This window comes from Orycteropus afer, unplaced genomic scaffold (assembly GCF_000298275.1).
Source record: "Orycteropus afer afer isolate SDZICR_OR568_19922 unplaced genomic scaffold, OryAfe1.0 scaffold00061, whole genome shotgun sequence".
Classification (NCBI taxonomy): domain Eukaryota; kingdom Metazoa; phylum Chordata; class Mammalia; order Tubulidentata; family Orycteropodidae; genus Orycteropus; species Orycteropus afer.
Genome location: NW_006921648.1, coordinates 3762122 through 3831083, shown reverse-complemented (window position 1 = coordinate 3831083; position 68962 = coordinate 3762122). Strand labels below are relative to the sequence as shown.

General features: G+C 50.2%; 4 protein-coding genes across 4 annotated transcripts in view; 2 read left to right on the top strand and 2 right to left on the bottom strand.

Annotated features, from left to right (window-relative positions):
* Positions 1-15438, bottom strand: part of UBN1 (ubinuclein 1) — a 22139-nt gene extending 6701 nt beyond the window's left edge. The window contains exons 1-11 of the mRNA XM_007939600.2: positions 15190-15438; positions 13967-14053; positions 12847-12942; positions 12368-12502; positions 11528-11631; positions 10374-10812; positions 3109-3179; positions 1524-1653; positions 1230-1348; positions 893-1021; positions 564-707 (exon numbers count right to left, since the gene is read on the bottom strand). Of these exons, the coding sequence (XP_007937791.1) occupies positions 564-707; positions 893-1021; positions 1230-1348; positions 1524-1653; positions 3109-3179; positions 10374-10812; positions 11528-11631; positions 12368-12502; positions 12847-12942; positions 13967-14053; positions 15190-15438 (1703 nt within the window). The remainder of the gene's footprint in view (positions 1-563; positions 708-892; positions 1022-1229; positions 1349-1523; positions 1654-3108; positions 3180-10373; positions 10813-11527; positions 11632-12367; positions 12503-12846; positions 12943-13966; positions 14054-15189) is intronic.
* A 4665-nt stretch (positions 15439-20103) lies between these two features.
* GLYR1 (glyoxylate reductase 1 homolog) lies at positions 20104-55993 on the top strand. The gene is made up of 16 exons (XM_042780770.1): positions 20104-20141; positions 21161-21197; positions 23228-23307; positions 32697-32835; positions 33313-33555; positions 39302-39388; positions 40223-40279; positions 41029-41079; positions 41170-41243; positions 43687-43786; positions 49950-50042; positions 50705-50806; positions 51565-51727; positions 51973-52152; positions 52475-52599; positions 55919-55993. Exons 1-16 carry the CDS (start codon positions 20104-20106, stop codon positions 55991-55993), a joined length of 1644 nt encoding a protein of 547 aa, XP_042636704.1.
* A 2724-nt stretch (positions 55994-58717) lies between these two features.
* On the top strand, positions 58718-64404 carry ROGDI (rogdi atypical leucine zipper). Its single transcript, XM_007939598.2, has 11 exons — positions 58718-58762; positions 58840-58911; positions 59929-60011; positions 60241-60295; positions 60907-60987; positions 61842-61937; positions 63088-63186; positions 63555-63668; positions 63751-63800; positions 63889-64015; positions 64363-64404. Exons 1-11 carry the CDS (start codon positions 58718-58720, stop codon positions 64402-64404), a joined length of 864 nt encoding a protein of 287 aa, XP_007937789.1.
* A 960-nt stretch (positions 64405-65364) lies between these two features.
* On the bottom strand, positions 65365-65829 carry SMIM22 (small integral membrane protein 22). Its single transcript, XM_007939597.1, has 3 exons — positions 65694-65829; positions 65513-65607; positions 65365-65406 (listed from the first exon to the last, which is right to left on the bottom strand). The coding sequence occupies exons 1-3, from the start codon at positions 65827-65829 to the stop codon at positions 65365-65367; spliced, it is 273 nt and encodes a 90-aa protein (XP_007937788.1).
* Positions 65830-68962: the final 3133 nt, after the last annotated feature.

The window sequence follows — 68962 nt, the reverse complement described above, 5'->3', positions numbered from 1 at the left end:
CACAACGTGTCTTTTCCCTCCTTCGGGAGAGTCCAGCAGTGCCATCTGAAGTAGAGACACTGAGACTCTCCATCATGTGTCCACACATGGATCAGACCCAATCAAGACAACTCCCTCCAGCTATTTCATATTCCATTCAAGGAATGAAAGTGACAGGCTACAAAACAGCCTCTGAGACAGAAGTCAGCAGCTCCCAACTCTAACAGGAGTCAGCACATAAGACCTGTTCAGAACATTAAGATGTTCCCAAGACAAAACCCTCACCCAGCTTCCAGTAGAAGCCATTATCGCTAAGTTGGAAGAGATGGGAAGAACATGCAGTCACCCCGACAAAGAAGGACAAAGGCCAAACTCCACAAACACTCCCCTTCTTCTAGAGAACAACCACCCCTTCATAGCTGTCAGTATGCAGGTGAGATTGGAGTCCAGTCAGTCAGTGACGCCCAGGGTTGGGACCCTGAATCTTATCGATGATACCCTGTGGCCTGGCACAAGAGCAGCGTGCTGTCAGTCCTTGAGTACATGAAGGTTTACCTCACGTCACACTGCTCACTGGCCCTCACCTGGCCTGCATCCAGCCTTTGGGCCAGAGAGGTCTGACCTCAGCATCCAGAAAGGCCTTCACGTAGTCCTCCCAAGACTGCGCCTTGTTCCTCTCTGGATCATAGCTCTCCAGCTTCATCCTCACTACGTGGCAGAGCAGCTCCCTACGAGAGAGGGAGACATCAGAAACGTCCGACTCCCGCAAATGCTGCTTCTAGGTTTCAATCACTTGCTTCCACCAGCCCCAATGAAAGTAAACGAGTCTAACCTTCTTTAGAAATATGGGGACACGCTCAGACACAGGCCCCACAAACCCTCCAATGAAGGCAAGGTCCCAGTTTGGGCACACCTGATTTCATCATTCCACTGGAATTTCTTCCGGGGTCCCATTATCCGCCGGCCCCCCTTGTCTTCATCTTCCTCTTCGTCTGAACAAATTCGTTCTCTCTGTTCCTTGTCTTTCTCCTCTCCCAACATCCTACCGGACAAAGAGAACAAAGTGGGACCCAAGGCCACCACACAAAAGCTGCTCCCTCTCCGGTAAGTGGGCCTTCTAAGCAAGATGGTGGAAATGCTATAGGAAAGCCAAGAGCCTCATTAGGAAACACCGCTAAGTACTGATACACATGGAGAAAAGGTGAGGGGAAAAGTTGGCAGAGCCATGCAAGAGTGACAGGGGCACTTACTTAGCAACCTTTGCTTGCGTGTGTGCCTGGCATTCGTCCTGGTACTTGGACACCTGCTCTGGCATCGCCCTGCCAATGGCTTCCTTGAGCTTCTGGAGAGGCTCCTTCAGACGCCCGCCCTGTGGAGGGCATCACAGACCACAAAATCAGGTTTGTCCATCATTTCTCATATAAGCACACGCCACAAGGCCAATCGAATGGAAGGCAGTGCCGCAGCAGATACGGCGTCTATGAAGACATGGCCTCGCCCTCGGCACGCCCCCAGAAGCGGGCGCCCCACGCCCCAGCCCCCACCTGTTCGTGGAGGTGAAGTTTCCGAGCACGTTTCAGCAGGGTGTCCTTGCTGCGAGGCAGCACTGACGCGAGATAGACGTACACCCCCGAGCGGGTCCGGCTGCTCAGCTCCCGAGTCTGCACCTCTATGCTGGAGAAGAGAGCAGGGTCAGGGGCGGCCTGCAGCCATGAAGTCTGCCCACCACAGGGAGGAGGGCAGGGGCCAGAGGCAGGTCAAACCCTTCTGGTCAGTCACATGATGTAACCACATGGCCAAACAACACATCTTCTGCAACCAACAAACAAAAAGAACTCCTGGTCTTGGGTCATGGCCTTGGCCAGGTAAGGTGGGTCAGGGCTCTCACTACAAAGATTAGACCACGTCAAAGGAAAGCAGAGCCCCGGGGAACAAGCACTGAAATACTAAAACCTTAAATGAAAACCTGTAAAAGCTTTCCTCCAGGAGAGTCCTAAGTTCTTTGGAGTTGACAGGAATACTTTCCAGCAGCATTCCCTTTTTTCCCAGTTTCCAGTTTTACCCGTGATGATGAGGACAGGAAAGTCCCTACCCTTCCACTTTCCCCACTTCCGTGGATGAGCTTTCTGTACTACGCACACTCAAGCAGGTAGCCTGTCAACACAAAGCTCTCATCTGTGCCCATTCTTGGGTACTCTCCACAACCTGCACTTCCTTCCTGACCCAGGGACCAGACAAAGCCCCACCAGGCAAGGCCGTTGGCTAGATTCCCAAGGTTTGGCATCTGTTCTGAATCGTGCCAAATCTTCAGTCGTCAGGCAGTGAGCTTCCTCTCCACACGGTACAACTTGGAGAACAGCCCAGGCACAAAGCAAAGCCAGACACCAAGAGCCGACCTGGGAGTTGACACGTGTGGTCCACCCTCCTAATCCAGCTCAGAGGGTCCGGGCCTCAGAGGTTCGAGTGTGTGGGAGACACGGCATGGCAGCCGTGTGGTGGCAATGGGGGCAGAGAGAGAGTAAGTAACCAGGAGCCAGAGGCGTGCCTGCGAGAGGGGGCCCTGAGGCTGCACCAAGTTGTCTCCTATCTGGCTGGATTCTCAGGGATGGCAAACACCACCTCTCTCTTCTATCTCCTAATTGCTGAGAAGCCATCTTCCAATGGCCCACCACTGTCATATACAGTGTGGTCATAACGCCCACTGCCTAAGACTAGTAAGGCCAATCTTTTCTTGCAGACAGAAATTTAACATCTCCTTTTTAAACATAAAACCCACTGCCATCAAACCAATTCCAACTCACAGCGACCCTATAGGGCAGAGAAGTGCCCCAGAGTTTCCAAAGCTATAAATCCTTACGGAAGCTGACTGCCTCATCTTTTTCTAGCTGGTGGGTTCAAACCACCGACCACGTGGTTTGCAACTGAGCATTTAACCACTGCACCACCAAGGCTCTCTCTTTTTTTTTTTTCAACAGAACAGCAATAATTCTTTTCTCTCCTTGGGTGGTCAGTGTCACCTTTATGGAGCTCAGTTTGCTGCGCTCCACGTGGTCTGTACATCTATTGCCATTCTCCCCAGGCCTGGTAAGAGCAGAGAGGAGCGAACAAGTGGGCAAACGAGATACTCACTCTAGCAGGATGCTGTTGATGCCCTGCGTGAAGAACTTGTGCCTGCTCTCCCCCTCGGCAGCTCTGGCAGCCTGGTTCATCAGACAGGAACATGTGTTAGTGCACTTACCCCACACCCCACACTCGCCCACAGGCACAACAGTCCTCGAGCCCTGAAGAGCTCCTGTCAGGGAAACCCTCACCACCTCCCCTATCTGCCCCCATCCCAGAGGAGGCACGCCTGGGATCAAGGAGCTCTGGCTCTTCTTCAATGCTGCAGAAGCAGCTATGGCCCATCCAGGTCCTTCCCAGACTTAAACCACAGTCACCTCAGAGAAAATCAAGCAAGGTCCCAGCAACCAAGAGGTTCCATGTAGTACAGAGGCCGACTAACCAGTGCCCTTCAGCAAAAGTGGGGGCTGGAATTTCCATCATTCCGCAGAACAAAAATAAGGAAGGGTTTCATCAGGCCTGTAAGACTTGAAGGCCTTTTTCTCCCCGGGGGGACGTGAGGGGCACACCATGTAGCATTTAAGGACATTGTCATCCTTTGCAAATCTATCATCTGCTCGTGCCACAGCACTCTATGACAAACTCCAGCACCCAGCACATAGCAATGACTAACACACCTTAGGACCTCCTCCAGGAGGCCACTGCACTCCACTGTCTTGTTTGCTCTCCACACACACACATTCAGCACCCGAGACCACAAGCTGCAAGAGCCCTGACGCAAGTGCAGCGGAGGGCAAGAGGCCGCCAGCGAGCCCTGCACAAGCAGAAACCAGTGGTTCTCCAACTTGGCGGAATCTCCTGGGGAGCTTCCCCACCCCAGAAACATGGCATCAGAATCTCTGGGACGGGACCCCACAAGCTGTACTCTTTACAAGTGACGCTGGTGACTAATGTGCAGAGAGGGCTGAGAACAACTGACCTAAACTCAAGAGGTGCTGGTCTGACACTTGAGGCAAAATCACATTTCTGAAATCAGACCCAGTAGGCAATAATGACAGTAAACCCCAAGGGGGCCGTCTCGAGGGAAGGGATCGGTCCTGTCCCATCCACCGCTGACACTGCACACTGCTAGCCCCCTCCACCCTCCTCCCTCCCTGCACTGGCCTTCCTCTCAATGCATGTTCTGGGCTCTCTCTGCACCTCCCTGGCAGCCCCATCTCGGTTTACGCTTTGGACCGGAATTCTCACTCACCTAACAGATGTCTACAAAAGGGTGACCCACTGCTCTGCCAACACATGCTGCTCGATACCACACCCATTAGCTTCTCCCCTATCTGCTCTTCCTCCTATTGCCCAGTTCCAGCGACAGCACTCCCATACTTCCTAAATCCTCCCACTCCCTTCTTCAGGATCTGTCTGAGACTCTTTCCAAGCTTAGAATCAAACCCAAACTCCTTCCCATGGCCTTTAGGGTCCTCCAGGATGGACCTGTCCACTCCAGCCCCACCCTACCCCACATTCCAAGGGTTCCCGCCACCCAACAACTCGGCTGTCCTCAATTCTGTGTCCTGGCTCACCAGAAGGCCACCTCTGCCATGAGGCCAGGTGACCCTGCTGCCTGCAGTCTGACTCCCATGGGGTCCCCCCCAGGACTTCTCTCCTACCTCCTAAGTCTGGGTATTCATCCGACTACCTGCCCAGCTGCATGGCCGTCCACACATCACAGTGCTCACTTCACCCCGGTTGGACCTCAGTCAGCCATCTTCATGTATTACCAATCCACTCACCAATAACAAGCTCAGGAGGACAAGAACCAAATCTTATTCATCGATATACTGCCCACAGCTGCCAGTTCCACAAAAGATACTTAGTGTCTGCTAAGAGAACACGCATATGGACAGACATCCCAAACCAGAGTAAGGAAAGCTTAGTATCAAGCCAACCAAAAATAACTTGGGAGAGCATGGGGGCTCAAGACCACAGTCTCAGGGGACACTAATGTCAACTGGCGCAACAGTCTACAAAGACAGTGTTCTACATCCTACTTTGGTGAGTGGCAACTGGGGTCTTAAAAGCTTGTGAGCAGGGAGGGAACACTGCAAAAATAAAAAATATTAAAGAAAAAAAAGCAGCCATCATCTAAGATGCAATTGTTGGTCTCCTTGTCTGAAGCTAAGAAGAGTGAAAAAAATCAAAGATGCAAGGAAATAGGTAATCAGTGAACTAATGGACCAAATGAACCCCAGCCTCCACCAACCAGATCTAGATTAGATGGTGCCCAGCTACCACTAATGACTGCTCTGCAAGGAATCACAACAGAAGGTCCTGGGAAGAGCAAAAGAAAAATGTGGCATAAAACTGAGAATCATTAAAATAAAAAAACAAAACACAGGCCTTACTGGTCCGATAAGAGACTGGTGGAGGCCCCAAGACTATGGCCCTTAGACAGTGTTCAAGCCCCAAACTCAACCCCCATGGTGCAACTTTCAGCCAAATGATAAATAGGCCTATAAGGTGATCAGTAACATGAGGAAGGTATACACTGATCAGAACAATCAACTATATGAGATCAAAAGGGTAGTGTTTACCCAGAAAATAAGTAAAATAAGTAACTTGGAGAAGGTGTGCATCAGTGAAGCTTCTGAAGATCCCTCGACCCAGACACAAGAGATGAAAGGTGGATAAGGGAAGGCTTGATTCTTTAGCCCATTCATCTACTAATTTCTTTTACCTTCAGAAGTATCAGAATTTTACCTTAGCAGTTTTAATGGACTGGAATTATGACTTTAATTTGAGCAACAGTAGCGATACTGCCTCAGAAACCCAAGGAGGTGGCTATGAGTTGGGTCCGACTTGACGGCACATAACAACAACAACAAGGTCAAGTCACTCTTTTGTGAGGCCCAGAAGCACCTTCATGTTAATCCAACCAAATCACTTGAACCTGTATTTCAACTGCCCCTGTGGGTCAGACCCATCCACAGCTTGTTTTGATTCAAACTTTATTTTTAGGTATCAGCCATTTCTCCAATACTTCTAAAGCTTCTCATCTAGATCTTTTAAAAAAATTATTTTTTTTCTTGTGTTGTACAGAAACTGAGGTCTGTTTTTATATTGAAGATAATTAGTCCATTGAAAAAATTTTATTTAAACGGTTATTTTTTCCTTCCTTTTTTATTACTTTTCCGGAGGTTGGGGGGGTCCCTCAACTCTAATAAAAGACATTTTGGCTCTACAAGTTGAATAAATGGATCAATTCTAAATTAAGTAGGAAAGGAAGTTAAACTAAACTCTGTCACTATGTTCACAATACTGTATTTTTATGTAAATAATATACACTATACATTTTTTCCCCAATCCCACAACCCCCTCACGTGTTAGTTTCCTATGTGCATTTTATGTGTGTGTGTGTGTATTATATGTGGGGAAAATACGGTAGTTCCGATAGCCTTTTAGTGAACTGTTCTATCTATTGCAAGAAATGTCACTTATTGCCTTTTAGCACCTAGCTCAGAACCTTACACAGTGCTCCCGTTTTTAAACAAACTCAAATCTGGCAAGTTTTCCTTTTTAAAAAAGATCAAACTGGCTGTTTTTCATCCTCCACTTCATTATCTTTTGATCTACCCCCTCTCTGGGTGTCTCTGTGGTGCAGGGGTCCTACAGCTATAGAAGGAAAGCAGTGAGGAGGTAGAGCAGAAGGGCAGGTGACCTAGTGTCTCTGCTTCTTTCTGCTCTTAGTACCATTTTCATGTTATGCCTGACTGAAAAAAACAAACAAACAAACAAACTCACTGCCATCGAGTCGAATTTAACTCATAGCGACCCCTCCTTGGGTTTCCGAGGCGGTAAATCCTTACAGAAGTAGATTGCCCAGTCTTCCTTCCACGGAATGGCTGGTGGATTTGAACCGCCAACCTTCTGGTTAGCAGTCAGATGCTTTAGGCACTCTACCACCAGAGCTCCTTTATAATTGACTACAGAGGGCCAAGGCAGACCTGTGTGGACCAGCAAAGTGGCTGCCAAATCAAGACAACCCTGAGCTTCCTCAGTACCTAGGTGTTTCAACAACCAAGACTAAAGACCCCAGTGGGCATACACAGAGCAGACAAAGCAAGACTGTGAAGTCAAATCCCTGGATTTACGGACCCATAAAAATGTATGACACTGAGGGATAAGAAAGGAAAACTGAGCTGATGTGAGGAAGAAGATGAGCAACATCCCCAGGCGTCCACCAAGGGGCTCCTCTTGGATAGCCTCTTGAGTTTACTGAAGTTTTTTAATTTTTCTTTTTAAAGTTTTACCTATCTTGTTCAGTTAGAAGATTTAACTTTTAATTCCAACTAATAGAGGGTTTTTCTTTAAGGGACAGATCACATCATGTTACAGTCAGGGTGTGTCGGGGTAGAATGCAAAACATGACCACAAGCTCCCTCTGCCAGTGTGTGCCCTCCCCTCGGGGAGGTGCCTCTAGTGCCCCAGCCCTCGAATCTGGGCTGCTCTTCTGACTCGCTCTGACCGAGAGAGCAGGGTAGAAAGGGTGTCACACACACAATAGCGTCTGCTTTCGTCCTCTTAACAAGCTGCCCTGAAGAAGGCCAAAATAAGAGCCCAGGGGAGAGACAGGTCCCACCACCCCAGTGCCCAGCTAACTTGCCAGCTGAATGCAGCCGGTGAGCAAGCCCAGTGAGACCAGAAGAGGAGCCACCCAGGCAACCCATGGAATTAGAAGTAAATGGCTGTTTCAAGCTACTAAGTTTTAGGACAGTTTTCCAGACAGCAATAGAAATGTATCAGCAAATGATACATGTATCATCTAGGGCCAAGATTTAAAATCTAACTTGTATTATAATAAAATAAAAGAAGTAGGGAAAAAAGAAGAGGAATGAAAAATAAAGTGAGAAACACATACCCTGCTAATCTTAGTTACCAACGTCAAGTTTAAATTTAAATTTTCAAAAATCCTTCGTCCATTTCAAGGTCTGGGACAGGGCTCCTTCTTAAGGATCCAAATATCCACGTCTGGCTTTTGAAATCAGCTGCAATTTTTTGTGTCCGTGTGCATTTTCCTTCCTGGGCGACCCTTCCCCAGCACATTCTCAGAAGGATCTGGGTTGAACGCTCACGGGCATACTCAGGAAGGACATTACGTGGGAGGCTTGAAGCCCCCAAGTGCAATGCCCCGGTCTGAAAGGAGCTCCCGGGGACCCATCGGTGTGGCACTAAATAATTTTGTAAAATAAGCCTTCTTTCTAATGCAACCGTTGAAAGTGATGAGGGCTTTTTAACAATATTTATTAAGTGAAAAGAGCAAGACACAATTATTCACAACTGCAATCACAGCTGCATAAAGACATGCACACAGAGGCTAGAAAGGAATACGCAAATGAAAACTGTTTCAGGTCATTGGGATGATGGGTAACTTCCACATACATTCCATTCCATTTTCCAAAGCTTCTCAATGCTGACAGGCGAAGGGCCAGGTGGCAACTAAAGTTATCAGTTTCATACTCGAATGTTATCTTTCAAACCAGTACGTCAATCTCCCCTGGTTACCACCTCATCATCCTAAGTCTACCTTGACTATGGGATGCCAAACCCTGTCTCCATTGTGTCAAAGCAGATAACCAAAACTGAACAAAAGGTGAAGGACGACAGCTTGTAGTAGCCTATCAAGCAGACTCCAGAAAATAAGGGTTTCTTGCATCACAATCCAATGCTCGTTTGTATTATACCACTTCATTTCTACTACATCTGCCCTATGTTTCTCTAGAAAGCAGAATAATGAGCAGAAGTTATCAACTGCAACCCAACTTGGGTGGGGTAACCCATTCAAGAATTCTGTTTTGACTTTTCTCTTAAAAATGATGCTACTACCTGAGGTAGATATAGTCCTTGGGGAGAATAATCATGGGAGAAAGAAGGGCTGCTTTTGCACAGGGAGACAGCTCAGGGGGCAGGAGTGCATGGAGGGATGGACACAGGGAAGAGGTAACTATTGGGAAGAAGTGGGAGGGGAGCTGCTGCATTGTGGGAAATTGTAGTCAATGTCATGAGACGAAGTGTATGTGAAGTGCTGTATGGAAAGTGAATTCACTGTAAATTTTCACCCAAATCACAAAAAAAAAAAAAAAAAAAAAGATGCTACTGTCACTCAGGCCTTACTCATTTAACAAGTCAATCAGAAGGTACAGAACAATTTGATTGCAAACCATCAGGACTGAAACAAAAAGGAGAACTTTCTATTTTTTAACATGAGTTCTGAAAGCAAACATAGAATTGTCTGCTCAAACATGCCACACTCAGATTCCCCTCCTTCTGTCTTCACACTCTGAGTCCCTGACGTGGCAGTTTACTTAAACCATTACGTTCAAACAGAATTCTATGGCCAGCACCACACACAGGCTGACCAAGGTGAGCTAGAGAGCTGAGTAACAAGTTTTATACGCTTCCTAACTGGTGCTCAAATATTTTGGGGAAGGGAGAAAATCACACGTAGCAGTGGTTCTTCACATTTTACCCTGTCCTAAGACCCAAGGGACACTGTACACAACACTGGGGTAGAATCACTGAAATTCAGCACCGTCGGGTCTAAACACCACAGGAGATGCACTCTAAGTCAGGACACCCAAGGTAAGGGATTATTTTAACTAAAAGGTAAATGCCATCGTAACTAATAGCACCATATTACAGAACTGAACGGTTCTTAGCTCCAGAGGGACCACTGCCCAGCCTCGGGGGAAAACACAGCCACGGCAGTTGTATCTGAAGGCTGTTGCTGTCGGTTGTAAAGGGGCGTGGACCACATTTAAGGTGAAGCTTGTTTTTGTCACAATGTGGCATTCCCACAATCACTCTAACATGGATAACACGCAATTCAACGAAACTGAAACACAGGCAATTAAGCACCTACACTAGTGTACTTGAGAGGTGTACAAAGCTCTCGTCAATTTCTAAAACTTTCAAAAGAAGATTAAAGGGTGGATCTCCGCTTCAGCTGGCTGCTGCCCATGTTAGGGACAGTCCATGGCACAAAAGGAAAATGACTTTGTGGGAGAGGAGCTGACAGGCACGAAGCAGGACAGATAATCTCCCTGGAAGTAGGTTTCTCAGGAGTGAAGGACCCAGGGAAGCCTGAGCATGAGGCCTGACAGCAAAGCTTACAGCTCCCCCGTCAGGAGGGAGACGAGCACACGGAACAAGCTTACACTGTCACTGCCAGCTTGCTAAGGAAGCGTTTCTCTGGGCATAGAGCTTCCTGCGGTGTGGAACCAACGTCAATCTGCCCCAGCGAACCGCTTCCAGGAGAGCCCGGCCACACGGTGTCACCATACCTGAGCCAGCTCCTTAATGCGCTTCTCCAGGGGTGCGGGCAGGCCTTCAGGGAGGGAGGAGGGGTGCCTGAACTCCGAGTCCAATCCCACCCCAAGGGAATCGCTCTCATCATCTGCATCACGGAAGGGGCTTCCTTCTGGAGACTCACTGAGCAGCTGCTCCAAGTCCAAATCAGTCAGCGCATCCATGGCAGTGGCCGCCTGCAGCAGGTCGTTGTCAGACGTGGAGCCGAAGAGAGAGAGCAGGGGGTCGGGGGTGCTCTCCAGTTCCCGCAGGCCCTGCGCTTCCATGGACGAGACCGCAGCAGGCTTGTGCTCCTCGTCCCTCTTCTTCTGAGCTTCCTTCTCCTTCTGGAACTTCTTCAGCATCTCTTTAACACTTAGAGCCCCAGAATATTTCTTTTTCTTCTTCTCCTTACTGGCATTGAGGGCTGTGAAACTGCAAGAAAAAGGGGAACTGGTTACCAAGGCTGCAGTGCACCTCCAAAGGGAAATGCAGACAGGGCCTTCACCCCTGCTCCCAGAGCAACGGAGCACCCCGTTATCACTCCTCCCTCCTCTTGGCATACAGAGCTTGTTCTTGCTAAGACCAAAGCTTGGGAGTTAATACAGGTTAGCAGCACACTGTCACATAACGCTACATATCCAATGGGTTTTAAAATCACTGCCAGGCTGAAATAAAAGGTTGCAACCCTTCCTCCCCGCTTCCCCCCGCCAGAAAAAAAGAAGGAAAAGGGGGCAAGGAGAAACCTTGAAGGGAGAAGGCAGGAGCAGCAGAGAACAGCAGCAACCTGAAGAGCAGCTGGGGGGAGGCTGAGGGAGGAGAAGGAGGCGTGGCCACAGCAGACACAGGAGAGCACAGAGACAGAAAGAGACCTGGGGCAGAGAAAAGCGCGCCCAGGAAGACAGGACCACCAGCATCACACAGCGACAGACACCTGCCGCAATGGCAGTGGCACACAGAAAGCGCTGCTATCGGACACACAGACGGAGAGCACTGACCACCCACAGTGGTACTGCGGAGGCAGGCAGAGGACGGGAGGCCAGGCCCTGCGGCCTCTTCCAAAGCTGTAGGGAGGAGGGCGAGTCAGCTCCCAGGTAGCCTGACCTAGCGGCTCACAGTTTATCCTAGCAAAGAAGCTGCTGCCTCTCACCCGGCTTTGGAAAACTTGGACTTTTTCGATTTCTTCTCCTTGTCATAAGTGTCATCTTTTTTCTTCTTCTTTATCTTCTCACCACCTTCCTTCAACTTCCGCTTCTGAGAATTAAAGACAAGGCACAGTTACGCGGCTCCCTGACTCAGGGAGCAAGTGCACGCCACAGTACTGGCCTTGCCCCGCCTGGGCTACACTCTGACACCGGCCTCCTCGCCCTCCTAAGCAAAAGCTTTCCGGTCGGTCCCTGGACGCTGAGCCACAACACCACACACCCGCCGCATTGCCACACAGCCTTCCCACGGCCAGTGTCTCGCAGAGACACAGGGGATTTGAGGTAGCACTAGGCCACCCTGCAGCCTGAGAGGAAATCCTTCCAGACTGAGACGAGCTTCCACAAGAGCATGTGGACCCTGGCTCTCACTTTAGCACAAAGGCAGTGAAGACACATGTTTACGCAATGTGAACTCAAGGCAGGTCTGTTCTCAGTGGGTCGACAACGCTGGGAACCGAAGTCCTCTATGTGTCCATAGCAGAGGCAGCATGGGGGGGTGCACCTTCCCTCACCCCCGCCCTGAGACCACCTCCAGGAACCACTCCCTGCTGATCCCGTGCAGATGCCAGTGTGATGTGGACACAGTGCCCAGGAGCTGAGCAGAGCCCTCCAAGTGCACGTCACCTTGTCCCGGCCAGAAGGGAGAAGGGAGTCGCCAACCTCGGCGGGAGATACACAGCCCACTCCCACAATGCAACGCCCAAGCCATCCTGCACTGTCAAGGGCCCTGACTTCAGTCACATGAGGCAGCATTTCTGAGAACCAAAAGCAAGCAACGTTCTAACCTTTGGGGATTTTTTCTTCTTTTCCTTAATGAAGTCATCCTCAGATTCTGAAGCTTGTCTAAACTGCAGCGTCCCCGAGTTAATGTAAAATCCTCCGTACTTGGTGGTCAGAGATGCAGGAACAAGCTCATCATACTGAAGGGAGAAAACAGACAGTCAGCTCCACATTCCGGCACTATATTCCACAGGTGAAAAAGTGGTCCTCAGAGGGCAGATGCCACCGTGTCCCTCAAGTCACATTTCAGGGAGTATGCCAAGACACTCCTGTCCACCAGTCACAGATTGCCAGAACTGGACGGATTTTTGGACAAATGTGGCCATCATTTTACAGACGAGGGAACTAAGGCCCAGAGAGAGTGCTTCTTTTTCCTCACAGTGAGAAGAGGGCACACCCACTCTCAGGCCGGCCTCCACTATGCAGCCACCACGCGAGAACCCAGCGCCACAGTTCTGATATGCCCTTGTCACGGAACACTTACCGCCTCCGAGTTATCGATGAAGGAATCGGATTCATCATAACCGTACCCCATATCAATCAAGTCCTGTATTCGGTCTTTTCTACGTTTCTTTCCACCCTAAAATTTAAAAACAATAGGGCATACTTTCTGATGAATACTCACACAGAATTAATTGCTGCTTTGAACTTTCTCAGCTAGTTATTAGAGACTGTAAAGCACTGGGACCAGTCACACGTGCACACACACACATGCACACATCAAAACCTCTTTTCCTGAAGATGTTTTGTAACAGAACAGATTTTTATCTGCATAAAATGGCTTAATATAGAAGATTGAAGTAAATGGCTTTTTATTCTTCATACCAAACATTTATTCAAAGTCCCTCTCATTCATCTGTCCCCTTAGCTACACACAATTATTTCCTACCAGATGCATTTTCCGTACATGAATGCATTTGTTTCATAATTGTATGTGTTCTATCCATGCTGTACACTCATTCCCAGATCAAGGTTGCTTTGGATTATAATTTGCTAAAGGAAATACAATACTGAGTTGTCAATGAAAGCAAACATGGGTATAGGGACGGATAGATGGGTGAACAAGCTAAACAATTATGTATGTCTAAATGGAGAGTGTATCCAAGATCATATACAGGGTTGGCAGACAATGGGCCTCTCAGGGTGCAGAAGAGTATGAAGGGATGGACACTGGGAGGAGGTAACTATGGGGAGGAAGTGGGAGGGGAGCTGCTGCATTGTAAATTTTGGTCAATGACATGAGACAAAGTATATGTGAACTGCTGTATGAAAAGTGAATTTACTCTGTAAATCTTCACCCAAATCCTAATAAAAAAAATAAACAAATATAATTTGCTAAAGGAGCTCTGGTAGTGTAGTGCCTAAGGCATTTGACGGCTAACCAGAAAGCTAGTGGTTCAAACCCACCAGCCACTCCTCGGAAGGAAGGTTGGGCAATCTTCCTCCTTAGTGATACTGCCTTAGAAACCCAAGGAGGGGTTGCTATGAGTCGGATCCGACTCGACGGCACATAACAACAACAGTAACAACAACAAAGGAGATGAAAATGGCTAGAAACTTCTCCCACCCAATGAGGTTGTCATTGCCCAAAAGAGAAATCTTACATATTTTTCTTCAAATTTTCGGGCCAGGGCCTCCACTTTATGCCTTTCCTTTTCTTCATCATTGAAAGGATCCAAGAGGTCTTTCTTCTGTAAAGAGACCATTTCCACACACACACACACACACACACAAAATAAGTCACAACAAATTTCCATAAGCCTATTCTGAGACCCATTATGCCACCAAAGCTCCTGTGTGGGTATATAGTAGTTGCTTAAAAACACTCCTCACCTATAACTCCTGCACATATTGTGATTCCATTTGCAGAAAATAGAAAAACATGTAAAACTCATCAGAGCTGTTAGCAATCAGGGTAGTGATGCCCCTGGAGGGTGGGGGCAGAGTCTTTGAAAGGCATGAGGAAGGTTTTGGGTGTCCTGGTCATTGTTTCTATTCTTGATCCAGGTACAGCTTGCATGGGTATCTGGAGTTTGTGAAAATCCCATCACTCTGTTCATTTATCACATGTGCACTGATGCACATAATTTAAAACATTTTCAAAAAATAAAGGGGGCTAATAAATTGTCAAAACATTAGTAATAGTGGAAGCTGGGTGACAGGAATGCACATGGAGGCTTCTTAGGCAATCCACTCCACTTCCTTATGTGTGTGAAAAGCTCTACACTACGAAAGCAAAACCAACCAGCCAGGTTTGTTTTCAAAACACCTAAGGTTACATAAGTCAATTCTGACACACAAAAAAATAAAGTAAAATTAAAAAAAAGGGGGGGGGGCAAATACAGATTTGTATCCAGCCAGGTGAAGAACTATGCAACCCACCCCTGTGTTTAGAAATGATGGGCAGTCTGTGTCTGGCTTATCTGCCCCTGACATCAGGCAGAGTGCAAGTCTCAAGGAAAGAACAACACCCAGCACAGAACAGAATTCCCTCACTGGAACCGACAGGGACAGTCTCATTGACAAGGAGAATTTAGAAAATTCACGGCTCCTTTTTTTTTCCCCAAAATATTAATGAGCCATAATTTCAATGAGCTTTGGATATCCCAGACATTGTTTTTCCCAGTCCAAGTCAGGAGAATGTTCCAGAAAGAATTCTATCCCTTCATGCCCAGAAGCAAAGCAGCAAAGCCTGCTCATGCTCTGGGGTGGGGAACTTGACCCTGGGTCAGTCAGTGCCTCCCTAGTTGTGCTTCCACCCCACGGAAGTCCCATCTGCACATGTTAACAGACAGGCACTGGATATACAGAGTGACACTGGGGGTACCTTGTCTCCAGGTTGAAGGCCTTTCACTTTCCCACGCAGATTCTTCACCAGCTCCGGGTAGAAGAACTCTGGGCAGCGCTTGTGATCCGGTTCAAAGAGGGTGAGTGTGATTCGCACAGCTGCGGCCGCTGGCTCTGAGTCCGGAGGCTGTTCTGCCCCGCCAACCTCCTCCTTCCGGGATTTCTTCAAAAATGCAGGATTCAGAGGACCTGGGAGAGAGGTGAACTGGACCCTGTGGGGCTCCGACATGGCTACCAACAAGTCTTAGCGGTGGTCACTGCATGGCTTCTGTTAACAACGAAAAGAAGGGCCAGGTCAAATCAAGATGATAGAATAATCACCTTCCCATTCAAAAACACAGATTCAAGTTTACAAGAATTTCATTACCAGGAAGAATCCACCGTTGAACTTAGTTTAATCACCGTTAACGGATTTTTTTTTTCTGCTTCGATTAATATTCATTTGAAATATAAACATTTTCATAGACACCTATGAATGTCACCCCCCAAGTCCTATCATCTGGAGACATTCCTGTTTAGCCTTATTTCCCTTCAGTCTTTTTTCTATACAGTGGAACTTTAACATTAATACTTAAGAATCCTCAAAATTGCAGATCCTACTGCAGACAACTGTTTCCCATCAAATTTACCCAACGCTTTCTTTTTTTCAGCAAAGAATACCAATTTCTTAAAAACCTCTTTAATCACCAGCAGTTTACTTTCATTTTGGGCCAATTTTCACAATAAAAAAGTTTTCAGCTCCTCACAAGTTTCTGCCTACAGCCAGGATAAGATAAGGCTATCTCAGGTGGGTGTGGCCAGGCTCATTTCCTAACAGTCAAGGGCAGGACCAGGCTCACTTCCTAAGTCAAGAGTTCCTGTGCACCTGCCTCTCTCCACCCAAATGTGGGCCTCAGCAAAGCAACAAATTATTACAAGCCAGAGACCTTCAACGTTGCTTGGGAGTAGTCAAAACGGATTCTGAATCCCGGAACCCCAAAGGTTTGCAACAACATATGCAAATGAATACCACGTATACAGATTGTATGTTTATAGGCTTATGCACATACACACTTAAGCATAAAATTTTGTGTCCAGCTTTTTTATATTTTTAACTTGCCTTTCACTCAAGTTACTCCACCTTTCCCCACTCACCTCTGGTAACCATTAAAGACTATTCATTTTTCAGTGAAACCCTTTCCTTGACTTTTTACAATAGTGGTCTCATATACTTCTCCCTTAGTGACTAACTTTGCTCATCATAAAGACCTCTAAGTTCACTCACATTACGTCCCACAGATTCACCACTGTCACTTAGTGTTGCCTAGTAAACCATTGTGTGTATGGACCACAGCTTGTTGATCCGTTCCTCCGTGGATGGGCATTTAGGCTGTTTCCATCTGTTTACTATTTTGAATAGTGCTGCAAGGAACGAGGGTGAACACATATCAGTTCATGTCATGGCTCTTATTCCTCTAGGATATATAGTAGTGGGATTGCTGGATCATATGGTACTTCTGTTTCCAGTGTTTTAAGGATATACGTCCTGCTTTTTAAATACACATTCTCCTTCAAACTTTCTACCATATCAATAAAGATACTCATCACAGCTTTGCGTAAGAAAAACACAGGGCTTTGAACCAATTCATTCTGATTTGACCCCTCTGCTCAGAACCTGCATTTCTACCCCAAATGGACTGAATCGGAATCTACATTTTTAACAAGATCCCTGGGGATCTGTAAGAGTCACCTGGGGATCTTGTTAAAACATAGATTCTGTAGGTTCCCACTCAATCTAGTTAAGAGTGGAAATGCAAATTCTCAGCTGGGAGTTGAACTTGCAGTTGGAAGCCCTGGAAAAATGATGGAAGCAACCTGAAGGTCTAGCAATAAGGAAACAGTTCAATAGATTATAGTTTCATTGATTTGTAAGGGCTCTTGATACAAGGAGAGTATTTTCCTGGTTTGCTATTTCCTGTTTAACTTTGCTTAGAGTGAGACAGGATGAAAGAGAGTTTAACTTTTTATGCAATTAAGAATGAGCTCTTTTCCTTATGACAACTCCCATTTCTTTCGTTGTCTAGAATGTCCTTCTCCAAGCAGCTCTTGTATGAGTCTACCTATTTGCTGCATTTAACTCTTTAACCCAAGTGGAATTTACTATGCCATAAGGTGTGAGGTGAGGCTCTAACTTGGTTTCTTCCCAGCATCAATCAGGCACTGATCAGAGATTTGAAAGAATCAACCATGTAAATGTTGAATGCAGTTTAAAACATTTAAAGAAATTTAATTAGCCATTTCTAAAAGGAATAATTGTTCAGGAGAATTTAATCTGTTAAACTGGTATCTTAATGGAACCTTTGCCAAGGATCAAGTAATTTTTTTATATGAAAATTCTTAGATTTGTAAATAAAACCATCTTTGTGAGGAAAACTTATAAGCTTAAGAAAATCCAAGCTTTCAAATACACAACTTTAACAAGCTGAATAGTATGCTACATACAGTATCCTACACAAAAGCATTCCTCCTTTTAAAAGCCTCAATTGATGTTATCCTAGAAATGCTACCCCCATTTACTCAAGCTTCCTTTCGATTCTCGGGTTATTCCCAGGAGTTGTAGGTTTTGGTTATGGTGAATAGGATCTTTTCCCCATTGTACTTTAAAACCAGTTAGTGATAAAACAGAAAAACTGAATTTTATATGCTGACTTTGTAATTAGTCCTTTTACTGAATTCTTATGGTTTTTACCTTGGTTTTTTTTTTCCAACTACACAATCCTATCATCCACTGAAATGATAATTTGTCTTTCTTGTCCCAAAAAAAGCATATTTATTTATTTCATGTCTTAGTGCACTGGCTGTAACTTCTGAGATAATTACGTATATATACACATGCACACATATACACAATTAGTAGAAAATATATTTTTTGCCATGTTCATTGATTCCTCTAAGTCCAATACAATGTTGATTTAAGATTCATATGGCACAGTGGTTAAACACTTGCCTGCTGAACAGAAGGTCTGCGGTTCCAACCCATCAGTGGGTGTCTGTGGGAGAAAGATGTGGCAGTCCACTTCTGTAAAGATTACAACCCCGGAAACTGTATGCGGACAGTTCTACTCTGTCCTGAATGGAGTCCGAATCAACTTGAAGGCAATAGGTTTTTTATTTTTTACCCAAGAGTCCTGGTGGTACAATGGTTAAGCTCTTGGCTGCCAATAAAAAGGTTGGCACTGGAACCCTCTCAGCACTACCTGGGAGACAGACCCAGTGATCTGCTCCTGTAAAGATTAAAACCAAGAAAACCCTAGGGGGCAGCTCTTCTCTATTACATGGGGTTGCCATGAGTTGTAATCCACACAACGGTACCTAACAACATTCTTTATCCAGTTATTAAAATACCATTTTAATAAATTAGCAAAGTGTGTTGAATTATCAGTTTGTCTCTGGTGGGGAGGGGTTTGCAAATGACAGTTCCTGAAACAGATTCACATAACTTCAGAGAAATCGCAAGCCAAACCCCATGCTGTGGACAACCAGTAATCTTGAAATTCACTCACAGCCAGAGAGTCCTGTAACAAAATGACTTCAGGAAATGCATGCGGGGCTGCCACCTTTTCCCCGCCGTCGGTGACTCAAGAAAACTCCGGCTCTAACTTGAGTGCTGGAACGACTCCTTGGAGTCTGTGTAATTGCGATCTTTTTAAAAATTACATTTCTTCCCTGGCGTATGGACGTTTGGTCGGCTACTTGGGGCTGACCTGCTATTAACCGTTTCCACTTAATGGTTTCATTTTAACCATACTGAAACTACGCTGGGCGCAACAGCCCCATTGCAACTTGTGTCCAAGCGTCAAACTGAAACGGGACTTGTCCTACAGCCCGGTCCTTACAAAGCCACGCACCTTTGTCCCCAGCGCCGACGCAGGCTACAGCCCCGCGGGCCGCAGACGTCGCCCCGCGCCTGTCCTCTTGCCGGTCCGGGACCCCAGGCTGCGGCGCTGCTAGCGGCTGGCTTCCCAGACATGCCTCCCGGCGGGCAGCCGGCCGGCGCCGCGGCCCATGGCCGGCCCCCGCGCGCCCGGGAAGCCTCGTCAGCCGTCCAGCGCGCGGGCCGGCGGAGAAATGCCCACTCGAGGTCCGACAACCACTCGAGGGGCCACGGGGCAGGCTGCCAGGGGGCGCCCCGGGGAACTTGCTGCGCCGGACCCAGACCTCCGAGAGCGGCTGCCCGAACGCCGGCCGGGAAAAGGAGCGCTCCAAAGAACCCAGGCGGCGGGTGAGTGGACCTGTCGCGTGCCTGCCGAGCGGGGCTTCCGGAGCTCCCGGGAGCGTGGAGACAAGAGGGATTCGGGCCTCGCGGCTGCGACCGAAGAAAGCCCGTCCGGCGCGGGACCTCGGGCTCGGGCGACGGCCGGTTTCCAGGCCGCGGCGAAGTCCGTCAGGGGAGCTTCCAGGGCGCCGCGACCGGGGTGGCCGGCCCCTCAGGCTCGAGAAGGGCTCCGGAGAGCGCGCGGGGCTAACGGCCGTAACGGAAGCGCCGCGGGGGGAGGGGGACTGGAGTCCCACAGGGTCCGGGAAGCGAAGCGGGCCGCGAGGCCAGCTCCCTCACTCGCTCCGCCGGCGGCACCGTCGTCGCCACCGCCTCAGATCTCTGCCGCTTCGTTGTCACGAGCCGGAGGGAGGGGGAAGGAGCCGGGAGTAGCGGGGCTCCGGCGCGCGGAGACCGCGGCGCCCGAGTCACGTGCCTCTCTGCAGGCCAATGAGATCTTGCGGGCGCGGTGACGTCAGAACAGCGGCGTGGCCGTTGACAGCCGGCCCCTGTCACGTGGCTCGACCCACTCCAATGGGCGGTGCCGGGGCGACCTGAGGTTCCCGGCGGCCAGTGCGTCGGCGGTGGTTGGGTGGTAAGATGGCGGCTGTGAGTCTGCGGCTCGGCGACTTGGTGTGGTGAGTCCGGGCGGCGGGGGACAGGCGAGAGGCGTGGGGGATCTGGTCTTCTGGGCACGGGGTTCACGGCCAGCCCGGGAGCTACCTTTCTATGCGCTCCAGGCTACGGAGAACCGGGAAGACGAGGTACCAGTGCTGGAAGCGACGCCGGCGGAAGGGGTAGCCTGGCCCCGGGGGACTGAGGCCGAGGGTGGCCGCTGGGGGCCCGGCTCTGAGCCCCGAGGCCACCCGGAAGAGGGCTTCCCTGAGGCTTGGACGCCTGCGGCCACCGTGATGTGGGAGCCTCTGGCGCCTCGCGGCTTCCGCGGCCACCAGGTGCCCGGTGTCTTGCTGTGGTTCCCGGAAAGCCGAGTAGCCCGCGGGGCAGCTCGCCGGGGCAGGCCCGTCAAAACCTGCGTTGGGATGGAACCGACTTGTACGGGCGGCTCGGCTAGTGCTGTCGAAACCGGAGTGCTGGCGCTGCCGCGTGAAGACATGGAGGGGGCACTTCTCCTTTACAACCGAAGGAGGGGCAGTGACCAGTGCTTTCTTGGGTGCCTCTTGGTCTGCTTCTGTGTCTCAGACAACCGCTCAGACCAAGACGGACTGTTGCCGCCTCCCTCGAGCTCTGTAGCTTGTTTCCCGATCCGGAGGAAGGCTTCTCTTAGCGTTCGTCAAACCAGACTGGTCTCCTAGTGACTTAAAACAGACTTTGTAGAGGGAAATAAGTCTGTGTTTACCGAGGAACCTGCCCCCCACCGCGGTCACTGGGAGGCCCTGGACTAGTGCTCTCGATGGTTTTGTTTTCTGTACGTTTTGTCACCCGAAGAGTGCTCCTACCTTATGTACACACGTGTACAATTTTCCGTTCCATGTCTGAGGGTTTGGGGCCCTCCCGGGCTGGGCCTTGGAATACAGATGAAGAACCCGTGGCCGGTTTTTGTTACGGCACTAGGGTGCAAGTGAGAATTGCAGGTTGATGGGTTGAAGGAGGTGGACTGGGTTTCCCAGGGCAACTGCTGACTCTGTGTTTTCTCTAGGGGGAAACTCGGCCGGTATCCTCCTTGGCCCGGAAAGGTGAGCGTGTATCTTGCTACTAAGGGAAGTCATCCAGAGCTGGGTTTGGGGAAGTAGGGATGAATGACTGAATGTGCTTAGCATTAACTGAGTAAAACTCAGCCCGTTTAAATAGCACTCATTCAATTTTTCTTTTTTCTCTCTAGTATCAGCTCATTTACAAGAGACGTTTTAAAACCAGATCTTTTCACCTGCAGCAAACACTTGTTTCTCGAATCAGCAGTCTTCCTTTTTTTGTACCCAGGAAATCAATTCTAACTTGAATTGAGCTTTATGTTTATATCAAACTTTAAAAAGGGGGGGAGGAGGAGATACTTATCCAGGAAGAGAGAAGTCTAAATGTAGGTTAGTAAAAAGTCAGAATATTTTTGTCCCAACTAAGTTTAAATCTTCTCTCCATTTTACCATATGTGCTGCTCCACAGCATCTTTGCAAAAGTTGGCATTCTGGATTCTGCACGAGGCGGTCCATCACAGCTTTCCAAATGTTCAGTTTTTCTATTCTTGCTTGGAGCCCAGTAAATGTCCTTAGACTGTCTCTTTGGAATGTGGCATCTTCAGTGCCTCTCTTGTCCTTCCTTTTCAAGGAATGTCGCTTTCCTCATTAACTCCTCCTGCACAAGAAGCATTTGTGTGTGTGTGTGTGTGTGCGTGTGTGTGTGATTTGGGTGGAAGTTTACAGAGCAAACTCACTTTCCATACACAGCTCACATACACTTTGTATCAAAACATTGACTACAATTTCCCACAATGCAACAGTTCCTCTCTCCCACTTCCTCCCCATACTTACCTCTTCCCTGTGTCCTTCCCTCCATGCACTCCTGACCCTCGAGCTGTCTCCCTGTGCATAGCCCTTCTATTCTCCCAAGATTGTTCTCTCCAAGGAGTATACCTACCTAATGTAAATACTCACTTTATATACCTGTCTTTTGTTTGGCTGGGCTGGAAGTCTCAGGAGTGGGTTATATACCAGACCTGAAGGGCAGCTAGGGGCAATAGTCTCAGTGGTTCCGTCAGGCTCTGTCAGACCAGCAAACCTGGTCCCTTTTTTTTTTTTTTTTAAATGATTTTGAATTTTGTTCCACATTGTTCTCCCACTCTATCCAGGATCTCCTACATAGATCCCCCACCAAGTGGTTGACAGTGGTAGCTGGGCACCATCTAATTCTTCTGGTCTCATAGTCATATAGGCTACGATTTGCATGGTGTACCAGTCACTTGGACTGATTGTTTCCATGAATCTTTGTTTTTCTTCATTCTTCTTTGCTCTAGATGAGGAGAGACCCATCTTTGCATCTATACATGGCCACTTGCAAGCTTTTAAGATCCCAGTTGCTACTCACCAAAGTAGGATGTGGAACAACGTTTTATGTAGTATGTTATGCCAGTTGAGCTTGATGACCCCTGCGACTGTGGTCCCAAGCCCACAGGTCCTACTACTCTCTCCCTCTGGATAGCTGGCTGTGGCCAAGAAGTGACTACAACCTTGTCCTTTGTCACCTCTACTACATACCTGGGAATTCTTACAGAACATACCAATACACTTGTAGAAACATTGTCTGCCAGCCCCACACATGGTGATGGGCACATTCCCCCCTGCATAGACATACCTAATAGTTCAGCCTGTATACCCATCTGTCTACCCATATACCCATGTTTGCCTACAAGAAGCATTTTTAAGAGTGTCCTTGACATTTCTTCAGTGATAGCTATCAGACAGGGTCACGTTAGGGGTGAAATGATGTTGATCTTGGTTTGAGCTACTTTTAAAATGCAGCCATTGCAGTCAGTGGGATATCGTGCCAAGTCTTTGGCCACATCTTAGATACAGGGAGCTTCTAGAATATTTTAACATCTTCACACATCTCAGACAAGTGTCAGATTTGGACAGATACTGGGCCCTGAGTTCTTTTCTTAAACACATTCCTCTTGTTTTCTTTTCTTTTTCTTACCAACTTAGAGTAGTGAAAAATTACTTTCTAGTGGACTACAGTGTTTTCCATCAAACCTTTTCTCCTTTTTATTCCCCAGATTGTTAATCCACCCAAAGACTTGAAGAAACCACGTGGAAAGAAATGCTTCTTTGTGAAGTTCTTTGGAACAGAAGATCAGTGAGTAGTGTTTACCAAGAGTTTTGCTTTGCCTTTTTTGGGAAGTTACACTGCATCTGAGCTGCTTTGAGAATATTCTAGTGATCCTAGTTTAGTCTTCATATAGTCTGTAAGTAGAGTATATCATGCTGGTTTCATACTAAAGCTGCTGTTCTTATTGCAGAAGTTGCCCTGGACAACTGTCCTAGGGCCAGTGAGGTGAATACTGGGGTCTTTACTTTTCTAAGTGTGCTAACTACATTCAGAGAGTTTCTGGTACCTCTCTTTACCCACCTCAGTAGGCAGTACCTGTTATAAGAGCCGTGTTTGGTTTTCTTTTGATGGCTATACATCATTGTGCTTTGTGCATCAGGTATACTGTGAAAACTCAAGTTTGATTTATCTTAATACAAGTAATTATTTAATTCTGTTTTTGTTTGTAAAACTAGGTGATTTGCTCTAACATTGTAGCAGTAAAGTTTGTTAGCCAGGTCTGTCTTAGGGTTGAGGAAACCAGGAGCATTTATTTGAGATTCTTTGACTGGACTCTACACGGCTATGTAAAAAGTCACAGTGAGGAGAAGACCGTGAATAACTTAGTTTCTGAAGATTTGCTTCACTTTCTCATCACTGCATCAAGTTTGATTACCAGGGTCTTGCTAGATGGGTTGGTCTCCTTAAGTATTCTATTTCTATTAATAAGTCTTACAGAGGAATATAGCTTTGAGTTTGGAAAATGTCTCTGACTTTTCTGATAAGTCTAATACTTACCTGTTGCCATCAAGTCAATTCTGACTCATAGCAACTTTTCAGGACACAGTGGAACTGCCCCCATAGATAAATCTATATGGAAGCAGACTGCCTCATCATTCTCCCACAGAGTAACTGGTATGTTCAAACCACCAGCCTTTCAGTTAGCAGCCTAGTGCTTAATCACTTTGTCCTCAGAGCTCCTTAATCTGATACTAGGTGGTTAATATGCTTTCCTAGAAAGCAATATATAAGGGTATATGTGAGAATCCCTTATAAATAGTATTCTTCACTTCTTCAGGAGTTTTACATTGGAGTCCTTTTTCAGGTTTAGTTTTTCATAGTATGTCTGCTTTTACTGTAACATAGATACACTGATATACCCAGACACAATTCTTTGTCACAAGCTAACTTAGCAGACTTATGGTAGCAATGTTTTAAGGGAGTCACAAGCCCACAGCTGTGAGAGCCAGAGCCATTCCAGAAGAAAGACTATTCTTAAAATGATATGAATTTCATAGGAACGATCATCCTGATGCATAAAAACAAGCATTGGTTCATCCACAGTCTGCATTGATTCACACAGAAGCTACCATTAAAGCGAATGTTATGGTCCCCATCTTCCAGGAGCTCAGTTAGATAGACAAGACATAAACATTTAAGACGAGGTGACATGCAGACTGAGTGATGCAGGTAACTTTTGTTGTTGAGAATGTACCCAGCAGAACATACACGAATTCAGCAATTTGTACATGTACAATTCATCGACATTGATTACATTCTTCAAGTTGTTCAACCATTCTCATCCTCTTTTTTTGAGTTGTGCCTCAGAACTTTATCCTATCCAATCTGTTAAGTTCCTGGTGTAAGTTTGATTTAATACAGATTTTAAAAGACCACAGTGTGTTCAAGGCAGATGTTTATTATTATTTAAGCTAGATTATTGGTTTTAAGAAGATTTCAAGGAATATTTTTAGTTTAAGGTGTAAAGATTATTTCAGGACAGTAGTTTCGGAGCATTTATCTGGCTTACGTGGCTCTAGAAAATCTGGATTCCATGAGAAATTGAAATTCTGTTCTGTATTTTACCCTTTTTGATCAGGATTCTTCTCTGGAATCTTTGAGCAAAATTTTCAGTAATAATCGCTAAGCATCATCCAGTTTTTCAGATCTCAAGGCAAAGGAGGCAATTGTTCATGGAGGCAGTTAGCCACACATTGAATTTCTTCCTGTTATTCCTGACTTCTCTTCTTCTGTTGTTCCAGGCGTGTAGCTATTAAAGGATTCTGAAAGACAGAGGGATCAGTGAAGAGCAGTGAGGCTAAGGAAGTCTGAATGGAAGCAGTGGGAGTCAAATCAATTTCTGGAGGATGCATAGAATATGGATGCGCAGGAACTACAGGGGAGTTCCAGGCAGTGGGGATGCTGTGAGCAACAGCTGGGCGTTAAGTGCCCTGTTTGGGGCAGGGAGAGGCACCCTGTCTGGAGTGGAAAACTTGTACTTGGGGTAGCAGAAAGTATGGTTGGCCCACATTTGGTTGGCTAAATGAAGAATTACACAGTCTTAAAAATGGGAACTCACAGAAAGGGGAATTGATCAGATTACCAAGGCGTAAAAGCCACCATTTTCTTAAGATAATTGAAAAAAAAAAAAAAAAGCTAGAAGACAAGAGAGTAAACAGTAGTCCCTGTGTATAAGAAATCCTTGACATGTTGTTGTTTTTGTTAGGTGCCGGCGAATCAGTTCCGACTCGTAACGACCCCGTGTACACCATGTACACCAGAATGAAACACTGCCCCGTCTGCACCATCCTCACAATCGTTGCCGTGTTTGAGCCCACTGTTGCAGCCACTGTGTCAGTCCATCTCATTGAGAGTCTTCCTCTTTTTCGCTGACATAGGTGACATGTTGTTGTTGTTGTTGTTATGTACCGTCGAGTTGGATCCGACTCATAGTGACCCCTCCTTGGGTTTCCGAGGCAGTATCACTACGGAAGTAGATTGCCCCATCTTCTTTCCGAGGAGTGGCTGGTGGGTTTGAACCGCCAACCTTCTGGTTAGCAGTCAAGTGCCTTAGGCACTAGGCTACCAGAGCTCCCATAGGTGACATAGGTCACAGAAAATTGGAGTTGCATGAGTTTCCATGCTTAGCCAGGCGAACAGATGAAGCCAACGATAAAAGATGGGCTCTCCAGACACAAAAATGGCCTAATGGTGTGGGTGGCAGTGACGGGCAATGACAGGTTCTCTAACCAACAAACTCGAGAGGTTTCAGAAGCATAGTAGATACAGTGCACCTATTAGAGAGGGTATCTTTAAGCCTGTTAAACTCCCTCAAAAGAGTTGTACATAAAAAGCTTTTTCAAAATGAAGTCACCCCAGAGCTAGCATGTGATCTTTTTGTGAGTAGGCATCTGACTTAGAGAAAGGAAATAGTAAGGATTTCCCTTTGAAGGGAAAGGAGGTCCTCAGGATCATTGTGGAGATATATTTTAATTAGTCTCTTTCTATTATCTGAAGATAAGATCTGCAGTGGCAGGTGGCATCGATGACTAGGGAAAGAGCTCTGGATTCGTTACCAGCCTGGAGGCGTTGAGACACTGCTTCCACCAGCTCTGTGATTTAGGTGGACTGTCTCACCTTTGCAAACCTGTGTTCTTGTCCCCAGATGAAGATGGCCCATCTGTCTCATACTGGGGAAGGAGAGGTAGGATCCCTCCTGTAGACTGGTTCGGTGTGCCAGCTGTTGAGCAAACATGAGATATGAGGGTCTAGAATGGGTTATACGAGAGAGGAGAAAAACGTAAATTTTCACACCAGCAGGTGCCTCCAAGTAAAGAAAGGAATCAGTTAGCCAAGTGTGCTCTTTGACCAGAAAACCTTTGAAGGCAAAACAAGACACGCTGTTCTCTCTTTACAAAAAAAAATGTGTCTGGCCAGGAATTACCTGGATCTCATTTCATGCTTCCAAAAGCATTTGATGGGACTAGTCAAGACCCAGAGAAGGGGACTAAGTCAGACGTAAAACTCTAGTGTAGAAAAACCAAGACACAAATAAGAACACACTCTGGATTCATGAAATGAGGCAAGTCTGCGGGAAGTGAACACAGACTTGTTGGTAAACCCTCCCACATTTCAACGTGGGGCCCTCGAGTGAAAGAAATGGAGCAGGAGTGTGTTAAGGGCAAATATGTGAACCAGGCCTTTAAGAGATGGTGTGGACAGGAAGTGCAAGTGGACTTTTTAGAGATGAGAAGCTGGATTCAGCCTCACCTTTACTATTTGATACAACTCCTGGTACATCCTGGGGTGGGACTCAATGTGTTACTGGACCCTGGCCTGGGTAGATTTGGTCTGAAAGTGTGGCTATTCCTGAATTGCTCAGAAACAGCATTTGAACAGAAGTGTTCAATTTCAGAACTGACATACTGGTAGGAAAAAAACAGAAACCATAAATACAAAAAAAGTGAAAAAGGTAGCTCTTAGACAAGGTATACGGTGACCACACTCTAACAAACTGATTTTTCTCTTTCCCTCTACCAAACCACTTAACACACTGTGATGATGTTCCATCCCACTGTTGGGAAGAAAGGAGCAGCCCTCCTGCAGAGAGGGGGCAGGTCTTAATAAGATAGCTGACTTCTGCTCTCAGAGCCCTGATGGCCGAAACTGAAATGGCCTGTCATTTTAAGAACTGTTTTCATGGAAATGCAGAGAGAAAAATAGCTTGAGCATAGTTTTGACAACTTTCTCAGGTGACTCCATCCAAAGATCAGGTCTCAGGTGCATGAGGGTCCACCTTGGAAAGGTCTGACCACCTGGAATTGCCCATCAGTAGAAACTGAGCTCAGGCCTTCAAGGTTTTGCCAGTACTATGGATGCCAGAAAGGAAGCTCTGATGGTGTAGTGCCTAAGGTATTTGACTGCTAACCAGAAGATCAGTAGTTCAAACCCACTAGCTGCTCCATGGAAGGAAGATGGAGCAATCTACTTCTGTAAAGATTCACCACCTTGGAAACCCAGTGGGGGTTGCTGTGATGAGTTAGAATTGACTTGATGGCAGTGGGTTTGGTTTGGTTTTTTGGTGGATGGCAAGGAGGGTTCATTTCATATGCAAGTGCCAGGAAGCTGCCAGAAACAGACGAGTTGAAACTATCCAAGAGTTTCCATAGCAATCTTCACATCTGATCCTAACAGTCCTTTCAGGAAGGAGATAGGGTAGCTGTTTTGGCTCGTATTTTCTAACAGAAAACTAAGATGCAAAGGATTTAAGGATTTAAGTGGTAAGATGTCCAGGATTCCTGCCAGGGTATTTTTTTACACCAAACCATCTTCCTGATATTAGGTGGGACAGGTCTGGCTAGTTGTCAAGTGTCTGAGACAGTGCTAAAGTATCTCTTCTAGAAAAATCAACTAATAATTAGAACATTGCAGGCTGGGACCATGTCAGCTTCCTTTTCCTTTTCATCTTTTTCATCCCTGAAAGTCAATTTTTGTTTCCTGTCTACACTGCTTCTTAAAAGCTGGTACCTGACTGACCTACTTTCCCTTCACCTGACACCAGGTAATAGTTGAAGACATGAGCCTAGTGGATAGTGAGGGTGACTGGTACAGCAGAGTTCCTGTGCTAGTGTTGGACAGTAGCTGTCCTAGAGAGAATTGAGCATTTCCCTTCGTCCAGCAGCACCTCCTGGCCTACTGCCGATTCCCTTCTGGGTTGATTATTCAGCTCCGATTGCAGGTGTCGGGTAACGGAATTGTAGAAACTGGCATAGAGAGAGGTAGCTGGTCGTGCTGGTGTAAGCAGCGTACTCAAAAACCTTTGGGAATGTGTATCTCTGATATCTCTGAAGAGCATTCATGCTTTGGAGATGGAGTCCTTTCACTCTGTCTTAGCTGCCGGCAGGTCTTTGTTGGTGTTTGTATGGTCATAGCCCCTTGGAATTAACTGAGAAATTCTTCATTCGTTTCCTTTTCTCCCCTCAAGTGCCTGTAGTTCAGAGTAGCTTAGACTTAGACCTATAACCTCACTGACCCTCGACCTCATTTTAAATTAAAAAGCATAGGAATTATTTACCAAGCACTGCTCACCAAACCGGGATGGAGATGCAAACCCTTGTCTGCTTTCCCTGTCCTTGTCCTCACGTTTGGGCTTTGTGCTTGGGTGTTTGCTCTTTTGTTTCTTTCTCGGGAGGAGTTTGTTCACAACGAGAAAGTGCCCGGCGGCTTGTGTGAGGTCTGAGACACATACGCGAAGACATTGAGACTGTTTGTAGACATCTTTAATGTGATGTGTACCTAGTAGGATTTTAACTTAAAGGGAAGCAGATCAGCAACACAGGTGTTTTTGGAATTGTGGGTTTCCTTTTACTCATTTTGAGTGGAGTGAGCAACCTGGTGGGGGTCTTTGCAAATGAAAAGAATTTGTAACAGGTGCATCAGGATACTAGGTTGAGCATACTGCCTTTGCTGTTGTGACAGGGACAGTTACAGTAGCAACCAGGCGGTAGTTCCCTACCTGGAGCAAAGCTATCAACCAGGAAATCAAGGGAGAACCTGGGTAGTGAGAACAGCCTGTACTCAACAGCAGAGACCTTTAGTGCTGATGTGTTTTTTAAAGGTAACATGTTTCTGGAAGGATCCCTGATAGCACAATGGTTAAAGCACTGTGGCCAAGCCAAAGGTTGGTGCGCCAAACCTACCAGCTGCTCTATGAGCACACTAGCAGTCTGCTTCTGTGAAGGTGACAGCTTTAGAAATCCTGTGGGGTCATTAGAAGTCAGAGTCAACTCAAAGGCCATGGGGTTTTACATGTGACAGTTAAAAAAAATGAAACTGTAAACAGTGAAAAGTGTCCATTTGCCCCAGCCCCTGGCCCCAGGCGCCCAGTCAGACTAATTCTTGTGTGTCCCTCCAGAGATCGCCCTATCTTCCTTCCAAGGAGTGGCTGGTGGGTTTTAGGGACTAGTTGTTACCACAGAGGCGAACAGCCCAGCCTCCCAGACATGCCCAATGGTGTCTTCTGCTTGAGGATTAGTTTCTGAGCACCAGCGGTGGGCCAGGCCAGGCTGCTGTGCCTCTGTGGCTGGAGGAGAGTGGTGCATTATTGCAGCTGAAAGACGTGCCCTTTTTAAGAAAGACGGGTTTGCAATACAGCCTTTCAAAGAAAGAGTTTCTGCTCACTTGAGCAAAATGATTTAAGCTTGGCTTGCTTCCAAGAAGTCATCCTCCCTACGGGGGCTCTGAAGGGCCAACATTTTGTTGACTTTTTCTGAGGTGGCCGTTTCTGTTTTCTCTCTGCAGAGTAAGGAGATGAACATTTCTTGTCGTTATCCTCTTGAAATGCTAGTTATAGTGTTGGTTCATTTTGCAAACCATTTCTGTTTTTCAGAGATCGTACTACAGAGGGAAATTTCATTTAATATCTCAAATTCCAGTCTTTCGGGTGAATGGGAGTTTGGGTATACTGTGTCTTCTAAACGCAAACCCACCGCCATCAAGTCAATTCCAACAGAGTAGAACTTAGAATTGCCCCATAGGGTTTCCAAGGCTGTAAGTCTTTACAGAGCAGACTGCCTCATCTTTCTCCCATGAAGGGTCTGGTAGATTCAAACCATAGACCTTTTGGTTAGCAGAGAAATTCTTTAACCACTGCACCACCAGAGCTCCTATTCCTTCTGACAAAGGCAGAAGTTAAGCTGCTTAGAATGCAGAGACAAAGCAGTAGGTATCCCTTTAGCGGGGCTTCCTTCACAGATGCCCTCACCTTTCCGTTCTGAGCCGGAGGTTAATGTGAGCCCACGAGGGTAGAAGCAGGGGTGGTAGAAGCAGGATGGAGAGGAGGGGAATAGTGATTCTTTGAGTCTTTTGCCCCATCTTGGTCTTATAATGGGGATGCATGCACTTCTGGGCTTCTGACCTGAAGCTTTCAAAGGAAGCATCCTGCCCTGCGTGCTGAGCCTTTTGATCCCCACCACTGGTTGTGGGTGTGTGGTCTCAAGCCCCCAGTAAGCGTGCAACTTCTTCTTCTGCAGGCATGTCAGACTCTGCACCTGGTTGTCTCACTTGTGCTTAGAAACACTGTCAACGCATGGAGGGTCACAAGTGTTAAGGTATTGATGCCATTGCCAGAAGATAGTGGGGTCAAAATGGAATTCCATTTTTCTCTCTGTGTGATTGGGCCCATGGCACCATATCATGTCAGGTTTCAAGCTGACCTAGCTGGAGCCCTGTGACGGTGAGGCCAGCGTCTGGGTCCCGTTTGTCATCTTGTTTAGCCTTCGACAGCCTGCTTAGTTCTGGTTTGCTGTCTTGTGCTTACAGGCTGATGGTCCAAGGCCGTTGTGTTGGGACACACCATCATCACGACCATCAGCACAGCACTCAAAAGTGCAGGTTGCTCTTGGTTGTTTGGTAGCATTGTTTCAGGTGCAGAGATTAGCACTGAACTATGATTAGTGAAAAAAGAGCCCTAGTGGCACAGTGGTTAAGGCATTTGGCTACCAACCAGAAAGTTGGCAGTTTAAACCCACCAGCCACTCAGTGGGAGAAAGATGAGGCAGTCTGCTTCTGTAAAGATTTATAGCCTTGGAAATGCCCTGGGGCACTGTAGGGTTGCAATGAGTTGAAATCCACTGGATGGCAGTGAGGGTGGGTTGTTTAGTAAATACTCTCTCACAGCTTTCTCTGAAGAAGAGAACCCTAAGTTGTAGCCCAGCTTATATCCTTGGCCTGACCTTCTTTTACTGAAGGTTGCACTTTGAAACCTGTGAGTAGTACAGAATAAAACATAAATAAATGAACTAATATCTTGCCAAGCCTACAAAACTGTCCCCTTTATACTTGGACTCTGTGAGCTGAAGGTCATTTAGGGAAGCCACAGAAAGCCAGCTGGGTCAGGCTGTGTTAGTCTGGTTAGGAGGGTAGACTAGATAGCCCAGAAGTGATGACTGGGTTTCACTTTCATGTGTTAAACACATTAACACTGGAATTAAAATTTAAATATTGCCGGAGTGTATTCTTCTGCCTTCATCCTCAAGAAGAATCTGGTTTTTGAGGACCCTCTTTTGTACTGCTGCCTTCATTCCAAACCATGTATCCTGTGTTTTGTGTGGTTTAGTAACCACGGATGTAATCATTTATGAACAAATGGAGGTTTGGTGGCTGTGATATCTTACAGCAGCAAATTTTAGAAGATACTGCATTCTTAGGCCTGGTAACATACCTGATTCTGATTGTTGACAGGCAACAAGTGTCTGACAGCACGATCCAAAGGCTTGCCAGGGGCCCACGTGCAGCCATTTGTCCTGTGGTACATGGCTGGTGTCTCCAGTTCTTCGCTGCTCCAGGAAAGTGGCAGGGTACAGGAAGTCACACACCAAAGGCTATGAACTAAAGAATCGAAGAGCCTCCAACGAAATGATTTTTTGGGGGAATGTTCTGATCTGTGTTTGTTGTTGTTCTGCTCCACTTGTTTCAAGAAAGTGCATTTTTAGGCTCACGCGTTTGGAATGGTTGACGGCATGTTTTGAAACATGGCAGGTCTCTTGCAGAATTCAGTTAAACCAGCTGGATACATGCCACCTGTTCAACTGGGACCTTGGGGCCTGTGTCGTGTATGCAGCTTGGATCAGGCCTCTTCTGTTTCTGTTTTCTGCTAGTGCCTGGATCAAAGTGGAGCAGCTAAAGCCCTACCATGCACACAAAGAGGAGATGATCAAGATTAACAAGGGCAAGCGCTTCCAGCAAGCTGTGGATGCCGTGGAGGAGTTCCTAAGAAGAGCCAAGGGGAAAGACCAGGTGAGAGACTCAGCCAACACCAGACTGGTTATTGTGCTATATAGTAGCTTATAGATTAAATGTCACCCCGGCCTGAAACTTTTTTATTATAAAATGTTGTTGGAGAGCAAACTACGTCAGTTCTAAGGAAGTAGCTGGAAGCACCGTGCATGTGGCTAACCGTTCTTGGGTAAAGTGGTGCTCTTAGGGAAGTTGCTTGACCCCAGGGGAAGTCACACACACAGAGATGAGGAGCACAGCCCCTGAAGTAGGCTGCCTGGGTTCAAGTCCCACTTCCTGGCTTTAGGACCTTGGGCGAGTGACTTGATTTTTCTTTATGTGCTTCCCCGGAGGTAAGTGGGGATGACAGCAATGCCTATTTTCCAGGGTGTTCGGAGTCTGTACCTGAAAATTTTCCTAGCAGCACTTGGCACGTGGCAATGGTAGTCGTGGCGGCAGCGGCCTTTGTGGTTATCATTATTATTATTACACTTTCAGGCGTCATCCCACAACTCTGCTGATGACAAGAATCGACGTAATTCCAGTGAGGAAAGAACTAGGCCAAACTCAGGTGATGAGAAGCGCAAACTTAGCCTGTCTGAAGGGAAGGTGAAGAAGACCGTGGGTGAAGGAAAGAAGAGGTTGTCTTCAGGCTCCTCAGAGAGGGGCTCCAAATCCCCTCTGAAAAGAGCCCAAGAGCAGAGTCCCCGGAAGCGGGGTCGGCCCCCAAAGGATGAGAAGGTTTGTTGATTGGTCTCTGTAGCTCTGGGCATAGTGGCTTTCTTTGATAGATGGTAGTGTGGAGTATGCTGCTGGACTTCAGCAAACTGAGTGGACAGACAGTCCAGGGCTCAGTGCTGCCCCAAAGAATCTTGCAGACCAAGGGTGAGGCCCGGCCTGTATGCCCCACATGAGCTAGGAATAATAGGCCTTAAAGCATTGTGGGTTCAAGGCAGGAGAGTGGTGGACCTGAGCCAGAAGGCAAAGGCTGGCACTGGAGGCTCAGCAAGGAAGGATTATGGTCCTCCAGTGATGGAGGACGGAGCCCACCTGCAGCTAAGGTTGGCATGCACGTCCTCGGTACATGGAAGGAGCCCTGGCGGCATAGGGATTAAGCACTTGACCATGAACTAAAAGGTCGGCGATTTGAACCCACCCAGCAGCTCTAGAGGAGAAAGACCTGGTAATCTGCTGCTGTGAAGACTGTAGCCCAGGAAACCCTGTGGGGAAGTTCTGCTCTGTCTTGTAGTGTCACTGTGAGTCGGAATTGACTTAGTGGCACACAGTAACATATAATAGTAACAAAAGTGAGGAGATATAAGTACGCTGTAACTAGATTGTGGAGGGCCTAGGAGGCCTACTTAAGCAGTGTGAGTATCTCAGGATCAGAAGCCTTGATGGCATTTGAGTTGGGTGTTGAGATGCGTCGTGACCCAAATATGTGTTAGGTTTGATTTTTCTTCATGTGTTTCCCCAAAAGCAAGTGGGGATGAGAGCGGTACATGTGTCCCAGGCTGCTGTGAGGATAACAGCTGTCAAATTCTGCTGTCACTAATGGCAGAGAAGAAAGGCTTAACACCAATTCAAAGGCTACAGCCAAGCGTACCGTCTTAAGGGGCTGTTCTAAGGGGGTGATAGCAGATACTGAAAGGGGACATGGGAGGAACATTTCAGAGGAAGAGTTTGTAAGCCTGGGCAACTGGTTACCTAGGGGATGAGTGAGAAAGGAGATGGAGGTGTCCAGGCTCTGGTTCTTTCTTAGAACAGAGGAGTCAGGAGCAGACGTGGAGCTGGTTGATTGGGGCAGGGAGCCGGCCTCTGTGTGATTGGGGCAGGGAGCCAGCCCTGTGGACACGATGAATTTCAGGTGCTGTCTCGATAGCCCAGGAGGCTGGAGGTGATGTCAGCATTGGAAATGTTCAGGGAGCTGAGTGTTAGAAAGGAGAGTTGAGTCCAGGAGACTGGACGATGTTGTCTTAGGGGAGATCCTGGAGGGAGCAGAGCACAGCGTAGGAGAGACTTTGGGCAGCGGATGGAAGGAGCCAGAAGAGCCAGCCAAGTTCAGTAGAGGGGCATAATGCCTCTTGCCTTCTTCCAGAAAAGATACGGGTCAAGGGTCTTAGCAGCCAAGGGCAGCGCGTTTGGAGATGAAGGGGTGGTTGTGTTGAGAGCACAAGGGAAGATCGTCACAGCAGCAGAAAGGGAAGAGAAGCCAGATGGCTGGCAGAGCAGTTGGGTGACGAGGCCGTGGATGAAACCCTAGATGTCACTTTGGGGCTTGCAGATTCAGATGCCAGTGAGGCCGGGCAGGTAACGGGAGTGTGCAAAGCACCTGGGTGTCAGAAGACTCAGAGCTTGAGCTTGAGGTCCCCATGGCCCTGACCTTCCTCTGCCTCGGTGCTGGCAGGCTGGAAAGTTGAGGTTCTAGCCTATGGGGTTCCAGCCAACTGTTGACAGATTGTCTGGTTTTTCTCAAGAGAAGCTGAAAATACAGATTATGTGAAATGTTCCCATTTTAAATGTTAAGAAGCTAATTTAAATTTTAAACACACTTTTTGAACCAAAAAAATTTTTCTGCGTTAAGGGCTGCTACTGCACCCTTGGGTCACAGAAGGCCCTTAGGTTCACCACAGAGCAGCCATCCACTCGATGAAGCGGGATGTACTCAGTGACAGCCCCAGGTGGCTGTACGCGCAGGGAACCACCACCCCAAAGATGGATGATGGGCCTGGAAAAACGGCCAGTTGCCGTGTATAAAGGATTTGTCAGGGAATGTGATTCTCTTCTGATTCAGTCTACAAAAAATGTAGTTTTCTGAGTTTACTTCCTGGGTCCCTGGGGACATCTGGCCTGTCGGGTGTCACTCTTTTCAACCTGGTGTTGCCTGATGTCGTAAGTCTGCATCTCACCAACTCCCTCCATGCTGCTCTGAAAGTGGCAGCTGCTTCTGGGACAAAGGGAAGTGAGGACAGGCTGGCCTAGGCCCTAGGCCCTAAGGGGCAGTCGTGGCTGTGTGGATTGTTGCAGCTGTGTGACCGGGGTGGCCTCTTGGAGCATCAGAAGCAGTAACTGCACCTGCCTCACAGGCTCATTGGGAGCACAGTGACTGCAGCTCACCAAGCATCGGGCCAGTTTTGTGGGTCCGTTGATTCTCAACTGGTAGCACGTATGTGGTGAGACTGAGGCAGCTGTTCACTGCCACCCTGATGGCTGCCACCTGGGCTTGCTGCATGGGCCCCTCAGAAGCTCCCAGTCAAAGGTGGTTTGCCCTGGAGTCTGTGTGACTCACTTGGGGCATAGTCCTCTGTCTGCTTCTGTTGCTCAGAGGTAGTCCTCACCCCAAGAGCTCTGCCTGCTGCTGGCTCTCTGAGGGTCCTGTCTGCACAGGCTTCACATGCAGCCTGACCTGTCACGAGAGGCTGTCAGCAGGAGAGCAACAACTGTAGCTAGTGGTGTGTGCCGGTTCAGATGGATGGCTTAGACACTTCCAGAGAAGCAGGGAATCAGGCTGGGCTCTGGCCTCTGGGTGCATCTTCCAGTCTAATCTATCCTGTGTTCTCAAGCAAGTGTGTTGCAAGCAGAACAGCCCCTTGTCTGGAGCACGCGTCAGAAACAGAGCATTGCCGCTGCACAGGCTGATCTATGGGCAAAACCCCAGATGATGGTCTCTTGGGGCATAATCCGGTGGCGGGGGAGGGAGATGGGGGCAGAAAGGCTGACTTGGATGGATCAGGAAGGTGGGATGTCCAGTAGATGAAGGCAGCAAAGGTTGGCTGTGTGTCAGGCTCCCATGTGGGGCCAGGCTGTTCATCCCTCCCTGTCTCAGGTTCTGAGTGCAGAGTCCTGACACGAGAGCTACAGCTCTGTGCACAAACTCCACCCACAGAGGTAGTGTTGTCCCCTGGCTCTGGTGCAAGTCTTGGTCGGTGCAAGGAACAAGGACTGAAGTGACTGCTGGCCTAGCACTTGTTCTCCTTACTCTACTGTTATTATGGCCTTCTCTTGGCCACACGTGGCCTTTGACATTGAAATGAATTAAATTACGTACAACTAAAAATGAAGTTCCTCAGTCACGCCAGCCACATTTCAGGTGCTGCACAGTGGCGTGTCACTAGTGGCTGCTGTTGCAGACCGCACATATCCAGAGCCTGTCCACGTCACTGATCCCAAGCAGCCCTGCACCAGGCCACTGGCTCTTCGAGACCTCTTAACTCTACAGACGTATATTGAACACCTTGAGCCTTGGCCAGTGTCTAGAGACAGTGACATAAGACACACAAGGGCTCTCTTGTCCATTCTTCAGTAAATGTTGAACACCTACTGTGTGCCAGGCACGGTTCCCAGCGTTGGGGTCTAGAGTGAAACAAAATTGGTCAAGCTCTTGCTTTTGTTAGAACTTCCCCTTAAGAGCATAATTCCTTGGTTTTCAATTTTATCTGCCTCTGAGACCTTGGGCAAGGTTATGTAAGAGCTCAGTGCCTCAGTTTCCTTTTTTGTAGTAGATATGATCAGAGTTCCTGCACACGAGGTTATGAAGAGTGAAGGAAAACATACATGCAAAGTGTTAACAGTGATGTCCGGCACGTAATAGACCCTCCCAAAGCTCTGATTGCTGGTGTCAACATCATCCTCATAGCATTCCAACAGGCAAAGCCACTCTCATTAGGTGACATTTCCATAGCAGCCTGACGTGAGAGCATGACCCAAATCAATACTTGTGGGAAGAGCTTTCCCAGCAGAGGGAGTGAAAAGTGCAGAGGCACTGAGATGGGCGCTTACTTGGTATGTCTGGGGAGCGGAGGGCCGGGGTGCTGGAGAGCTCCAGAGGGGCTGGGGAGAGACTAGCACGGGCCAGGGGCTGCAGAGCATGCCTCCACAAGGCCTGACAAAGCCTTTCACTTCACTGTATGGGACAGGAAGTCACTGAGGGGTTCGAGGGAGGCTGAGAAGTGACAGACTCTGACCCAATTTGGGTGAAGGTTTACAGAGCAAATTCACTTTCCATACAGTGGTTTGCTTGTCTCATGGCATTGACCACAATTTACCACAATGCAACAGCTCCCCTCCCACTTCCTCCTGATAAGTACCTCCTTCCTATGTCCATCCCTCCATGCCCTCCTGCCCTCTGAGCTGTCTCCCTGTGCATAAGCAGTCCTTCTTTCTCCCGTGATTATTCTCTCCAAGGAGTGTTATCTACCTCAGGTAAATGTTCATATGCCTGTCTTTTGTTTGGCTGGAAACCACAGGTGTGGGTTCAATTCCAGACCTGAAGGGCAGCTGGGGGCCATAGTCTCAGTGGTTCCATCAGGCTCTGTCGGACCAGCAAACCTGGTGTGTCCCCCCCTCCTTTTTTTTTTTTTCTCAAATTATTTTTGAGTTTTGTCCACATTGTTCTCCTCTCTATCCAGAATCTCCTACATAGATCCCCTTCCAAGTGGTTGACATTGGTATCCGGGCACCATCTAGTTCTTCTGGTCTCATGGTTGTATAGGCTGCAGATTGGATGGTGTACCATTTGCTAGGATTGATTGTATCCATGAATATTTTTTATTTTCTTCATTCATCTTTGCTCTGGACGAGGAGAGACCCATCGTTGCATCTAGAGAGCAGCTTGCAAACTTTTAAGATCCAGTCGCTACTCGCCAAAGTAGGAGGTGGAACAATGTTTTGTGTAGTATGTTAGGCCAGTTGAGCTTGATGTCCCCTGAGACTATGGTCCTGCGCCCACAGTCTGACTTGATTCTTAAAACGATGGTGTTGGCTGTAGGGACTAGATTGTTGGGGTGAGAGTGGTAGTAGGGAGATGGACGGTTGGCATGAGGTGTGAGGACCCTGTGCTGAGTAACGGTGGCAGTGGGGTGAGAAGAGTTGGAGATACTTCTAAGTGTGCAGCTGCACTTGTGGCCAGTGAAGTGTGGAATAAAGGATCACTCCATGAGCCTTGGCTGGTGGGATGGGCTCTCCACTTCCTATGATTGGGAGGATGGTTGATGGAACTGTCTAGGCTGGTGAAACCAGCAGTGTGGTGGAGGCATGTTGAGATGCTCCCTAGATGGGCAGATAGAAATGTCGGGAGGACCACTGACTGGGGGTGGGGAACGGGTGGTGTGAGGTAAAGTCAGAGTGGTAGTGAGGGGCCAGGACAGAGCAGTGTTAGTGAGAGACGGTGACCCCTTCAGAAGCCAGCACTGTTTCTTAGTGGTCACCATCTGCCACAGGGATTTTCTCTGCCCCCGGTTGGTGACCCTGCGGAGCCTGGCTGGCTGCCTCTGTCCTTGTGAGATTCAGGCAGAAGCCCGCCCTCTGGTTATGGGAAGTTGGTGCCTGATTCCCCTGGAAGCTGCCTGGGGAGTTGGACTTGAGCTGACTAGGAGGCTTGTGGGGTTAGTTCAGGTGGTGTGTGGCTGCAGGGAACAAGGTGGGGAGGGGAGACACCTGCTACCAAGATGGCCACAGCATCTTGATGCTCCGTCTTTTCCCTCTATAGGACCTCACTGTCCCCGAGTCTAGTACCGTGAAGGGAGTGATGGCCGGACCAATGGCCGCTTTTAAATGGCAGCCAACCGCAAGTGAGGTAATGTGCTCTCCTGTGGGCCGCACCTGGCCATGGCACCCTAGCTCGTTACTGGAGCTGCCATTGGCACTCTTTTCTTTCTGTTTCTCTCATGTATGAGGCCTTTTTCTTTCTTTCTTTCCTTTTTTAATTGCTGAAATGTTAAGAGAGAAGTGTATAATATAAAAGGTGAGTGTCTCTGTTCTCTAGGGTGACGACTATTAAGTATGATGGAACTGATCCCAGACCCTTAGTGCATACATTCAACAGTGACGCAATTAGACACTGACGTGTAGCTTTGTTGTGGGGGATAGGCTTGCTTTTTCACAGAAGAGGGATCATTCCACAGACACACACACACACACACACACACACTAATATAAGCCTCTTTGCTTTGTCCATTTGTCCATGTTATCTTATCCTTGTTGTAGCTGCCCTGTGTCCCTGTGGGATAATTGGGGAAAGAGTTGAGTCACTCCCAGTCCTTAGTAAGATGAGGCACTCTGGGGTCTTGTACTGGAACACAGGGAGAATTGACTACCTGGGTCTGCCGGGATATCTGAATTGCCTGGTGTACACTGAGGTTAAACAGTACTAGCACGCATTTTAGTATTTTCCTCATGAGTGCTGGTTGGAGTTGTCCAAGCACCAATCTGGCAGGAACAGCCTCTCCTCCAGTCTTGATGGACTGGGATGGGGTCAGGGATGGCAGGCTATGAGCAGCAGAGGGAACGTTTGCTGGGAAAAAGAGGTCAGGCCCCAGAGTCTCTGCTGGAGGAGAGTCTGCCCGTGGGGCAGAAGGAAGTGACCTTTGTGAAAGGTGATTTGTTGAATCTCATTGTTTTTTGGTTTCAGCCAGTTAAAGATGCAGACCCTCATTTCCATCACTTCCTGCTCAGCCAAACAGAAAAGGTGAGCTGTTCTTTGAAGGTGTTACCCATTGGTCAGTGGCTGCCTGAGGGAGAGTCCTGCTCCCTGGGGACCTCACCCTCCTGGACTGAAGAGTTAGGCCCTGCCTGCATACTGCCTAGAGCAGCTAGTTATAAAGTCAGGTGTGGGCACACAAATGAGTTGGGGATGTTGAGACTGGAAAACAAACCCCAGGGGCTTTTGGAGCTTGGTGGACCACGGCTGAGGTCAAGGACACCTTTACTGGTAAGGGCAGAATGCAAGCATGTGTGCTATCTCCACCTCCAGGGCCGCTCATGCTGCTCGGGGGCTCGTGGCCCAGGTGGCTTCATGAACCTTGGGTGTGGAGGGAACGTTGCCCAACTGTCAGCAAGGCCATGGGTGAGGCTGAGCCTTACTGGAGTCCAGTGGGGTGTTTGTGGCTTTGGAGTTGGACAGAGCTGGGCTCTGAGCTCAGTTGGCGCTGACTGGCTGTGTCCCTGGGCCCGTGTCCCTTTAGAGTTGTCATGGGCCAAAGAACCACACAGAGTGGTGCAGACAGTTCGCTTCGGTGCTGTATGTCAAGTCTCTAGCATGTCATTTGGAGTTCAGTGGACTCAGACCCCACATTAGTGTTCAGTGTGACCTTCCAGTTTAGATCCAGCCTTGGGAGGAATGGCATTTTCCCTGGGAAATTAGTCTTAGGGGAATTAGAATGAAGATCCATTAGGAGTTGGGTTTAATAAGTGGTCGTCTTCTTCCCTCTTTACCAGCCACCTGTCTGTTACCAGGCAATCACGAAGAAGTTGAAAATATGTGAAGAGGTAAGTGGGATCTGCATCTCCCGTTTTTGTGTCTCACCTGGAGCCTTTCCATGGGCAACTGGCTTCATGGTTTGTGATTCCTCTCCCTAGGAAACTGGCTCCACCTCCATCCAGGCCGCAGACAGCACAGCGGTGAACGGCAGCATCACGCCCACAGACAAAAAGTACGCTGGGACCACTGCCTGTAGTGCTGGTTCTGTCGGGGATGGGAAAACAGGGTGGTGTCCTAGCCACTGTCGGGACTGAACCAAAAGGAGGAGATGACCCTTGTGGGTGCTGGAGTTGCTGGGAGTCACTGGGCTTTAGGGATCCACAGTGGGTGCTCCCCGGGGCCTCAGTTGAGGGCTGCCTTGGTAACTCCTGGGTGTCCGCAGCAGAGAGCACCTGCTGCACGTTCTCAGACTCATCTGGGGAGCAGCTTGGAAGCAGCCAGGGTTCCAACTCAGTGAGGCCTATTAGCAAGTTCACGAATGTGCAGATGGGGGGGCTCTGGCCCTACTGGAACATGACAACAACCCTGAAATTAGGCATGGTGGGGGCAGCTGGGTAGAAGGGAGGTAAAGGTGTTTGGAGTAAAACATACCACCCCACTTCCCCTGGCCCTACCTTCACCACCCTGTTCCCCTCACCACTGCTCTGCACACCTGCCTGTCACTCGTCACTTGCCCAGGCAGGTGGGAGACCCAAGGCTTTGGTCCCCCTGAACTTAGCCTGAGCTTATGTTACTAAGTGGCCCTTCCCTTCAGTCTGTAGGCCAGTTGTAGTGACAGATTCCTGTTCATTGAAAGAGCTACTTAACTCTCTCCCCAATCACAGTAAATAAACACCTATAAAGAGGTAATTAATTTGAAAGAAAAGCTTCTTTACCAGAAGGCATGGTCTCCTGAGCAGCAAAACCATGACAGAGTTTCTGGTCTGTGTCTTCCATACAGTTCCCTCTCAGGCTGGGAGTGGGGCATCTTTTCCTTTATAATTTCTCTTACTCTTGAAATGATTTATTTCATAAGTTGTTTTTAGTCGAATTCCCTCGAGTTGAGAAGATGGGGCAGGTTATATGCTAAGTAAAAGGAAGATCCATCTCATCCATTAGTTTAGTGGGAATGTGAAAAGACCCTGGTGGCATGGTGGTTAAGTGCTTGGCTGCTAATTAAGAGGTTGGTGGTTCAAACCTGCCAGTTGCTCCATGGAAGAAGGAAGTGGCAGTCTGCTTCTGTAAAGATCATAGCCTTGGAAACTATGGGGCAGTTTTTCCTCTGTCCTGTAGCGTCACTATGAATTGGAATCAAGTTGACAACAGTAGGTTTGGGATTTTGTTTGTTTGTGTAGGTGTTTTTTTGTTTAGTTTTATTTTTTTAAAAAAAAAAAGCCCACAGTGCAAACCAGCTGCTGATCACCCAACCCATATGAGTCCACTCTTCTTCGTCTTGTCTCAGGGACACTGTGAGGGACTGTTCCCATGTTAAAGCCAGCTGCTCCCCCCTTAGATCTGCTGAGTGTGCTAGGACACCAGGAAGAGGGATGGGAATTAGCCTGTCAGGACTCAGAATCAGAGGAAATGGCAGTGCCCAGATGACAGAGAGACAGGAGAGAATTCCTTGGTTCTAAGCTTTGACTTGCGACCCCACGGGCGAGAGCGACAAGTTCCATTGTCAACATTTGACGCCAGTGATTCACACAGGTTAGGACAGAGTGTGTGAGGTTCGTTTACTGGTAGGTAAACCTCTGAGGACAGGAGCCTGTTTGAAAAGATGACTAGAGCTGACTCCCTGGAAACTGAAAATACTGATAGTGTGGGACCGAAGTACTACATAGGCTGCCCAGAGCCAAGAGAAGCCAGAGCTGAACACATGATGTAAACAAAACTGAAGGAGAAGGCATTTCCTAGCCACGTCCTGTGCAGTGAGAGACACAGGAACCCAGAAGTGATGTCTGAACAAACAGCCGTGAGCAGTAGTGGGAGGTCTGTGGGCTGTAGGAGGCAGGCAGGGTGCTGAGCACTCCATCACAGAAGGTGGTAATGGGCCTGTAGGGGAAGAGCCACGGGGAGAAGATGAGAGGGAGGAGGGCAGGGAGACAAGGCCCTGAGCCGGGAGAGGCCCACCCCAGAGCTCGTGCGGAGGACTCTGCATTGGAGAAGGACAAGGCCTGTCTCTGCTGACGGCAGGAAGAATGATAAAGTTGTGCAGAGTTGGGGAAAGCTGGCATCAGAAAAGGGGTGTGGAAACCAGCCCCGATTTCTAGTTGAGGAAGGCGCTGGCTCTGGACGTTGCTGCAGTTACTTGTGGCGGATCTGAAACGGTTTGAAAGTCTGAAGAAAACCGAGCGTCTTCTCTCCGTGATGGAACTGATAGGTCAGACCCTCAGCGGAAGCAGCAAGGGTGCCAGGGTGGGGGCCGCGCTGAGCCACTCGGGACCTGGGCCTCTCTGAGGCCATGGCAGGGTTAGAGGCGCCCGTTTGGATTTCGGGACAGTTAAACAGTGGCTCTGCAGGTGTGTCCCCATGCTGAGCAGTCCCCCCGGTGGCCTGAGGTCATGCCCCTCCACCAGGCGTCACCCTAAGGTCATGGGTGCACCCGCCCTGCACTGATCAGCCTGTGTCTCTTTCAGGATAGGATTTTTGGGCCTGGGCCTCATGGGAAGTGGCATCGTCTCCAACTTGCTAAAAATGGGTCACACAGTGACTGTCTGGAACCGGACTGCAGAGAAGGTAAGCGTTCACAGTGGTGCTGGTCTAGCCAGGTGGGGGAGGTGGGGGCTTTGGGAGGAGGACCTCATCCTGTGGGTCCACTTGATGCTCCTCGTGCGGGAGAGTAGGTGAAGCCAAGCACTCCGTGCCAAACCAGCCAGACTCCATGCTGTCAAGGCAGTGCCAACTCAGAGCAACCCCCATTGGGCGTCCAAGGCTGTCAGTCTTTAAGGAAGTAGATCGCACCATCTTCCTTCCACAGAGCAGCTGGTGGTTAGCAGCCAGATGCCATATCCACCTCGCTGCCAGGCTCCTTGTGTGAGCTGAGGATGTTACTATAAAGACCACACGCTGAAAAATACCTGAGGGTATAAAATGAAAGGAAAAAACTGCTGTATGGAAAGTGAATTTGCTCTGTAAACTTTCTCCCAAATTACAATCAATCAATCAATCAAAATTTAAAAAAATTTAAAAAATGTGAAAGGAAAACCCCCACTCCCTGTCATTACCTGAGAAGCTGACGTTAGGTGGTCATAGTCCCCTTTTGTGTGTGTGTGTATGTGTGTGTAGCCATGTGTTATAAGTACCATTCACATGGAGTGCACACAGGTCTTTTTGTTCTTCTCACTGGCTAGTGTCTTCTATTGTCTGCTTTGTGTTGAAAAGAGGTGGCCACTAGAATGTTCCATGGTGAGGGAACTCTTCTGTGTCTGTACTGTCCAGTATAGTAGCCACTAGCCACAAGTGGCTGTTGGACACTCGAAATGTTGCTAGTATGACTGAAGAATTGAATTTTTAAATTTAAATTTAAATAGCCTCATGTGGCTAGGGGTGGCACCATTGGACAGCACAGATTTGGAAGTGTCTCAAACTGAGGTGATCATGGCTTCATCCAGGAAAAGAAGAAATGCCACAGACTTAAGAAAATGAAGCACTGTACCTACGGCCAGGACAAAGGAAGCGAGAACAGAGGGTACCAGCATGCTGAGGGGCCGGCACCACTGAGGTGCCCCTGGGTCTGGGTTAGCACCTGTGGGTGCACGGCAGTGCCACTGAGCCCATGATGCCAACAATGGGGAGAGTTTGTGGAAAGTATGCTTCCTGGAGGTGTCAGAGCTGACAGTGCCCATTAATAAGAATGTTCCAGGGAGAATGAGAAACTTACTTTGCTGGGGGAAAGTCCTTTTCCAAAGTAACAAGGAAATGATGGGAGAGTTGAAAGGAGTTCTGGGAAAAACAGTCATGCTCTAAGGGCAAAACAGGGGCTGGGCATCAAGCAGTGGGGCACACTGGGGGCTTCTGGGGCACACTGGGGGCTTCTGAGCCAACAGTGAGGGTTTGGGCCCGCTGGCTGGGTACCTTGCTACGCAGGCACTCATCAGGCCCTGTTGTTGCAAAGGTAAGGGTGACCAGAAAATGTCAGCAGACGTGCTTGTGAGGAAATCAGAGGGTTTGTGCTGTGAGTTTGTTCCCCTTAGATGTAAGCGCTCTCCGTCTCTGAAAAACCAAAATGGTCACTTGATTTCATCTACGGGAAAGAAGTAGAGCAGAGAGCCGACCTGAAGTCAAGTCACAGCTGTTCTGCCCTTGGGCAAGGTGCATAGACGTGAATACAAGCTCCGTGGTGCAGAAGCACGTCTTCCTAGGGCGTGGAGATAAAATGAGGTGATATAAATTACTGAACACAGCGCCTGTGTCCTGAAAAGAATCCTGACAAAACTTGGTCTCCAGTTTTTCTGGAATAATAAATAGGAAACATTGGTACATTGAGGAGGATTAGTGAGGAGGACTCTCCCAAGCAAAAATTAAAGTGTAACATAAAGCTATGGCACAAAAACTCCGCATTGATGCTCTGGTGGGAGTAGACGTGGGCCGACAGCTAGCCCAGGACCTCCTCGGGTAAGACCAGCCTCCTTGCAGATTAGTGAAAACAAAGTGCAGGCTTGGTCATACGTTAACTTGGAGAAGCATTAATCTTACTTCCTCCCACGTACTGAAATATATTCCAAGTGTTGTTGTTAGGTGCTGTTGAGTCTGTGTCAACTCACAGTGACCCCGTGTACCACAGAACCAGGCCCTGCCCGACCCTGTGCCGTCCGTCGCCATGCTGGAGCACATCGCGGCAGCCACGTGTTGATCCATTGCATTGAGCGTCTTCCCCTTCTTTGCTGACTTTACCAGCACGATACCCTTGTCGTGCCTGATAGCAAGTCCAAAGTATGTGAGACAAAGTCTTGCCATTCTCACTTCTAAGGAGGATTCTGGCCGCACTTCTTCCGAGATACATTTGTTCGTTCTTCCGGCAGTCCACTGTACATTCAGTATTCTTCACCAACACCAAAGTTCAAATGCATCAACTCTTCTTCGGTGTTCCTTATTCATTGTCCAGCTCTCACATGCGTATGAAGTGATTGAAAAGACCATGGCTTGGATCAGGCACACCTTAGTCTTGAAAGTGACATCATTGCTTTTTAATGCTTTGAAGAAGTCTTTTGCAGCAGATTTGCCCAATGCAATATGTTTGATTTCTTGACTGCTGCTTCCCTGAGCTTTGATTGGGGATTTAAGTAAAATTAAATCCTTGACAATTTTGGTCTTTTCTCACTTATTATGATTTACATTGAGGGGTAATCTATACTGGTCTTCACAGTAAGTGCTTCGAGTCCTCTTCCCTTTCAGCAAACAAGGTTGTGTCATCTGCATGTTGCAAATTGTTAATGAGTCTTCCTCCAGTCCTGGTGCTGTGTTCTTCATATTCTCCAGCTGCTTGGATTATTTGTTTACATACAGATTGAATAACTATGGTGAAAGGATACAACCCTGACACACACCTTTCCTGATTTTAAACCATGCAGTATCCCCTTGTTGTATTCAAACAACTGCCTCTTGGCCTATGTACAGGTTTCTCATGAGCACAATTAATTAGTCTGGAATTCCCATTCTTTACAATGTTATATGTAATTTGTTGGGAGCCACATAGTCAAGTACCTCTGCGTAGTCAATAAAACACAGGTAAACATCTTTCTGGTATATTTTACTTTCAACCAAGATCTATCTGACATCAGTAATGATATCCTTCATTCCACGACCTCTTCTGAATCCAGATTGAGTTTCTGGCAGTCCCCGTTGATGTACTGCTGCAACTGTTTTTGTGTTATTTTCAGCAAAATTTTACTTCCACATGATATTAATGATATTATTTGATAATTTATGCATTCTGTCAGATCACCTTTCTTTGGAATAGGCATAAATAAGGATTTTTTCCAGTTGGTTGGCCAGGTAGTTGTCTTCCAGATTTCTTGGCATAGAAGAGTGAGGGCCTCCAACATCGCATCCATTTGTTGAAACATCTCAGTGGGTATTCCAAGTGATTCCTGGAGCCTTATACTTGGGCAATTCCTTCAGTGCAGCTTGGACTTTTTGCTTAAGTGCCATCAATTCTGGATCATATGCTACCTCCTGAAATGGTTGATTGTCAACCAGTTCTTTTCGGTACAGTAACAATGTATTCCATCTTTTGATCCTTCCTGCATTGTTCAGTATTTTGCCCATAAAGTCTTTCCGTATTGCAACTTGACACTTGAATATTTTGTTCAGTTCTTTCAGCTTGAGAAATGCTGAACGTGTTCTTCCCTTTTGATTTTCTAACTCCAGGTTTTTGCACATTTTACTTTAATGGTTTGTCTTCTCTGTGCAGCCTTTGCAATGTGTTCAGCTCTTTTACTTCATCATTTCTTCCACTTGCTTTAGCTACTGTCTGTTCAAGAACAAGTTTTAGAGTCTCTTCTGACATCCATTTTGGTCTTTTCTTCCTTTCTCATCTTTTTAATGACCTTTTGCTTTCTTCATGTATGATGTTCTTGATTGTCATTCCACAGCTCATCTGGTCTTTGGTCATTGGTGTTTGTCGTGTCAAATTTGTCTTTCAGATGGTTTCTAAATTCAGGTGGGATTTACTCGAGGTTGTGTGGTGGCTCTCAGACACTTGTTTTAGTTTTCTTCAGTTTCAGTTTGAACTTGTGTATGAGCAATTGATGTTCTTTTCCACAGCGGTCCTGGCCTTACTCTGACTGATACTAAACTTCTCCATCACCTCTTTCCACAGATGAACTCGATTTGATTCCTCTGTACTCTTGTCTGGTGAGGTTCACGTGCATAGCCACCATCCATGTTGTTGGAAAAGGTATTTGCAGTGGATAAGTTGTTAGTCATGGGAAATTTTATAATGTGTTCTCTAGCATCATTTATATCACCAAGGTCATATTTTCCAGTTACTGATAGTTCTGTGTTTCCAACTTTCACATTCCAATCACCAGTAATTATCAATGTATCTTGATTGCATGTTTGTCAGTTTCAGACTGCAGGAATTGGTTTTAAAAATTTTTCAGTATCTCAATATTTGGCTTTAGCTGTTGGGGTGTATATTTGAATAATAGTGGCAATAACTGGTCTTCCTTGTAGGCATGTGGATATTATGCTGTCACTGACAACATCGTACTTCAGGATAGGTCTTGAAATATTCTTTCTGATGGTAAATGTGGTGCCATTCCTCTTCAGTTGGTCATGTCTGCCTAGTAGACCATGTGATGGTCTGATTCAAAATGGCCAATACCGTTTACTTCAGCTCACTAATGCCTAGGATATCAATCTTTATGGGTTCCGTTTCATTTTGACAACTTGGAATTTTCCTAGACTTATACTTGATACATTCCAAGTTTCAGTAATTAATGGCTATTTGCAGCTGTTTTCTTCCCATTTTGAGTCGTGTCACATTAGCCAGCGAAGGTCTCAAAAGCATTATTCCATCTATATCATTAAGGTTGACTGTACTTTGAGGATACAGCTCTTCCCTAGTGGTATTTTGAATGCTTCCAACATGAGGGGTTCATCTTCTGGCACTATATCAGACAGTGTTTCACTGCTATTCATAAGGTTTTCATTGGCTAAATTTTTCAGAAGTGGGCTGCCACGTCCTTCTTCCCAAGTCTGTCTTAGTCTGAAAGCTCCACTGAAACCTGTCCACCGTGGGTGGCCCTGCTGGTGTTTGAAATCCTGGGGCATAGCTTCCAGCATCACAGCCACTCATAAGGCACCACAGTACAACAGAGTGACAGATGAGTGGTAGCTGTTTCAGATAGGTTACTGAATGAATGTTTTCAGAAGGAAACATTGGAATAGAATAACAACATTGATCTTTCTTTCTTAGCCTAGAAGCAATCAAAATCACTCAACAAAGAGATCCATCCCGTTTCTGATAGAAAAACGGTAGTACGTTGATTTTATTAAGCACATCAAGTTTAAAACGTATTTCTCAGGCTTGTTTGTAGTTTCTTGTTCGTGTGCTCAGTGCTGGGCCGGTGAGACTTGCTGCTGAGCCCTCTACATTGGCACAGCCCTGGGGGCACGGACACCTGGGTCTTAGTGTCTTAGCTCTAGAGCAGCGTGGCACCTGTTTGAGTCATTTAGGACCTGAATTCGATACAGAGAAGGGAAGTTTTTTGCAGAGCTGTTTGTTGGTGTCCCTAACTACAAATGGAAGTCAGGCTAGATTTCAAAGTGTAGAGGAACCATTAAGTGAATTGAGGTGTATCTCAGTGGAATGTTCTGCAGCCATTCATCATAAACAATATTTAATTATCAAAGACTACTAAAGTGTGGGTAAATATGACCCAAACAAACTACAAAAACTGGATGTCGAATGGTAGGCACAAAAGTGCCTAATTACTAAGGATGTGTTGCTTTGTCATGGGACGTTCTGAGTGACTTTAACCCTCAGAGAGGAAAAGTTAGCGCTTTTAGGCCCCCAAAAGTCCCAGCCTGGCAGAGAACAGCTCAGTAAGGAGCACCAGCCAGGGTGGAAGCGTCTAGGGCCAGCGTGATGCCCCGGCACAGCCAAGACCACCACAGCAGGGCTGGGGACAGGCACTGTTCAATGTCCTGTTCCTCAAACAGGACACCAATAGCAGACCTTTGTTTTGTGCTTACTGTGAAGTAGAGCATCGATCTAGCACCAGGTATGCAAAGACACAAAGAGGGCCTTTGAGAGGCCCACTTTCTTCCCTCAGGAAGATGAAGCACCAGCTCGGGGGTCACGGCGTCTCTGGCCTGGCTGGCATGTTTGCTGGGCGCTGCCTTTGGCTCACGTTGGCATCTGTGACTTTTGCAGTGTGATTTGTTCATCCAGGAGGGGGCCCGCCTAGGAAGGACCCCCGCTGAAGTCGTTTCAACCTGTGACATCACCTTTGCCTGCGTGTCGGATCCGAAGGCGGCCAAGGACGTAAGGATCCCCTCCCGCCCTCCCTCCCCTCCACGGCAGGTTGTAGCCGGGGAAGCCGACCAGCCTGCTCCCCTTCTCCCCTGCACACAGAGTGAGTGTCTGCACGTGGGCATCAACTTTCCCCTTGGGAGCCTCTCCCCTTGTGAAGGGTGTGTGCACCAGTCCAGCACAGGCTTCCTTTCCTTCAGAACAAGGACTGCGGTCACTGGCGTCCCGAGGCCTGTGCTGCAGGGTTCCCTGCGTTCTTGTGGAGCTGGAAGCTCGAGACCCAGGGTGCCTGGTCTGTGCACCAGTCCTGTGCTCTGCTTAAAAGTTTAAACGTAGACAGAAAAGTCATCCTATTGAGCTGGTGACTAATCTGATCCAAGTAAATCCAGAGAAGCCTTACAAAGTAAAAACGGTGGTTCCTTTCTATTCGGGCGGTTTTTAATGAAAAGAAACAGGAACACACAAATATCCTTTTTAAGATCAGTGGGAACATCCTGGAAATACTTTTCTTTCCATTGCTTTTTAAATTGTTCTTCCCCTTACAGTCTTAGTGGTTAGCTCCTAATCGGGAAATGTGTCCAAAATGCAGCAGGATTCTGATCTGGGTCCTGAAGGGCTTGCTGGGTGTCTGACCGGGGAGCCTGGGCTATTGCTTCTCTCGTGTGTCCCCACAGCTGGTGCTGGGCCCCAGTGGTGTGTTGCAAGGGATCCGCCCCGGGAAGTGCTACGTGGATATGTCAACAGTGGACGCAGACACAGTCACCGAGCTGGCCCAGGTAGCTGCCTGGTCGGTCTGGCCTTCCAACACCCTCTCAGTTGGAGCCTGAGACCCGGAGTGACCACACCCAAGCGTGGTCAGCTTGGTGAATCTTGGAGCCCAGCCACCTTGGGACTAGCCTGTCTTCAGTCTCTGCCTTCAAAGCTGTAGCTGGTTGGAATGGCGGTGGGAGATGACTGTCCAGCTGAGCTAGGCATTGGGCTCTGTCCCTGCCCCCTCACAGTGAGGAGGAGTCCGGGCTGCTAGCACCGCCTTTTTGGTTTGAGCAACTCCCTGGAGTAGAAAAGTAGGAAAGTGCTCCTCCTTCCCGACCTTCTGGGCCCGCAGGAGAGGGCGGTGGTTTCTGGACTCCCTGTATGTTGTGCAGGTGCCTAAAGTCAGGAAGGGAGGTATCCTTAGGGATGAAGTGTTCAGCCACGCTGTTGGCATGCTCAGAGTCGGTGACACTCTTTGGTCTTGGCGGGAAGGTGCAGGGTAAGTGAGAGCCTAGGAGGAGGCCCCGGCTTCTCTCTTCACTGCCATGTGTTTTGTGTGTCCATTGGATGATAGTCTATCTAGCCCTTCTGTGGCTCTGGGACCTCAGTGGCCAGCCCAGAGCTCACACCCCTTAGCTCTGTGGGGCCAGGTGTGGTGAAAAGATGTGCCCCTGGGATGAGAGGCCCCCACCCGAGGCCCTCTGTGCCCCTGCCCCATGTGCTCCCCACCTGGACCCTGTGAGACAGGCAGGGGCTCCAGAACTGTGACTTTCCTTTCCAGGTGATTGTGTCCAGGGGGGGCCGCTTTCTGGAAGCCCCCGTCTCAGGGAACCAGCAGCTGTCTAACGACGGGATGCTGGTGATCTTAGCGGCCGGAGACAGGGGCTTGTATGAGGACTGCAGTAGCTGCTTCCAGGCCATGGGGAAGGCCTCCTTCTTTCTGGGTAACTGCCTGCTGCCCATTCTGCCACCTCAGGCCACGCCCCAGACTGTACTGGTGACTACAGCCACCCCACACGACCTCTGCTGGGCCCCCACGGGAGGGTTCCCCTGACTGGAACTGGGAGAGCCAGTTCTATTGGGGTTAGGCGCATGGGGCCGCCCACATCCTAGAGGTGGATCTGAGTAGGGATGAGGATGGGACAGAAAGTCTGCAGAGTCCATGGGAAATGACCATGACTCTTTGCAGGTGAGGTTGGCAACGCAGCCAAGATGATGCTGATCGTGAACATGGTCCAGGGAAGCTTCATGGCCACCATCGCCGAGGGGCTGACCCTGGCCCAAGTGACAGGCCAATCCCAGCAGACGCTTTTGGACATCCTCAATCAGGGACAGTTGGCCAGCATCTTTCTGGACCAGAAGTGCCAAAGTAAAGCTGCTTTTGGCTTCTTTTCACACAGTTGACTGATTGTAGTGGGGACTAGGTCAGGCAGCAGCTTCCTGCCACATGGTGTTTACTTCTTCGGGGCTACCCTGGGCATGAAGCAAGGGCCCTCTCCAGGCGGTCACACCCTGGTCAGAGGACTTCCAGAGAGGCTGTGGGTGCAGTCTGGGGGCTCAGGACTTAGGCTGTGGTTTAGCTCCGAGAGTTGGACGAGTTGGGAGTGCCAGGTGGCTAGCCCTGATGTTCCTGCAAATGTTTTCCTGTTGATGGTCCTTTTGTTCTTCTGATGAGTGGTTTTCTTCCTCAGATATCCTACAGGGGAACTTTAAGCCTGATTTCTACCTGAAATACATTCAGAAGGATCTGCGCTTAGCCATTGCGCTGGGCGACGCCGTCAACCACCCCACTCCAATGGCAGCTGCAGCCAATGAGGTACCAGCTCCCTCCTGTGCTCTGTATCTGCCTCTCTGTCAGTGGCCCACCACCAGCTGCAGCTCCTTCGGAGGCTACCAGGAGGGGCCAACCCGTGAGGCACTTTCTGCATTCCCTCTGCCCTGGCTGTAGGATTCATGGGCTTGGTTAATCTCTCAGTGGAGCAAAGGGGATTGGACCACTGGAATAGTACGAATTTAGGCTTCCACTGTTCTGAGCCTGAACCACGAGGTCAGGATCTTGTGGGTAACTGGTCTTCACCATCCCCTATGACCGTTTGTGTGGTTGGGGTCAGGCTGCCTCTTTATCATTGAGTCTGTCGTATACCCTCTCTTTTTGTTTTGTTTTGTTTTTTCCTGGCTCTTCCCCTTTCCAGCCTTCTTTTGGGTTATCTGAATAGTCTGTGGAGTTCCATTTGGATTTGTTACTGGTTTTTTAACTGCCTCTGTGCATTATTTTATCACGAGTTCCTGTGGGGATTACAAAGTACATACTTAACATTTCACAATGTACTTTAAGTTAATATCGTACTATTTTATGTGAAACAGAAAAACCTTACAAACATACAGATCTTTTCATCCTCCCCCCATCCTCTGGGCAGGATTTCTCAACCTCTTCACTGTTGGCATTTTGTCATGGGGGGCTATCCTGTGCATTGTGGGGTGGTTAACAGCACCCCTGGCCTCTACCTACTAGGTGACAGTAGCACCCCCTCAGTTATGACAGCCAAAATGTCCCCAGATATTGCCACATGTCCTGGGCACCAGTTGAGAGTGACTGCTCTGCAGTGGAGAGAGATGCATCCTGTGTATTATCTTTACCTGCTTTAAACCCCAGACAATACTGCAGTTTTTGGGGGGGCCTGCTAAAGAGATTAGGAGAAAGTTACCTGTTTCTCTAGACTTTCCACCTCGAGTGCTCTTCTTCCTCCCTTCGTGAAGAATCACATTTCCATCTAGTAGTGTTTCCTTTCAGCTGGGATAATGTCTTTAGCGTTTTTCATAATGCCCATTTCAGGTCAGCTGGTGGCAGATTCTCATAGTCTCCATTATCTGAAAAGTTCTCTGTGGAACTTTCATTAGGAGTAGACAGTTGTTTTGATGTTGTTTGGGTTTCTTCTTACAGCCATCACTGTACACAATTTGGGTCTGTTGTCACCTGACCTCCATTGTTTCTGGTGAGAAGTCTTTGGACATCTGCGCCCCCTTCTTCTTTCTCTTTCTCAGATAGGATTCCTGTAAATCATCTAATCTCTCACTGATGTTTCCTTTGTGGTCTCCATTCTTTTGTGTAAATTTGTCTGTTTCAGATTCTGTTGTTTTCCAGTTTTAGAACTTGTTGTTTTTTTTAAACATAGTTTCTGTTTCCCAGCTAAGATTTCTTATCTTTTCCTTCATTGCGAGCATATTTTCCTTTATGTCCTTGAGCCCCTGAGTATAATCATTGCTTTTAAATCTTTGTCTTCTGATCCTGACGTCAGAGTCTCCTCAGTCTCCACTGAGTGTCTTCTCACACGAAAGTAGGTCGTGCTTTCCTCTTTCTTCATATGTTGAGTCATTTTGGATTATGTCCTGGATGTTGTAAAGATTGTGTCGTGGAGACTCTGGGTTCTCTTTTATTCCAACGAGGAGCATTGGTCTCTGTTGCTGATGTAAGAGCAAGCAGTTACCTTGGTTGGACTCAAACTGGAAACTCCTCAGCCGCAACTCAAATCTCAGTTCAGGTCTTTGACCCCTGGGCAGGCTGTTGATCTCTGTCCTGCGTGTGAATGGTTCAGGTGTCAGATGTGAGCAGTTTCCATGCAGAATTTTGAGGATCCTCCTCTCTGGTGTTCCCCTTTCTAAGACCCCCTTCCCCGTTTTCCAGCGGTTGTGGTTGCCCCAGATGCCACCCTCTGCTTCTTCAGGCTCAAAAGACTGCAGGCTCAGCTGCCCTGCCGGTGCAGGCTGCAGCTGACCTTCAGGCAGAACAGCAGTGAGAACTCACCCCTGCAGCAGCCTCCCTCCAAGCATCAAGACCCCTCCAGAAGCTGCCTCCTTGGTTCTGGCGGTGCCCGTGGGGAGTTCGTGTTTGGCACAGAGTTTATACTTGTGATTGGCCAGTGGGTTGGTATGCTGGGAGCTTACCCAGTCATTCCAAGCATGTGGACCATCCCAGCCGCCTGGCTATAGTGGGGCTGAAAAGAACTTGTACAAGGTCAGCTGCCTCTCTTGATGGTGTGCTGGGGGAAGGAATGAAAGACTTGGTTGCTGTCCTCCAAGGAGGCAGAGGATTCTGAAAACAGCTTTGATGCACCCTCAGCCCAGTCGTGGCCTCCCACGGGGTCTGAGCCCAGGTCAAGCAGACACCTCTTGGTTCTTATCTGGCACTTTAGGTGCTGACTGAAGGCACGGTCGCCAGATCCAGCACGTACGGGAGCCAGCACCTGGCTGGCTGCCCTTCTCTGCCCTCAGACCCACTTAGGAGACACCGAGAGCCTGAGGGCAGAGGGTACCAGAAGCAGGTGCCGGGTTCTTCCAGCATTTACCCCTGAGCTGTAACAGACCCACAGTTGTGGTGGTGCCTACTGGACTCTGTTTAAAACACAAACAGACAAGCAAAAACCTTGTCTCTGCACGACTGGGTGTCGTCATAGTGCCCCGTCAGCCGTGGCTCTGTCATACTCTCTACCCTCTCGTGTGTTCACCCAGTGTGTTCACCCAGTGTGTCTCCAGGGCACTGGGAGCTGCCAGGCCCTGTCCTCGGCTCTGGGGACACGTTGGTGTGCAGCTCCTTCCCTTCGTCGTGGAGCTTACCTTTCAGTGGAAGGAAATACAAAATAAGCACATGGACATTTAAATAAGTAAGAATTCCAGAGAGTAAGAGGCCGGATTTTAAATAAACTGGAGTCGAGGGAGGCAACTGGGATGCAGCTGCTCCTTGGCGTGAGTGGGTGGGCAGGAAGGCTCTCGACAGGGCGGGGGCCGCACGCAGAGGGACGAGCGGTCCAGGCGCGGTGCGGCAAGGACGGAGGCCAGAGGAAAAGGAAAGGGCCTCGGAGAGCCCTAAGAGGATGGGCATTGCTGCCAAGACAACAGCTCCAGCATGTTGGGCACTCGTGCCTGTTACTGGGCGTCATCCTCACACTGGCCCAGCAAAGGTGGGGGGGTGGCCGAAGGAGACAAGCTCAGGCCTTTGCCCCAGGTCCAGCCAGTGAGTCGGGGAGCTAGGATGCCTGCACGGGCAGTCTCAGCCCAGAGCCTCCCGGCTTAGCTGCAGCTAGCGCAGCCTCCAGCACCAGCTCGTGGCCAGAGCCTGACCCTCATCTCTTGCTTTCCAGGTGTACAAAAGAGCCAAGGCCCTGGACCAGTCGGACAACGATATGTCTGCCGTGTACCGAGCCTATATACACTGAGCCCCACCCCCTCCAGTACACCCTCTGACCCCCACTCCTCACACAGGCTCCGGTCCTGGGACTTTGCTCTGGTCCAGTCCACCTCCGTTTCCTCTTCTACAGACTTGAGACTTGCCATCAGTGCACCACGCAGCACCACTCCCCTGGAGTCCTGGGGAGGGGGGCTGCTCACAGAATTGGCTTGTAGGAAAGCTCTTGAGCTGGGTGCTGGCCCCCCGGACTAGGTGGTTATGTACACACACACACACACACACACACACACACACACACAGGCTCTCACCCCAGGATAGAACTGCCCAGAAACTGCTGCCTGGCTTTTTTTCTTCTTCCAAGCTTATCTCAAACCCCTTCCAGCCAAGGCACGAGAATTGGCAGTGAGAGCTGGAAGGTTCCCCATAGCTTCCTCCTAGAGTGAGGAGGCTGTGGTCACGTGCACGTCCCCTGCTGGATCCCCAACAGGGAGAGGCTCTGGGCCAAGAGGAGCCAGCAAGACTCCAGAGGGAGGCTCCCATGGGACCGCCAACCCCAGGTGACCAGCTGATGAGGATTTTCATGTTTAAGCTACCAACGTGCAACCACCTCTTCGTGAATGCCTTTGTGAGCTGAAAAGAGACGGGCAGAGTCCGGTGGAGACAAGGGCCCTGGCTCTCCAGGGAGAGCAGCTGGCCGCCGGCCCTCAGCTGAGCCTCACGGGAGCCATTCTGCTCCTACCGACGTCACTGGCACTGCGGAGCCCTGGGCTGGGATCAGAGTTCCTCGCATCAATGTAGTGGGAGCCTCACCAGGCTGTTTCAGTGTTTGGATTTGCATTCCAGGCCTTGGGAGAGGGGTCCTGAGGGCCGCCAGTGAGGAGTGAAGCGTGAGGGAGGAGGTGGGCTCCTTCCTGTTTCCGTTATGCCCTAGACTCTTCAACTGGCTCTGGAGAGCTGCTCTGACCCGGCCACTCGAGGCACCACCACCTTGTCCCCCCCACCCTTCGCTGCACAAGTCCCTGCATGCTGCCCCTCCCCTTCCTTGCCCCTCTCCTGCCCTGGGACAGTATTTATTTCTGTCCCATCTATGGCCCAGACCACCCAGCCTGACCAACTGACGATTTCTTAGGCTCAGCTCCTGAGACCAGAACGAGCATCTCCCTCCAGCCAGCAGCGTCTCCAGCGATTCCCGGTCAGGCCCAGAGCTCTCTGGGCAGGGAGGAGAGAACTGGACCTGACTGGCATGCCTAGCCATCAGAAGGCAGAGCTCGGACATCCTGGAGGCCTAGAGTGTTTCTCCTTGGACAGGGGACCAGACCGGACTTGGAATGCTGCGTAAGGACAAGGAGAAGTCTCCTAAGGGGTGTCGCTTTTATCTCCTTCCGCATGGGTTGGTTTTCCCAAAGTCACAATTTGCAGTCAATGTTTATATGGAAATATATAATTATATATATAAAAAAATCATGTGGCCACCCTGGTTTGGGGCCCCACCCCCACAACCTTGGCCCTTTTTCACTGACCACAGGCTCTGAGACCATGGGGGGAGGGCAGGGGATACACCTGTGGGGTTTCTGGCACCGTTTGTAATTTCACTGGGTTTGAACTCATTTCTGTCTGAACACAAAGCCTGTGCTAATCCTGGCCGGCCACACGGGAGGGGGGGCGGGAGGGAGGGGGTGCTGTAATAAAACTGGGTAGTCAATGTTGTCTTAATATTGTTGACAATTCTGTAAAGTTCCTTTTTATGGATATTTCTGTTTAAGCTATTTCACCTTTATTTTAAAATCCTTCCCTTTTAAGGAGAAAATGTGACACTTGTGAAAAAGCTTGTAAGAAAAGCCCCTCTACACGCCCCCATTTTTTTTCCTTTAAACCTTTAAATGACAAATCTAGGTAATTAAGGTTGTGAATTTTTATTTTTGCTTTGTTTTTAATGAACATTTGTCTTTCAGAATAGGATTGTGTGATAATGTTTAAATGGCAAAAACAAAAACCATGATTTTGTGCAATTAACAAAGCTACTGCAAGAAAAATAAAACGTTTCTTGGTAACAGCTGTGTAGCGTGAGTGGCTTGGTTGCCTCAGGGGCGCTGGTCTGCGCGGGGACACGGGGCTGGGGGTGGGCGCGGCTCATGGAGCTCTTGCTGGTGTGGGGAGAGGAAGGTGAGTGCGGCGAGACCGGTGGACAGGCCCCAGCGGGGAGCGCGCGTCACCTGGAGGCAGACGCTGGCTGGCGTGGGCCTGCTAGCATTCCAGCGGCCCGCCCCTGCTATCCACAGAGTTGGGGAGGCTGAGCGAGAACAGACCTCCGCAGGGGCCAATCACTGGGCGCAGCGAAACCAAGACATCCCGTCAGCCAATCACTGGGGGAAAGTGAAGCGTAACACCCTATCAGAGCCTGGGAGGGGCGGGAAAAGCGGCCGCAGCACTGAGAACCACAGCAGCCGTAAATACGGAGACGGAGCGTCACATTAGGCTTCAGGCTGGCACCGACGGCGTCCCGAACGAACTGGCGCGAGCCAGCTTCGCGCAGCCGCCGAGGGAGGACCAAGTCCCGTAGCCGCCAGCCTCACTCGGGACGCCTGCAGGTCTCGTGAGCCGGGCGGACCGAGACTCGCCGGCCAATCACGGGCCGGGAGACAGGCTGGGGGCGAGGCCGGCGCCCGCTCGGCCAATCGACGGCAGGGTAGGGGGCGGGGTTTGGGGCACCGGAGGCGGTGGGCCCCTGACTGGCGCTCGGCGGCGGGCAGCGATGGCGACCGCGATGGCAGCGACGGCGGCGGAGCGCGCGGTGCTGGTGAGGCGAGGCGGCGGCTCGGGGGGCCGGGCCGGGTCGCCCCTCCGCAGGCCGCTGACCTCGTTCTCTCTCAACAGGAGGAGGAGTTCCGCTGGCTGTTACACGACGAGGTGCACGCCGTGCTCCGGCAGCTCCAGGACATCCTCAAGGTAACGCCCCCGGGTCCCGCGACCCCGCTCCAGCCCGTGCCGCCCTGGGCCAGGCAAGCGGACCCCTGCTTCTCCTCCTCCGCTCTTTCCACCCCTCCTTGTGTTCACTGAGCGCCAGGATCGGTATTCAGACAGGGCCCTTACCCGCGTGAGCCTCTATCACGTCGGGGACACAAGCCAGAACAGAGCGTGGGGCTGCTAACTGAAAGGTTGGTTGTTCGAACCCACCCAGCGACTCCACAGGAGAAAGACCCCGCGATCTGCTCCCGTAGAGATTACAGCATAGAAAAACCTACGGGGTCGCTGTGGGTCCAAACCCACTGGACAGCGCTCAGCACCAGCTCAGGAACAAATGTGAGTGCGGGGTTGCTGAGTCCTGCGCCGGAAAACGCCGGCACTGGGAGGGACCAGCATGGCCTGATGTCACCCCCCAGGAGTCACGGTGACATCCTTGAAGAGGTGATATTTAACGTGAGATCTGAAGGCCATCCGACTCTCTGGGGCAATGTGACCGCAGCCAAGTTACTGGAGCGCTCAGGGCTTCTGTTTCCTCATTTGTGAAGAGGAGATACTGGTGCCTGCCTCATGGGCTGTTGGGAAGATAAATGAGCCGGTCAGCCCACGGAAGTGTGTAGCTCAGAGCTTGGTTAGGCCCAAACTGGCTGGTGACAGTCACCGCCGTTGTTAGTCCCTGGTTCTGCTCCTTCCATCCCAGCACCTCAGCTGAGCTCCCTCGGTCCTGTGTCCCTACGTTTGGCGTACAGTAGGTGCTAAGTGAATGTGGAATGAGCAAGTAGGTTGTGGGACCTGAAACACAAGCCTTGGGGCAGTGCCAGGGCTACCACAAGGTGCCCTGAAGGTTTGGAAACCGCCCACCAGCCCCAGCCAGTCCCAGCCAGCCTGCCTCTTCTCCAAGGCAGCCCTGATGAGGGAAAGGTTCTGGAGTTCGAATGGAGCTAGAAGCTGCCCCAGCATGTGTGTGACCTTTCCCCCACCTTGCTCCCCTCTGCCCAGCAGGAGGCCTCTCTCCGCTTCACTCTGTCTGGCACAGGCACCGAGGGCCCGGCCAAGCAGGAGAACTTCATCCTGGGCAGCTGTGGGTAAGCCTGGGCTGGGCAGACACCAGAAGATGGGGACTGGGGTCTCCTGGAACATCCTCTGAGGGTAAGAGGCACAGCCACGGTCCCTCCCCACAAGCTGATGTGTCAGCTCTGACGTGCTGAGGCAGTGGGGTGGGACACGTGTGGCCCATGGTCCGTCCTGTGACAACCAGGACCACGCGGTGGGAGGGGCGGGCAGCAGGTGCCACTCTGACCCCCTGTGTTGCAGCACAGACCAGGTGAAAGGCGTGCTTACTCTCCAAGGGGATGCGCTGAGCCAGGCGGTGAGTCTCAGCCCCTATCACCTTACCAGTGGGTGAGGCTATGGGGATCTCATGCTTGTTTCAGCTTTGCTATGTGGCTCTGAGCAGGGCCCTTGATTTCTCTGGGCCTCAGTTTCCGCATTTGTATATGATGACCAGGCCTGCACCTGCTCCTGGATTGGTGCATAGGTTTGGTGATAGGGTGGGGAAAGAGTCGACACTACACATAGCCCGGCACAGCATCCAGGAACTCAGCTGGCATAGATCAGCATTCCCAGTGCCACCACTGGGGGAGGGTCTGCCTCACCACCCTGAGTTTCCTGGGCTTCACCAGCTGCTCCACTTTGCCCACGGTTGCATGCCTCCACCCAGCCCAGGCCTCCTTCCCCTTTTTTCCCGCCCTTCCTCTTTCTTCCCTTTCATTTGTTGTGGCCCCTTCTGGGCCGAGTTCCTGTTTCCTCACCTCCCTGTTCACCCTGTAGATGGTCAGGGCTTTGAGAGGCCCTCAGCCCCAGGGGGCAGTGGGTCTGAGCCACCACACACTGCCCGTTTCTGCACCCAGTTCGAGGGTTTGGGGTGGCCAGAAGCAGGGGGCGTCCCCTGCCCAGCTGACCCACGCTCCTGTCCGGCAGGACGTGAACCTGAAGATGCCCCGGAACAACCAGCCTTTGCACCTCGCCTTCCGGGAGGACAAACAGTGGAAGCTGCAGCAGGTAAGGAGGCCCCCCAGCCGGGAACGGGCCGCAGGGGTCTCCGTGGAGAGGGACTGGCCGTGGGGAGTTGTGGCCACAGCAAGCCTGGGGAAGGTGTTGCCTAGCAGCAAAGCCAGCGTAGGTGGTGCCTGGAGACCTAGAACGGTGCCATCTGGGAGGTGAAGAGGCTGCTGGTCTGTGGGACCCGGGAACCACAGGTCCCCCGACCCATGGCAGCTGGGGTGATCACTCATAGTGCCCCTCAACAAGTCACTCCCCTGCAGAACCTCCAGGGGCTTCCCAAAGCTCGGACATCAAGGTCCGTGCTCCTTAACCAGCTCCAGTGGGATTTGGCAGTGGCCGTGGCCCTGCCCTCCCAGCCCCCTTTCACTAACCCTTGTCTGCCCCAGAGTCTTTGCCCATGGGAGTCTCTCTGCTAGAGTTTTTGTCACTCAGCTTTTCTTACCACGTGGTCCTGGCTCAAGAGTTTCCCCACTAGGACCCTCTCTGACCCCCAATCTAGAGAGGCTCCCCGTGTCCCAGTTCCTTGCACCTCATCCTATTTGTTACTTAGTGTGGTTACTTGATTCCCATCCATCTTTGTCTTTGAAGGTAAGTTACACACAGGCAGGCCCCGAGCTCAGCCTCTCCCCAGCAGCCAGCCAGGGCCAAGCCTCAGAGGGCACGGAGCTCACGGCTGCAGGGTGAGAGGCTGAATGACTAGGCCAGGCAGGCAGCACCCACCTCACCCCTCCAAGAAACTAGAGGGCAAGCTGAGGCCCAGAGTTCCAAGTAAGCTGCCCCAGAGCCCAGCGCCACAGCTTCTCCCTGCCCAGGCCCGGCCCAAGTGACCACCCAGTGGGCTCTGTTTTTAGATCCAGGACGCCAGGAACCACGTGAGCCAAGCCATTTACCTCCTCACCAACCGGGACGCGAGCTACCAGTTCAAGACGGGAGCTGAGGTTCTCAAGGTGAGCTGCCAGAAGAGACAGGAGAGCCCCTGAGTGGGCCCCTGGACGAGCCAGCCTGCAGGGCTCTTAGGGGCCTGGACCCTTGGGCCTCAGCCTTCGTCCTCAGGCTCAGCTGCAGGTAACCTGTCACCTCTTAAAGTACTAGGCTCTGGAATAAGATTCCAGTGCCATGACCTGTCTCGTGACCTGAAACTGTGAGCCGTGTGGCCTCAAGTCACTACTCAGCCACACTGCGTGCCAGCTCCCCCACTGGTAAAGGGGAGACGGGCTGGAGTGATCAGTGTGATGGTGCGTGGCAGTAGCAGTTTGTGGTGGAGCAGCCTTGACCATCATCAATACAGTCAGCTGGCAGGATATGGTGGGAAGCTGAGATCAAACACCTTAGGCTCATGCTTTCTGTCTTGATGTGCTGTGTGTCCTCAGGTGGATCATCTGCCCTCTCTGGGCCTCTGGGTCCTCATAGAAAAGACTGGAACCAGATGGATGTAGGTCCCTTTCAGAACTGTGACACCTTGAGGGAGTAGGAGATGCAGCCCCCATTCCTCCAGCCAGGGCTTTGCTCCATGGCTGAAGGGGGGCTCCAGACAGCTCCCCTGTTTACTAGCTGTGCAGCCTTGAACAAGGGGCTTCTGAACTTTAGTAGCCTCGTCTATGAAAATAGGGTTTCGTTCTGTTGTACATAGGTTCGCTGTGAGTCGGGATGACTTGACAGCACCTGCCACCACCACCCACCTTATGTACTCAACCATCCATCTCCTCTAGGAAGCCCTCCCAGACTCCTTGTACCCAAGCCAGATGGGGGCCCTTCTTCTGAACGCCTTTATCACTTTCACCCCCTCCCCCAAGCACATAGGCCCCTGGGACATACTTCCCATTGAACCAGCATCCAGGGTCTCAGGCACTAGACCCTTCTGAATGATGGTCCCCACACCAGCTGGGGCCAGACTGCCTGCATCTTTAATTGGCCCCCACTTGGGGGGTCAGGGCCTGAGAACCAGGGCCACCCAGGACAGGAACTGGAAACTTCCATGGTTTTGTCTCTGGGGTCTAGCCCAGACCTGTTTCATACTGGGAGTTCCCTGAAGGTGGCTGGGGGACTGGACCAGGGCCTGCTGCCCACACAGCAAGGTGACCCGCCGTTTCCCCACAGCTGATGGATGCCGTGATGCTGCAGCTGATCAGAGCCCGCAATCGGCTCACCACCCCAGCCACCCTCACCCTGCCCGAGATCGCCGCCAGTGGCCTCACAGTCAGTGCCCCCAACCAGCCCCTGTGTGGGGTGAGGGACCCTGCCAAGCAAGGTCCTTAACCCTGGGAGGGACACAGGGGTCCTGAAGCCCCCAAATTAGAGTTCTGTGTCTGTGCGTGTTCTCTGGAATGGGGCCCTTGCTTTCCGTCCTGCATCCCCCAAATGTGTTTACCCTGCTGTGTCGGGGTGCCCGTACCTGGTGACGCAGCACGACAGCTGGGGCACCCAAGGGAAGTATGGCAGCCTGGCTCTGTCCCTGCCTGTGGGAGGAGCCTTTCGAGGACTGGGTGGAGTGGCCTCACTATCCAGCCCTCGGTGGGCAGGCCAGCTGTGGCGGTCACTGCACCTGCCCGCCATGCCTCCCACAGCGCATGTTTGCTCCCGCCCTGCCCTCGGACCTGCTGGTGAACGTCTATATCAACCTCAACAAGCTCTGCCTGACCGTGTACCAGCTGCACGTCCTGCAGCCCAACTCCACCAAGGTGAGCGCCCTGCCCGGCCACCCCACACAGCCTGCACCCACCACAGGCAGGCCGGGCTGACAGGCTGCTCACCTCTGCCTAGAACTTCCGCCCTGCTGGAGGCGCCGTGCTCCACAGCCCTGGAGCCATGTTGTGAGTAGGTGGGCGGAGTCCCGGAGCACCTCGGGGGGAGGGCCAGGCTGTCCGGGGCCACCCTCAGCGCCCCCCACGCCCTCCACAGTGAGTGGGGCTCGCAGCGACTGGAGGTGAGCCACGTGCACAAGGTGGAGTGCGTCATCCCCTGGCTGAACGACGCCCTTGTCTTCTTCACCGTCTCCCTGCAGCTCTGCCAGCAGCTCAAGGACAAGGTGGGCTGGGCGCCTGCAGGTTGGGGGGGGGGACTCACGCTCACTCGAATGGAGCCAGCCAGCTGGCTAAGCCCCTTCAGGGGCCTTTGGTCCGGGATGGGAGGAAGGATTCCCAGGGCTCCTACAGCGCCTCCAAAGTACCCCACAGATCTCACGGCCCATCATGTCTGCTCGTCCCATCTGGGCAGGTGGGCTTCATTGTTGCTAAGCAACACCACCCTCTCCCCTGACACATCAGCCTTGGCTGACCTTGATACCTCCCCTGTGTCAGGAGGGTGCAGCAGGGCCTGGTCCTCTGCAGGGAGGGCCCCCTTCACGGACCGGCCGCACCCCCCCCACCCCCCCAGATCTCCGTGTTCTCCAGCTACTGGAGCTACAGGCCCTTCTGAGCAGAGCTGCCAGGAGCTTGTCTCCCGGAATGTGACCCAGGGCGTCCTGCCCCACCCTCACCCCTGTGTGCCACGGAACCCAGAGCCTGGGCACTTCAGACTATTTATTTCTCGTCCTGTCACATCACACCCATGGGAGCTGACGCAAGGGCCACTGGGAGGAAGGGAGCTGGGCTTTGCTGGCTCAGGAGCGGGGTCAGGAGGGTGCCCAGAGGAGGCCCATAGTCCCGGGCGAGCCCCATGCACTCGACAGGGACCTTTGGACTCAGGGTGAGGCTAGGCTAGCTCTCCTTTTCCTTTTGTGCTGAGCTGTCCCCCAACCCTATCAGACCCACAGGATCGCTAGGGCGGCCTTTCACTCCCTCCCATCACAGGGTCAGGCGTGGGGGCCCCAACGAGCTATGAGGGAAGGAGGGGAGACCTGTGGCCTGGCCAAACATGGATGCTGCTGATTGGGTTTGTTCTGCAGCCCCTTGGGGCCCTCTGAGAAATAAAAGATCAGCCTTTGCCTGGAGTTCCTCTGCCTTGTCTGTCTGATTGGGGATGCAGGCTAGGGACCCCTGGCGGTCAGGAGCCTCCCTGCTTCCCACCACAGCCAGGCCCAGATGAGCTCCTAGGAAGGAACACCAGTGACGCAGGGCACACAGCCCACTTTGACAGGGTTCTCTGACTCCCAGCATTATCTAGGGCCAGGGGCGGGGGTGTCAGCTCTGCCTGGGGGTTCAGGGTCCTGAGACCAGCGTCCCCTCCCAGTAGCTGGGTGACACCCCCTCCAATGTCCTTTAAAGTCTTTAGTGCCAGGCAGCCCAGTGACGGCTGTCAGCGGCTGAAAGTGCTGAGGGGCCAGGCGGGCGTCCACAGGAAGCAACCAGTCCCCACTCTGCGCCCCACCAGGCGGCTGGCACACACTCCGAAGGATCAGCTCCAGGCAGCGCCAGGGGCTGGTGGGGACTCGCGCCCTTAAGGCTCCAAGGCCAAGTTGTCCACCCCCTTGGGGCTCCGCTGCAGGGAAGACGGAAGAGCCTGTAGCACTCATGCCGGGGGCGGGCCAGCACCCCCCCTGCTGCCACCCTCGCCCCCAGGGCGGCCCGAGAGGCGGCGGGCTCACCTTCGCAGGGCTCACCTTCTGGGACCTGGGGGAGTTGCAGCAGCAGCAGCAGCAGCAGTGAATGAAGACTAGCAGCACCAGGACCAACACGGTGCCTGGGGACAGGGACAGGGTCCGAGTATGTCCCCTGGCCCTCTGGGGCAGGGATGGAGGCAACTGTGGGGCTGGAGGCCACACTCACCGATGAAGGTGAGAAATACGATGAAGGCAGCGGTGTCCCACTCGGACTGGAACAGCTGGCGGCTCTTCAGTCTGCCCAGCACTTCCTGGGCCGTGGCCTCCAGCTCCTGCTGCAGGTCCTGGGCCGACGGAGCCATCTCTGCGTAGGGTGTTGCGTGCCACCTGCCCGGCCCCCCAGCGGGGCTGCCTCAGAACCATGGGCTTCTCTGGGGGCTGGCCACACAGTAGAGGCCCAGGAGGGCCCGGCCAAACCCAGGCAGACCCTACCCAGCCCCAGCCCCCCCCCCGATTCCACCCCAGCGCATACACCCCAGACATGTCTCCTGCTTAATTCTGCACTAGATTCGGGTGCCTGGCCCAGACCCCTCCCGGCCAAAGCCCCAGCCCTTGCCCTGGTCTCTGCTCTGCTCCCGGCTCAGGCCCAGGCCCTCCTGGTCCCTACACTGACACAGGTCTGGGCAACCCCCTCCCCAGGTCCCTCCCTCCCTGTAGTCCGACCCCCAGACCCCTCCCTACCTGCTACCCGGAAGCCGGGAGGCTCCCCCAGCCAGGCAGGTCCCTGTCTGTCGGGACGAAAAGCACAGACTGCTTCCTGCTTCCGGGTCCTCGGCCACCTGAGGCCTTGGTAACCAGCCCCGCCCAGCTCTGGGGACAGCCAGGCGCTGCCAGAGCTCAGGTGAGGCAAGGCCCAGGGCTGCTGTCTCAGCCCCCACAGTGATAGGCCTGCCTACTCCAGGTGTGCAGGTGTGTGCCTGCCTCCCAAGAGGCCTTGCTGCAGAACCCAGGGAGGAGGGAGCAGGGCCCTGAGCTTCATCCTGGGGAGCCCAGCCTTTTCTCAGTATCCCAGACACACAGCCGGGAACCCACTGTGGACTTCATGACAGACAGACCAAGGAACAGGAGGGAGGAAGAGAGGAGCTCTGGTGGCGCAGTGCCTAAGGCACTCGACTGCTAACGAGAAGGCTGGCGGTTCAAACCCACCAGCCACTGCTCAGAAGGAAGGTTGGGCAATCTACTTCCCTAGTGATACTGCCTCGGAAACCCAAGGAGGGGTCGCCACGAGTCAAGTCGGGGCCGACTCGACGGCACATAACAACTGCTTCCTTAAAGGAGCCCTGGAGGTGCAGTCATTAAGCACGTGACTGCTAACCGGAAGGTCAGCAGTGTGAACCTTTCCAGTGCTTCCTGCTCCATCTCCTCTCAAGATTACAGACTTGGAAACCATGTAGTCTCCTGTGGCCCAAAGGGTGACGGCAGCAGGCCTGGTGTTTTGGTTCCTTGGGCGGCCAGGATGTCCCTGGCATCTTGGTAGGACTCTTAGCAGCCTTACTTTCTCTGCTTTGATCCCCATAATAACCCTTGTAAGGGGTAGTTATTATTTCTTAAATGAGCTCCTTCCCTAGAACTCGGGGCCTGGGGCCCCCAAACTTGACATCTCTGAGCCTCCCCTGGGGAGAGAGGTGTCCACCCCTTTCTGTGCACAGACATGTGAGGCCCACCAGGGGCTAGACTAGGCAATGCCGAGGGCTGGAGGTATGGCTATGAACTGGGTGGATGTGATTTCTTATTTTCATGGTGCTTGTGGTTTAACAGGGAAAAGAAACAAACACCAGTTCACATTAGGCTCTGTGCCTAGCACTGTACATACATCCCCTAATGTCTTCCTCATGCCTGATCCCAAAGTGGTGAGGTCTTATGGCTATTCCCATTTGACAGATGTGAAAATAGAGGCCTTGAGAAGTTAATCAGCGAATGCAAATCACACACCTACCGTATCAGCTTCCAGTTGCTGCTGTTACATGTTACCACAAACTCAGGGGCTTGAAACAGCCCAGATTGATTCTTCTAAAGTTCTGGGGCTCAGTCTAAAATGGTCGCGGGGCTGCAGTCTCTCCGGAGGAAGGGGAGAATCTGTTTTTTCCCTACAACCCCTGTGACCCCACCCAGACCCAACCCATACTGCTGTGGGGTCGATTGATTCCTACTCACAGTGCCCCTAGAGGACAGAGTGGAACTGCCCACAGGGTCTCCAAAGCTGTCAATCTTCACAGAAGCAAAGCCCAAACCACACCCACTGCATGGAGTTGATTCATTCACAGTGCCCCTAGAGGACAGAGTGGAGGAACTGCCCACAGGGTTTCCAAGGCTGTCATTTTTACAGTTGGAGACTTTTTCCCCACACGGAGTGGCTGGTGAGTTCGACCACCCACCTTTTGGTTAGTGACCCAATGCTTTAACCACAGCACCACCAGAGCTCCTAGCCCTAAGGAGAGCATTAATAGGCAGTGTCAGGGAGTGGCTTGAGTAGGTCAGACACCTGGACTCTTACCAACCTTAACACCCACCTATGTGTACCTGGGGTACGTTCCTTGGTCCCTTTCTCAGTTTTCTCATCTGCAAAATGGGTATATTCATAGTACCCACTTCCTAGAGTGGTCATGAGGATTACATGAAATAACACGTCAAAGCTTTCTTCGCACAATGCCGAGCACATCGTATACATGGTTGTGTGTTACCATGACCCCTCTTAGGGTGCGATGGCCACCTGCCTGTTCTTTGTATGCATTTGGGTTGGCCTGTTGTAGTCACATGGCTCAGAGCCCCTTACCCTCTGTTTCCACAACAACACAGCCCCAAGAGCACCTTTCTCAGTTTCTGTCTTAAGACCCCTGAGTCTCCAATCACTTAGGAGCCTGTCATTTGCACGCACCCACTGTGCAGTCCCTGTCGGCACCCTGTCAGAATCACACACCACTCACCTGGAATCTACTTCGCTTCAAGGCCAGTCTCTGCTTCGCTGGAGTTGGTCTTTCTCTTTGATGATACCACATTTGCTATATTTATGAAGAGGCCAGCCTTGCCCAGTCCCTCAGGAGCAGTGGAGCTGTAGCTCTAGAGATTCCGTGGATGAAAATGGAAGGTTGGTCTGATAGAGACTGGTGAACCCCTGAAACTGTGGCCCTTGGACACCATTTGAACCTGGAACTGAACTTACCCTGTGACCACCTTTCAGCCAAACAATAGACAGGCCTGTAAAGTGAACAAGGACATCCATGAGGGCTGTACTCCAGTGCAGTCAGCGATATGAGACCAAAAAGGACAGCATTTTCCCAAAACCAAAGCTCAGAAGGCAGGAAGGAGCAGAAAAGAAGGAAGAAGGGGAACGGGGAGCCCAGGGAGGGAGTGGGAAGAGTGCCATTGTTACACAGAGGGGACTGCAGCCAGTGTCATGAAACAAAATGTGTATAAATTGTTGAATGGGGAACGAAT

What these genes read in the sequence shown, in the direction of transcription:
- GLYR1 (XM_042780770.1), top strand. Translation starts at nt 20,104, where the DNA reads ATGGCGGCTGTGAGTCTGCGGCTCGGCGACTTGGTGTG. An exon ending in TTCTTTGGAACAGAAGATCA is followed by an intron (nt 23,308 to 32,696) that starts GTGAGTAGTGTT and finishes GTTTTCTGCTAG; the next exon opens with TGCCTGGATCAAAGTGGAGC. An exon ending in TCTGGACCAGAAGTGCCAAA is followed by an intron (nt 52,153 to 52,474) that starts GTAAAGCTGCTT and finishes TTTCTTCCTCAG; the next exon opens with ATATCCTACAGGGGAACTTT.
- ROGDI (XM_007939598.2), top strand. Translation starts at nt 58,718, where the DNA reads ATGGCGACCGCGATGGCAGCGACGGCGGCGGAGCGCGCGGTGCTG. An exon ending in AACAGTGGAAGCTGCAGCAG is followed by an intron (nt 60,988 to 61,841) that starts GTAAGGAGGCCC and finishes CTCTGTTTTTAG; the next exon opens with ATCCAGGACGCCAGGAACCA. An exon ending in GCCAGCAGCTCAAGGACAAG is followed by an intron (nt 64,016 to 64,362) that starts GTGGGCTGGGCG and finishes CCACCCCCCCAG; the next exon opens with ATCTCCGTGTTCTCCAGCTA.
- SMIM22 (XM_007939597.1), bottom strand. Translation starts at nt 65,829, where the DNA reads ATGGCTCCGTCGGCCCAGGACCTGCAGCAGGAGCTGGAGGCCACGGCC. An exon ending in CGTATTTCTCACCTTCATCG is followed by an intron (nt 65,608 to 65,693) that starts GTGAGTGTGGCC and finishes CCCTGTCCCCAG; the next exon opens with GCACCGTGTTGGTCCTGGTG. An exon ending in AGAAGGTGAGCCCTGCGAAG is followed by an intron (nt 65,407 to 65,512) that starts GTGAGCCCGCCG and finishes TCTTCCCTGCAG; the next exon opens with CGGAGCCCCAAGGGGGTGGA.